The sequence below is a fragment of the Paramacrobiotus metropolitanus genome, unplaced genomic scaffold, assembly GCF_019649055.1.
Source record: "Paramacrobiotus metropolitanus isolate TYO unplaced genomic scaffold, Prichtersi_v1.0 Parri_scaffold0000115, whole genome shotgun sequence".
NCBI lineage: Eukaryota > Metazoa > Tardigrada > Eutardigrada > Parachela > Macrobiotidae > Paramacrobiotus > Paramacrobiotus metropolitanus.
Genome location: NW_026570335.1, coordinates 449938 through 521331, shown reverse-complemented (window position 1 = coordinate 521331; position 71394 = coordinate 449938). Strand labels below are relative to the sequence as shown.

The following is a 71394-nucleotide window of genomic DNA, read 5'->3' as shown; positions in this document are numbered from 1 at the left end:
TTGTGGCCGTCTTTTCATCGATCTCCTTAATTTGCTTATGTTCCGCTAATTCCCGTTTTAGATACTGCGTTTGACGGTATCCCCACCCGTCCTAGTCTATCTGTCAAGACTGGTGGTCGAGTTCCGTCCCATCTGCGGTCGGTACTTTGTTGACGCTGAATTATACCCAGATTGTCCTGTTCGTGTGCTTCCAGCTGCTCAACAAGGTTTTCTGTACCGGCCAAGTACCGATACGCACTCAGATTTCCAGCGACAACATTTATGTAAAGTGCCGCTGCCTGAGCCCTTGGCTTTTGTCCAGTGTTGTCAGTCCATTCATTGGTAAAGTAAACGATAATCGTGCGCAGGGCAATCTGTTGTTGTCCCGTGTCGCATTGTTGTTGCACTGTTGGCAGTCCACCGTGTAAGCTTCCGTACGGGTCTGTTAAAACGAAGTTTAAGCGAACCGTTTCTCGATTGCAAAGCAACTTCTGTTGGTCGACGACGCCTATGTGGTGTCAATGGAGGTAGTCTAATCTGCAACTCCTCCGACGCGTTCTGCGCCTCCTCATTCTCGTGTATGTGCTTCAGTTGATTCCGGCCGATTAATTTGGAGACAGCCGGTCGACTCGGTCTGTTGCTTCAAGGTCGGTCGTTCCTTCGGTAAACGTCCATATCGGTGAGTTGGTGGATTGCAAGCCACAAACCGCTGACAGCTTTCGATCCTATCGGCGTTCGAGGCGAATGTTTGGTTGGAAGAATCATGCCGTTAGGACATGTTCCGGGTCGTCCAGTTGGTATTTATTTCGTCCCCGCTCGTTCGGGTCCGGTTTGGCTTCGCATTTCGGGTCAGTTAACTGAGGTTCTTCAGCCTTACATTCAAACTCAAACCGTGCTGTAAGTTGGTGAAGTATTTCTCCACGGGTCCATCCTTTGGATGCCAAGACTTTACCATGCGTGCTCTGATGGCATGCTTTCATCCTTCATATGTTTAAGGGGCCGGGTCTTTCTTGGCTGGTGAAAACTCGTAGTACATCCGCTTTGTGCTGGTGTACGTGCGCAAAACCTTCCCTGCCCAATATCCCATGTCGTAGTATTTTCGTACCAAGCCGACTGTCTCCAGCCTCCGCCGGTTTCGTTCGCCTTCCAATGTAGGAGTAATGTAGTGAGAGGAGATCGAACAACAGATGCCACATATCGCCAACCACCGCAACAGACGGCAGAAGCATACCGCCCACAGAACACAGGTCGGTTGCTAGGAGAACGGAGAATTCCCACCCAGACATGGGAAATTTACAACGTCAGAACGTGCCAATTGACTTGGGATGAGCACGGACTCGGCCATACAACACGGCCGACCAGCGGCATGACGGATACTACGAGGAACCACAGTCTACGTCGGCGGTTTAGACGACTGTGGTCGTTCTGCTCGAGTCTCAGTTGGCTGTGTGCCGGCTCGCTTCATCACTTCTTGGAATCTGCGCTCAGCCGCTTTCTGGTCGTTATTCTTATCGGACTTTCTCCTTGTACCCCGTCCTTTGCGGACCGGCGTCGGAAATGTCAAGATCGTCGGACGACTCATGGCGTTTAGCCGGGTTAGAATTCGGCGCTTTCATTGTGGAATCGGCTTTGGTTTGGTCGACTCCTTCTGTTAGCTCCATTTTAATGTCGTTGAACTCGGCCGTGTGACCGTCCGCCCAATCGAGCTTGATATTTTTATCCTTCCAAAGGAGCTCGTTAAATTTTCGAAATTTTTTTAGCGTATCCACGGATGAACTTACGGTAGCAGTTGGCCAATCCGAGGAACGACGTTAGTTGGCGTTCCAGCTCGGGCAGCTTTGTTCTGCTATACTGGCCACTTTCTCGTCGTCGGCCTCGACTCTGTTCTTACTAAGGACGTGTTCGAGGAACAGCAGTCATTCCGTTCCGGCCTCGCATTTCGAGGTTTTGACCGGAAATCCACCATCTCTGGGGCATTCGAGACTCGCTCGGAAAGCTTCGATGGAGTCTTCGAAAGTTTTGCCGAAGAAGATGATATCGTCAATGTAGGCGAACACACCTTACTTTCAGGCTGATACTGTTATCTTATCCATATGCATCCAGAAAGTATCTGGTCCGTTGCAGACTCCAAATAGCATACGGTTGAATCGCAACATTCCTTCCGGTGTTACGAGGTAGTGTAATCCTTGGAACTTTCGTCACACGAATTTGCCAAAAGGCGGACTGACTGGCTACCTTGCCGTGATACTCCATTCCGGGGCATCGGTCCAGTAGCTCGTCCGGGTTCGATAATGGCTAGTTATTCTTCTACGTGACGGGATTCAACTCTATGTAGTTGATGCAGATGCGTGTTTCTACCGTGCCGTCTCCGTTCCGTTTCGCGGCGTAGGCGACGGGGAAGCTCCATGCAGCCAATGACGGTTCGATGACTCCTTGGTCGAGCATCTACTGCACGTGTTTTTGGATGAATTCCCGTCCTTCCCAGCTTGTCTTGGTGGGGTTCATCTTAATCGGCGGTGCGCCTTGGACGTCAATGGTATGTGTTACCCCTTTGACGTCTCCGTGAAGCTTCTTCGAAGTCGGAAATACCGTCCGGTAATCCCATGCAACTGCCCTAAGTCTGGCCAGTTGCGCGTCGGTTAAATTTTTACCGAAGTTTATGGAGTCGATGATTCTCCGTCGCTCCTCTTGGGATTCCGCGTCTTACTCCTCTACTTTAGTCGTGTTCATCCGTTCTTCTGCCATTTTCTGGTCATCCGTCATCATGCTGAACGGTCTGACTCGACCCATTGGTGCACCTTTGCGTATGGTGATCTTTCGGTGAGCGTGATTCGCCACCATGACGGTGAATCTATTCCCGTTATGCATGGATACACCGTTCATCATCTCGACTCCGTCTCGTTTGGGGTAGGATCCACCCAAGTACATTAGTTTCTGTCCGGTGGATACTTTTGCGTCAGCGACGGCTTCTACCATTGCTATGGCTTGAGGTTAGGAGTTTGACCTTCCGTTGAGATCGAACTCCAGTTGCCTAGAAAATCTTGAATTTCGGCGATGGTCTTGGCTCTGACTTGGTCGGCCATGTTTTGGCTACTCCAAGTCGGAGTTCCCAAATAACATGCTCGTTGTCAATAAATGGTTCACAGATAACGCTGTATTGCATGTGGCCAAGTCCTACGCCTTTCTTCAATATCTTTGGTTGATGAGTCGTATTATGGATGTTTATCCAAGCCATGTCTATCTGAGATCGCATTTCGATTTTGGATTGATTGGCGGAATAGTTCGGATTTTCCGCCGGAAGGTGGAGAATTAGATGTCTCCTCGGGTCCATTGGTTTGGCCGTCCGTACCTTGGTAGAACACGTTGACCAAGGTGGGAGAGATACTCGCTCGCTGTTAAAGACCATTTGTCGGTCTAACGGCTTCGAGTCGATGAATGGGTCCAGCCTTAGATGATGAACTTCTGGCCATTTGTTGTCCAGGTTTAGCTCTTCGACCGTTTGGACTTTTGAGCCGGCGACAGTTCTTGCTGGCTGCTCCTGTCGTTGCTGGAAGAGGTCCGCCTCTCCCGGCTGAGAGTATGCAGGTACCTGTACTTCTAGGAGAATGAGTCTCATTCCTCGAATCCTCCCGGTTCTTCGGTCCGATCGATGGCTGCCATTGTTGCAGCGCATCTATCCGTTGTACGTGCGGATGATACATAGGGGTAGTTTTTGCTGACCCTTTGCGCGAATCGGCGTCCCGATCCTCCGCGTCTTCGCCCTTGTCTGGGCTGCTCGATTGAGTTATTCTCACGGCAATCCGGTACAACTTCCGTGGCCGGTCCGTCCTGCGTCACTTTGTGCAGACGGCGCAGTCGCATTGTTTCATTTTTGCGCTGCGTAGGTCAGGCAATTCCTGCGTTCCGACCTCGGAGGTTCCAGTGCCAGGTCAAGACGCTAGGTCGGCCGGTCCGGGAAAATCCTGCGTTCCGACCTCCGACGTTCCAACGCCTAGTTGGTGCGCTGGGTCGGTTAGATCGGGCATTTCTTGCGTTCCGGTCCGGATCACGATTTCACCATAGTTGATGAAAATACCCAGCTGTAATGTCCTGTCCTGTTCTGGAGGAATCTGCTGTACTACCGGCGCTGCCTGTTGTGCGACCGGGGCGGGTGCTGGGTTGGCGTGTGACATCCGATCTTGTTGGTCTTGATATGCTGCTTGATGATAGGCCGGTTTATGTTGGCCATCATATTAGTCCTGTTGCGGATGCGGTGCCTGATCCTGGTTTGCATAACGAGGCTGTTCCGGCTGACCTCCACATTGGTTCTGTTGTGGTTGTGGCGCACGATTCTGTCTCGGCGGCGGCGGATAGAATGCTCTCGGTTGTTTGTGGACTTTTCCGTACAAGTACGGTTGTGTTCCTGGGGCAGGAATTCGACATTCTGTAGGTTAATATGGCGGCATCCGACCTTGTTGGTCGGAGTTATCCTCCGGATAACGAGTCGACTGTGGTTCCTCGTAATATCTGTCCTGCCGCTGGTCGGCCGTGTTGTATGACCGAGTCTGTGCTCGTCCAAACTCAAACGGCACGTTCTGACGTTGTAAATTTCCCATATCTGGGTGGGAATTCGTTCGTTCCCCTAGCACCTGACCCGTGTTCGGTGGGCGGTATGCTTCTGCCGTCGGTCGCGGTGGTTGGAGATATGTAGCACCTGTTGTCCGATCTCCTCTCACTACTGATTAATCGGGTTAAATGCATTGGGTACGGGCGCGTGCATTGCGGTCTGCGTTGAGTACGAGGTGCTTGTGTATGTACTAGCTGATGTCGTTGTCGCCACGTTCGACGTTGGCACATGTGGTGCTGCAGTCAACGTATTACGTCCCAATTCTGGAGCGCTCGGTATTGGGTCTGGTTGCGTAGGCACTCCGGTTATTGGGTCGGTTGTGACGACTCCTACGAAGTAAGAGGTGTTACTCTCCTTCTTCTAAATTTTGGATCGGGTTGGTGCAGCACAGGATGTCGCGTACCGTTTGGGACGAATAATTGTCCTGTTGCCTGGATGTTCGGTTCGAAGGAGGTTCAGCCCGACTTTGTACAAGGAGTTTCTTTTCCTCCCTCAGACACCTTTTTCAGTGTCCATTTTAACCATCTGTCGCATCATCACTGTGATGTGCTGGGCAGCCTGTTCAACGAAGTCGTAAAGTTTGACTTCGCGAGATTCCAGGTAAACGATGCGACTTCGTTGCGCCTCGTTTACCTTTGGAGCTTCAGCCAAGTTGTATTCCAACTGAGCTTGGAATCTTTGTTGTTCCTTGAGGACATCGTTAAGTCCATGGAGCTGTAAGGCCAGTTGGGTATTCGAGTCTTCTAGGTCGGCATGTTATTGGCTGACCCTCGGTTGGGTGAGCCCGGCTGCCGGCTATTTTGGTCTATGAATTGTCGTCCAGTTCTGACCAGTAGGATTCCGATTATAGTCGATCAAAGTATTCTTGTTGTCGGTCGACCTCGTTGTCCGTCTGCTTGAGTTCGACAATATACCGGTCAACTTCGTTTTAGTAAACCTCGACTTCTTCGTTGGTCTGGTTCAGATGCTGGTGGAATGTTCCTGCTGCCATCTCCGAGGCGACCAACACTGTCTGTTGGACGTCCTTCGAGGTTGGTGAGGTTGGTGAAAGGTTGGTGTTTGCCGACTTCTGTTGTCAGCTGTTCTTCTCCGTTCTTGGTCGGCTGTTGTTGTCGGACTCCCTTATTTGGTGGTTGGCCGACTTTCTGTTGGTCGACTTCCATAGTGAGTTGTTGTTGACCGACTTCCTTAATCGGCGATCTTCGACCGACCTCTGTGGCCGGGGATTTTCGGCCGACTTCTTCAGTCGCCATGCCCATTTGGCATTTGGGGCAATTACAAACACCCGCCAACGAAAGAATCGCCTTTCCGCCATTGATCGATCAGCAGTTGAAGCCGAGCAGCAACGGCGGCGGCTCTAACCGGGCCAGCCCAGCTGCGGGAAACCCTGAGTCAGGGAGTAACGGCATCCCACCTGACCTATCACCAACCAAAAATTTCGGATATACCTAACCTTCCTGAACAGTCAATAACCGCAAAGAATCCCAAGTCGGCCGCCCAACGGCCCGCCGGCGGATCCTGGTTTAGCACCCAACCGGTGACTAAGCCACATGACCAAAAAAGTGCGGTCATGCCAGTACGTGTAGAAGTCACGCCTGGACCATCTGGCTGAAGAAGTTTGACCAGACCTACAGTCGTCCAACCTGCGACCAAGTCGAAGTTCGGAGCTTTAATTAATCCTTAGGCCAACCGACCACGTGGGATAGCGAGACGTCGCACCACAAATATGACGTATCATAGGTCAGCGTCAGAAACATTCTCCGATCGTGCACCGGAAGTATGGTCCATGTAAAGTACGGACAGCGAGGTCGACCGTCCAGAAGAGTGGACAGCCGAACCTCTCGAGGTGTCTACCCCCCGGATCTGTAAGCTCCAGACCGGAAGACGACCCCTCGGAACCGCACCGACGGTGCGCACCATCGGCAGTTCACGAAATTTTTTTCTGAACAATAAAAATCTGCTTTACAGACTAGAAGTTTAGTCCAACAAGAGCCCTTGATAATCAAGGATGCTTCGCAAAATCCGAGACCAGTGTCGCTGTTCATCATTGTACTGGTGATGCGGGAAGTGACAGTTGGTCTTGACAAGAACCGTAAACCGGAAACCGTCAGAACACGGACACACAAAGTCCAAATCGGACCAGTCCACAAGCTACCTATGCTGGACACTGGAGCGGAAAGCCTCCCTTATCAGCCAGCACTTCTGCACAGCCAATGGCATCAAAACCGACCTATTGGGGCGGAACACCAAAATCCTTGGTGTTAACGGGCACACCGCCTTTGTGGTCTCTCACTGCTGCACCGTACCGGTGACTCTGCAAGGATATTAAAGCCACCATCCAACCAACGTTATTGGACGTGCAAGTTCTACTTGGTTGTGACACTTGTCCAGACTTTTGTACGGTTTGAGCCTACTGCACTGTAGGCGAGTCAGAGCTAATGCCGCAACCGTTCAGTCAGCTCCCCGCTGTCTGCACGCAGTTGCAGGCCGTGTATGTGAATCGGGAACAGCGAGCTGAATGGGCTCATAAAACGTACATGCGGCTGCACTGCAAAATAAATAGACAAGGGTAGGGTAGCAGTACAGTATTTATCTCATACGGTCCACATCTTATCAGAAATTTCATCCTCAGTGTCAGCCGTAGTGGAGTGGCTCTGCTGCGGTCAGACAGCTCTAAAGGTGTTTATTGAGCATGATTGTTAATTTGTTATAAAATTTGTTAAAAATTTGTTCACGTTGATACCTAACTGATATGTTTTGGGCTTTTACAGCTCTGCTCTACCACACGCGGGCTGTTGCACAGAACAATTTAAAAATGCTCATGTGCATCGTTATGTTTTCCTCTGTGCATGTTTATGGTGTAACTTTTAATGTGGATTTAGGAATACTCAAATTTGAATCTTTTGATGTGTCGGTAACTGCCCAATGTGAGATTAAGGGAGGGGTAGTGGTCACTTTAAACCGTGCGTAGAAATCCTAATCCTGCTCTAAAACCGTCATCAAACACAGATTACCGAAGGTTAAAATTATTGTTAATTTTGCCGTTAATCTTAAGCCCGTGCAAATCGCAACCTAACTATTACCATTCCTTACCAAATCCAGCGCCGCTGAAACATTCTCTTTAAGCCAACAATAATTAAAGACAATGAGGCAGCTCCCATGGAGTCCCGGTAGAGGTACCAAATGCAACCCCTGCCTTCACTTCTCCAGGATCCATCACAGTGGAACTTCCGACGGACGATATGTCGATGCAAGCATTCAGGGCCTCCGACAGCAAAAGACAGAATCAAAACACCGTCTGCATGACAAGTACGCAGCAATGTAGCGAATTTATTCCAGATCGTCAGCTATACAGCGAAGATCCCGGATATAGACGATGTCCATAAAACTCACAAAACATGGTGACTTTGCGGAAATTTCTAGAGTTTCACCTCCTCTATGAGCTCTCAGCAAAAACTTAAATTTTGCAATTAAAGATTGCGTTACCTAGAAAGAGTTCTTTGTGTGAACACTTTTACCTCTAGCCAACACACTTTAAGGCATCTTGTTTTTGGCAACCAATCAGCCGGACTGGTATGGGGCAAAATATCCGAAAAGATATTCACCCCCAGACCGGGGCAGAATAGCCATCTAGCTGCTCATACGGAGAACTGGGGTAAAATAGCCAATAGGTTATCCAACCCCAGACTGGGGCAAAATAGCCAACCAGCTGTTCCGCCCCCATTAGGCAGTACTGGGGCTAAATAGCCTTAGCCTTTCTTAAGTGATTTATCGTAAATTAGTTATGATCATAGAAGGATTCCTGGGTTCGACCGCCGGCGGGGGGCCACCCAGAAGGACGCCGGGGTGGCGTGTGGGGAGACGGAGTTCGGGTGTTGTCCGGACAATTCCCCCGTGGCCGAGGGACCCGGCCTATGGGGCCGGCTGCAACGCCACGGCGGACGGTGCGGATTCCACCGGAAGTAAGGCGCGACAACGCCGCCTGAAATTCGTCCCCATGTTCCCCATGGGCATCAATTAAAGGGGCGCTGGACCTGAACGCGACGGACACGAACGCCACCGACACCATGCACCGACAGCTTGGTAAGGCACTCTGCATCCGATTAGCGTGGGAGTTTAATGCAGTAGATCGTATTATTATTATATTATTCCTTATTATTATATGTAATATTGATTTTATTTTTATTTTATTTCAGCAGTAATATGAAAATGTTTTAAAATCAAAAACAAGCTTAAGTACAGTAATTTTACGAAGTATATCGGTTCTTAAAAAATAAATAGCGCTACAGCTGGACAAAGAAAAACCGCAAAATGTCAATGTATTTATATTGAACTAAACAATAAAATCTTTATCTGGCAACCGGAACAGTGGTAGCAGTCAAAAAGTTAACGTATTTTTTTCTTAATTAATGCCCGAATGATCATTTACTCGAGAAGGTGTCGCAGAACGGCTGAAGAGAACTGGATTTTGAACCACTCTACTACGACATTCGTTAATTTACCGGGCGTGTACAGATATATTGTTATTATTGTTATTATTATTATCGAACAACGGTAGCCAAACACCATCTGGGAGACTTCTAAGGGTATTGGAAAATAGTTTCGGTATTTTCAAAAATTTTTTTTTTTTTTGGTTTTGATGTGATGTACAATACCGAATCATCGTTTTTTTACCGGAATATTTTTTGAATAAATTCACATTGTCCGTGGATAATCACATTTACATCGCTTATGCTGTGTGATATACACAACTACAATATGATACCCTGATGTTAAATAACAGCTAGAAACACGAAGATATCTGAATTTAACTTATGACGTAACGTGATTTAAAATTTATCTTGTATGTATTCTAATTCACACAAATTGGGAACATGACATTTTTTGTCCAGAATCTGGACGAGGCCGACTTGGTGACGACGGAGACGACCCCGGCGGACAACGACACCCTGACCCTAGGCGGGGACCTGGTCATGACGCCCACCGGCCGCAAGACCAAACTCCGCTCCCAACCGATGCTGCGCACCCACGACACCGCCGACGGGACCGGCGCGGACGGAGTGAACGCCACCGACACCGACTGCGCTACCTCCCAATTCGGCTGCTGTTCGGACAACACCACAGCGGCCAGTGGCGCGAACCAGGAGGGCTGCGAGGACGCCGTGGAGGGTTCGGCGGCGGAATGTGGGGGTCCGAGTTCGTCTGCTGTCCGGATGGGAAAGTGCCGGCCCGCGGACCAGACCACGCCAGGTGCAAACAGAAGAGCGAACCGGCCATCGCGGATAGTGTGCGCAGACGGAGTTCGGGTGTTGCGCGGACGGGCAGACGATGACGTTGGGCGCGGAACGCGAAGGCTGTCCGGAGAGTCACTGCGCCAATAGCTATCATGGGTGTTGTCCCGACGGGGTGACCTTCGCGCAGGGACCCAGGTACGAGGAGTGCCCGCACACCAAACAGCCCAAACACAGTACGAACTTTTTTGATTTACGTCAGTAATGTGACTTCCGGCTATTAGCAGATTTTCAGCGGAACTGTGATTGAGTTTGCAGTGTTTGTCGGTTGAACGTAGTGTAATGAATGTCAGAGCGGTTGAAAAAGTACCATCTTTACAATAAATGAATCGCGATTGACTGGTGTTGGTTTGATAACTTCTGTCAGAATATGTTATTCACATTTTTTGTTCTGTCCAAAAATAATTACACGCTTTTGACGTTACTTTAAACAAGAACGGCTTTAACGAGAGGAAACTAAATTTCCGGAAAAGAATTCTTTTTTCCTGGAAAAAAAATCTTATATTTTCCAGAATTTTTAAAAAAAATAATTTAAAAAAACTAATTAATTAAAAAAGCAATAAATAAATTTAATTTGTTTGTCCAGTTCGATTCGGAGCCGGAATGCCAGGCGGAATGCAGGTAGGCTCGTATGGTACGTGATATCAATATCTTAAAAGTGTTTTGCCGGTGAAACTCCACGACCAGATAGATAATCTTAATTCATATTATTCATTTTTTTATTACCTTCATTATTCTACATTTGGATAATTTATTTATGCATCTATATACGAATTGTATTTGTTTTTACATTTACGTAATTTTGATACATTTATAGACATAAAAATGCTATGCGCATAGCGCTATGCGCCCAAGAATTTCAAAGTTTTAACGTAAGATAACATTATAAATCATTGACCTTTTTGCTTAGACCGGAAACTTCGGGGCGCATTGCAAATTAACTGTGCGCCCTAAAATTCTGGGACGTATAGTAGTTACCAAAAAAATATATCAGGCAGAGATCAACCGGCATTTATACGCCTCGAGCTGATTTGGTGAGCTATTAGTGTATTTCCATAATATAAATATAATATAGCGATGATCTTGATCAGGTGTTTATTTGCAGCGGACACATCAGCTGCATTGATACTTTTTTTTTTTTTGAACAGATAAATGCGAGTCGCCGAAGGTGGTGGGTCCGTGTCGCGGGCTGCTGAACGTGTATTATTTTGACGAATACGAGCGCGCCTGCCTGCCCTTCCAGTACGGCGGCTGCCAGGGCAACGCCAACCGCTTCCCTTCGGCGGAAGCGTGCCAGCAGAGCTGCGCCCACGTCATTTCCCCGCCCACTCCGCCGCCCGTCGACGAGAACGTCCACACCATTCCGCCGGAATATCCCGCGCAGACCTATCCCACCGCGCCCGGCCAGAATCCCTATCTCGGTGAGAAACGGGATTTATTTCCGCTGTACCATTTATAAATGTAGTGTTATATATATATAATTTCTTTCGACACTGGGCAATACTTACCATTTAAATAATTTAAACTTTTTTCCCGATTTTTCTAATGATTTTGTAGAATACAGTACTCTGTAATCCCTATCTCGGTAAGGAACGGGCATTTTTCCTGCTGTGTTAAATATAAATGCGTTGTTTTCTTCGACACTGAACAAAACTTGCCATTAAGTAACGTAAACCATTCTTTCCCGATTTTTGGTGTTGATTTTGAACTCGGAAATGTCTAAAAAGTTTCACAATTATTATTTTATTGACTGTGCTTATGCCGTACTCGTAGCATTTAACGTTGCAACCTTTACCTTTTGTACTGTCCCACATAATGCCATTGTACTTCATCAACCACAAAAATTCCCCGCGTATTTTGCGCGATAGCCGGCAAAAGTCGCTTGTAGTACTTGGTTATCGGTCCGCGGTGCATACCTTACTATTTGTGAACTTGTAATTGATTTCTCCACCATTTTATTTGAAACAGGCAGCTATTAATCGGCGTAATGCAATAATTTTTCAGTGCATGTTATTTATTTGTCAGTTTTTGGTTTTTTGTGGAGCAGCCCTCTGCAGTATGCCTGTGGATGGGGGAGCGTGCGTCGAGCGGCAATCGCGTTATTACTACGACATTTCCCAAGGAAAATGCATGTCGTTCACGTACACCGGACGTGGCGGAAACCAGATTCATTTCCACACGCTGGAACAGTGCGAAGGCTTCTGCACACAGTGTAAGTGCTGAATGTTATCTAAAGGAGGTTTAGCGCTTTGGGTAGAAAATATTACAGAGCACATTCTCGCTCCGAAAAATAATACAACGCTAAAACTGCAACGAATAGTCGCAGTAAAAATACGAGTAAAAATATTATTGCTTTTTTTAAGTATTATGTAATGCATCTTATCGGTCTAAAGTCGAAGTCTACAAAACCGCTGCCAGCGATTTGATGCCTGATGAGCCTTGCCATTGCACTACGATGCCCATCAGCACGTGCTGAGTGCTTCAGTTGACCTGGTGTACTCTTTACCGAAACTAGGAATAAAGTAGCTTAATATTTTCCGGCTTAGTGGCTCGATGTATGGAGGTAAATTCGCTGCAGTCCGTAGTAGAGACAGATCACGTATTGTCGATTGCAGTCGGCGTGGGATGTCCGGCCCGCACGTGCTCAATCCAGTGCCCGTACGGCTACGAGAACGATCCCAGTTCCTGCCCACTAAATTTTGTTTCTGTAAGTAATATTATGAATAGCAGCACAGTAAAAATTACTGGTACTGAGTACTGCTGAGCTTTTCTTAATTATTTATAATTAATAATTTATCAGTAATATTTCCGTTTTAATCCGCTGTGATTTGCACCTTGCAGAGACGATCAAAGCGCAGATCATCGCTTCTTCCTCCGGCCTCCGGTTGGCAGCTGCGACTGGAGTGCCGGGCCAGCGGGTACCCGCAGCCGCGCGTCCGCTGGTACCTGAACGCGCACGAGATCATCTCCGACGGCGACCGCTCGCAGGTCTTCACCAACGGGACGCTCCTCATTAAACGCGCGCGGGCCTCAGACGCCGGCGTGTACCAGTGCCAGGCCAGCAACGAGCAGAGCAGCAGCTCAGATTCCCTCCGCGTCTTCGTAACAGGGGACCGCAAAAATGCCTCACTCCAGACAATTTTCCAATAATTTTGTTTTCCATTTATACCGCATTAATAGCATTTTATTTAATTGTTTTTCCTTAAGTATTTTCTTATCGAAATACTGATTTTCCGTCCGATTTCCTTGTTACTCATTTTATCGTTATCAAATCTTTAATAATACGAATTATTTTCCTTAAATGTTTTACGATCACAGAATGTTGTTTTATTAATTTTTTATGTCTTTGGAATTTATATACATAAGCGTTAATTCTACAATTACCTGGTATCGCAGCTGGTTACACAATTTTACGCGATTTTCACCGTGCGCGTTGCAGAAATTGACTATGCTCTGTTGATGCGTGCGGTATTTACCGTAGTGTTCAGTGCGTAAACGAAGTGGAGTGGCTTGTTATCATCCTCTCTCGATCTCTTATTACGGCTGCACATATCTGCTATGATCTCAAAATTTTATTTATTCATTTTCCAATAATCTTTTTTAATGCTGCAATTAACTGAACATAAGAATCAAGAATCAGTGAAAACTGAATTGTGGACTAATTTTTTTTAAAATAAAAGTTTGATTTTCACGGAGTGTTTAGTAACAGAAAATTATTAATATTTCCGCTGACGCAGGAATGCACGGACAACGAGCACTACGCCAACTGCAAACTGATCGTGGTGGCGGAGTTGTGCAACAACGAGTATTACGCCAAATTCTGCTGCAAATCCTGCACGGAATCCGGCCAGATCCGGCTGTGAGGCGATGGCTCCCTTGCGTCCACCTGCGTGACGCTACTGGCGCTACGGGAGTGCTTCGTTGCACTACTCCGTGGGGAATTGCCGTCTGTGACGCAGCGCTTCTCTGATTGGTCGGCTACTGCCGTTCATTATGTTCACTGCTGCGCAGTGCTTTAGAGTTGTCGAGAGCAGGTGGAATTTGGCTCTCTGAGTTGACTGAACGTCAGTGTGTTGGTTTTCATGATTGAGAACGTTAATAAAGTGTATAACGTAGACTGGATATCGTGCGTTGTGCATTTCTTCCTTTAACACGTCACGTTCTACACTACACGGAGTCCTGTCAGTCTGGGCTTCCGTCCTGGACTCATTCCTGGTCCACGGTTATATGGTAGCAGAGCCGTGAACAGACGGTTTCTGAGCAATCTGTTGGCGAACGGCCATTTTCATCTGTTTGGCGAACGGCCATATTGATCTGGATCATCTCGATCTCATCGATCTCATTTCACCAGTAAGGTACTGGTTTCCCTCATCTGAAGCAAGGCGCGCTCATCTATCGGATTGCTACTATCGACTGTACTGACTAGAGAGTCTCCTGTAGGAGAACTCGTCGCATATCCAATCAGACGGCAGAAGGTTGCGGTGTAAGACCTCTCCTGTCGGAGAACTTGTACTGTTTCCTCTGCTAGGCAGCGGCACCTCTTGTTGGGGTCAAGGCTGTCGGGCACAAGAGCCGAGAAGCCACGAGTTGGCAGCACCGAATGAGGTGCCAAGATATCAGTTTTTCGCGCCCATCAAATTGGTTGTAGAGCGACCTGCTGGTAGGCTTGACAAGCCCAGCAGAAGGCTGAATAGGTCGGACAGGAAGGCGCCAAAACCGTGCGGAATACGGCTGCGCGGGATCGGAGTTGTGGAGAAGATCATCTGGATCATCTTCACCATCTGGATCATCTTTTGCGGGATCGGAACGGTGACAGGTAAAAGAAACCGTTATTAATTATCGGATTGGTTGAAGCGTAAAATACGCAATTCTTATTGGTCGGTACTGAGCTGAGCTAGACGTAGGCGTAGTTTTTGCACACGGCACGCAAGTCTGGCCGTCGATCTGTGACGTCAGGCCGGTCAGAAAATTTTAACGGGTACACGTGATTGGTCAGTTAAACGAACTTTGATTGGTCGAAAATTTCAACAGTAAAATCGATCTAAAAACGATCTCCTACCGATCTCCCAGCAGTGGGATCGATCTCTTTTCATCGGAAACGATCTGAATTTAACTAAAGGAAGTTGGTTTTAATCGAATTGAAGTGACCATAAAGTGACCATCTCGGAGATCGATCATCTCGAGATCGTCAGTGATCTTGACATCAGATCAGATCGATCTAAAACGATCTCGTAACGATCTCTCATCAGTTAAAACGATCTTTTCTCATTGTAAATGATCTAAAATCAGTTAAAGGAAGCTGTTTTCAATCGAACTGAGTTGACCGAAAAGTGACCATCTCGGAGATCGATCATCTCGAGATCATCAGTGACCTTTGAGATCAGATCAGATCAGAGAGTGACCTTTACAGATGAGCTGAGATCATCTATTTCAACCGAATACGAACTCTAAACGATCTTTCCAGCAGTTTTATTGATATTAGCAGTTGAACGAGATCATTTAGAGGCAAACCTCTCGATCTTTTCGTCGAAAAAGTGACCTTTAAAATCGAACTTGATCGAAGTAGATCAGCTAAAAAGCGATCTCAGGGACTTAAACCGATCTCATAATAACGTGTGTGTGAGCAAAACCAACAGGTGCGTCACAGTTATCCGATCACAATGGACAAAGAAACAATCGAACCGACATCTAACAGTAGTCAGGGGAGCCGTAGCTCTCACGGGTCACAGCAAGGTGCACATAACCCGTACAAGAAAGACTTGTACCCGTACTCGCGTCCAGTAGGACATGATCGAAATACTCGAGCACCGAAAGTCCCCGTGAAGAAAGATTCACGTGGGTCAGAAGCAACGTACCAGAAGGCACTCGAAGCAGTGTCAGCTCAGGAGAGCTCCAGCGACGATCTCAAACGATCTCCCGCGCCTGCGGCGGGAAGCAGCGAGGTGAACCAGGAGGTCACCAAAGAAAGAATGAACTCGGAAAAAGCCGCAGAGATGGATCTGACATCGCAAAAGGATATATCAGACCAGGATAAGAAGGAGAACCTGGTTCAAACTGATCTTACCGAACAGCCAAAGATCACATCAGATGATCTCAACGAACTCAGACTAGATGATCTCACACTGGGAGATGAAACTGGAACCGAGGATCTCTTCATGAGTCCGATGGCATCTGATGAGATGATGTCTAATCGCGGAAATGAAGAATCGTACTTCACTGAGGATGAGATGACATTGAATATGTCATTCAAAACCGCACATGAAGGAAGCTGATCGAGCCCAGGGATTGACACCCTTTGAGGACATCCCCGAAAGTCTGATCGAAAGGAATCAGACAGGGAAGATCGTCAATGTACGATCTCCATCTCCGAACAGTCCCACTTCAATCTGAGAAGACGGGTCAAAGAGTTGGAAATTTACTGGAGGAAAAGGAAGGTCAAGCCTTCAAAAGAAACAGGAATATCAGAAACGGTTAGGATCTCTTGAAACTCGTATCTACGAGCTGGAGCAACAACAGGGCGTATGGGAAAATACAGCAACAGAATGGAAAGTTCGATATGAACGCCAAGGAGATTGCGGAAGAATCTGAAAGGGCTGATGACAGGGAGATGGAAGGCTACATAGCTGTGAACGAACTTAACGAGAGCATGTCCGAAGAGACAGCTGAAAGGTCACGGCACATAGCCGAATTGAAGGATCAGTGCGATGAACTGCAAAAAGGCAGATGAGGCTGAAGCGAAGCGAGTCGAATATGCAAACAAATTAGCGGAAGCGACTAAACGATTAACGGCGGTGAACAAAGATATATTCAAGCTCAGAGATGACCTGGAGCTTAAAGATGAGAACGTTCAAACTCTCCGAAGGGAATCGGAAGATCATCAGAAACGAACTGATGATGCCTTCAAAGTGGCACAAGACCTGAGGGAGCTCCTAGCCACCGAAGGCGAGCGACTGAAAGATGATATTAAGAAGGTCACTGAAGAAAATGAGCAGCTCAAAGAAGCTGGTCAGAAAGCGGCCGAATGGGGCCAAAGATGGGAAGATGAAGCACGACGACTAGATACGAAGGTGACAAAAGTCGAAGTGGAAAGCAAAGAACATCAGAAAAAGATCCGTGAGCTGACAGATGAGAATATAAAGCTCAATACGGAAATAGTCGATATGACACAAACAGTGATGACTCACCAAGACGAAGTCACCCAATCGAGAACTCGACTGAAATCGGCAGCTGATGCGTATGCTCAACTGGAACAGCAAATGAATCAGCTAATTGACCAGATTAAAGCGAGAGAGATGGACGAAAAAGAGTTAAACGCAGAGACGATTCAGCGGCAGAATTTCGCCCACATGCTCAAGCAGGAGCGAGATCAGTTGCAAATGGAAAACGAGCAGCTCAGTCACCAGAATTAAACGTCTCGAAGATGAGAACAAGGGCCTGCAGTGACAAATAAACACAGGGAAGAGTTACTCCTGCAAGCAGGAAGTGCAAAAGGGATACGCTGATACGCCCCCGCCCAGCTACAGTAAGGCACAAGAAGCGGGCGGGAGCTTCCACTTTGAGATGCCGCTACGAACGGGCGGCGGCACAGGAGGCTTCAAAGCGGAAAAGGATGGGGAAACTTCGGATAATAGGAACCCGTCAGGTAGTCACCAACCACATATGAGCTCGGGTGACCCTTCACAGTTCCAACGGCCCATCGAAACAGCGGTTAAGGACGGCGCAAATCAAGATGCACGCTCTCCACGGCACGAACACGACGGAAGATTCTTCCAGGAATATCGTAACGAACGCAACCAACGAGAAGATCGGAATGAAAATCGAGGACAACGGGAATTTAACAGATCCATCAGAAACATGGGTCGCAAAACTGATCTTGCGACTTTCGACGGCAACCGTGATGCGTTAAGCGGATGGATCCGATTAGTAAGAGAAACACAACGGACATACGACATGACTGATGATCAGATACTGATCGATATCGCCAGCGCCGTTAGAGGACCAGCAAAGACCTGGTTCGATGCCGAAAGAGACATCGAAGAAGCCGAAGAGGAGGTTTACACCGTCACGGAATGGTTGAACAAGTTTAAAGATGAGTTTGGTGATCGAAATGAAGAAGTTCTTGGCTTACGCGAAGCCATGAACAGGAAATTTAAACCAGGAAAAGAAACACCCGAACAGTTCTATCAGGCAATGATGAAGTTCAAGGCAAAAAGGGCCATTACTGAACTACAGGCAGTTGCCTTTCTGATCGACGGATGCAGAACTGATCCCGATCTCTATAAAGCCCTGAAGATAAGAGAATTCAAAACGCCAACGGAGATAAAGGACTTCTTCCGATCGTGGACAGCTGGCGAGGACAAATATAAAGTGGTGGAAGGTCAACGCAACCAACCGGAGATCGCAACCATCCGGTCGGGCCAAGCTGAAATGGCACAGCGACAATACGCACCCACACCGTCCCCTGTGGAATACCAGACGAGATCGCCATCCCCAACTCGTAAGGAGATGACTTTCATCGACAGCCAAACTGGACAACCGATCTCATATGCCATGGTCGCCGCGATACAAGCGCAGGCAAGGCCAATGGCCCCGGCAAATGTTATGCCGAGTCCCCTGAAGGGAGGGGTGCCCCAACAGCAAGGAAGGTCCAATTACGGAAATGGAAACGGAAACGGAAATTGGAATGGTGGCCAAAGAAATGGCAACTTCAATCGAAACCAGGGGCAGGGCAACTATCAGCCCAATAACAGACAAGGAAACTATCAGCAGAACCGCGGCAACTATCAGCAGCCGCAGGGTTCCCGAACGGAATGGAAATTCGGTCAAATTGATGGATGGATCGCCCAGGGCGTGCAGCTGTGCCAGAATTGTGGATTTGGAAACCACGATGCACAGAACTGCATGTTCGCTGGCATGCCACCAAACCGGAATCCGAACTTGTTCGCCACCCGAGAATGGGAACGGCTGCGAGCTCAAGGCGGCTGGCGACAAGCAGTAGCGAACGGCTACGACCTGGTAGCGAGATGGGCTGCGTTCAAACAGGGGAACGGCGGCGGCGCCGGCCAAGGAAATGGAAATGGTGGCGGCGGCGGATATAACGGCGGCGGAAGAGGTGGTTTCCGCGGGCGAGGTCGCGGCAATGGACGCGGCGGATATGGCAACCGGAACGGCGGCGGCAACGGACGCGCCGATAATAACGACGGCGGCGGCGCGAACGGCGCTGGCCAGAGAAATGAACAAGTCCAGCAGCGGCAGCAGGTGCTGGATCAGGGAAACGGCCAAGATCAGTAGGTGCCGGTGAGCCTACTGATCCTCCGCAACCGAAACCACCGGATAAAGGAGGAACGCAGAATCGGACTGCGAAAGAGATGGCTAATAAGATGCCATCATCAGTGGGCAAAGTACCACAGCCACAGAATCGGACTGTAGGCGACACGGCTAATAAGATGCCGTCATATCAGCTGAAAGAGATGGTTCATAAGATGCCATCACAAGTGGACAAAAGGCCACTTCCGCAGAATGTTACTGCGAAGTCACCACAGAATGGTACTGTGAGTGAGATGGCTCAAAAGATGCCATCACAGGTGAAGAAAGGACCACCTGCGCAGAATGGAACTGCAAAACTACAGCAGAATAGTACTGCTGATGATCAGTTGATAAATAAAGGAAAATGTAGTGCCGAAAAGCTAAAAGAACGGCGCGCTCAACGTAACGAGATCATTCGAAAGGCGAACTTGAAGAAGAAACTGGAAGGAAAAGAGACGAATGATCAGCACTCCAGATTCCGAGAGTTTCTACGTAATCAAAACGCAGAGAAGGAGATGAAAACGAAGTTTGGGAATTGTCCGGAAGATGAAGATGATACGGTACTAAAACAAAAGTGGTTAGAACAGAACGCCACAGTGGGCAGCAAAGATGAAAACCACTTCCTATAAGGAAAGCACCAGTGAGAGATCAGGGAGCAAGTGCTAACGCTAAAAGCGACGACAAAAGATCGTTGAAAAAGGTCAGGAAAAGGAACTGACGCTGCGAAAAGTGCAGCTTAAAGAGGGCGAACAAGCACAACAGATCTCCGATGACTCATTGGATGATGCAGAGATGCTGCAGCGGAAGCAAGACTGGCAAAAGGTGACATATCGACCTCATGGGAACCACGGCATGTGGATACCTGTTTCGCCGAAAGCATCTCAGAAAGCGAGAATGTCAAAAGAAGATTACTGGGACATGCAGCAGTTGCGGACTCAGTTCCAGAGAAAACGTCTCGATGAGTTGGTTACCGGGAAACCAGCTCAAGGATTAATGAACCCTGTCCCAGTGTTCAACGAGATCGAATATAAAACGACACTCGCTGATCAGAATCGAAATGCTCCCCCAGCTGATAAACCGTCAAATTACGGAGAAAAAGTTCCGTTACAGAAACTGCCAGATGGTGGATTTGCAATAAAACGAGCTGAAAGGTCACGGGACTTAACCGAAGCACTGCAAAAAGATCCGAATGACAAATCACCAATCCGAACAGATGGGATGTCTTCACAAACCGATCCGACGAAAACGAACAATGAGGTATCGGCGAAAGTGATCGACTGGATGACCCAAAACGGATATGAGATGGTCACATATGAAAGATCACCAGATCAACCGGACAGCGAAGAAGATGAGCTAAAACGAGTTGACCAGATCACAGATGAGATCGTTGAGCATCTGCGTGACAAATCAGATGATGTCACATTGCATCAGACCATCTCTGAGGTGATCAAAGATCACTCAGAAGTTGCGAAGGGGCAACCAAACGAAACCGAAAAGATCATCAACGATGAAAAAGCTGCAAAGAAAAAGGGGTGTGAGATGGGAAAAAGCTCAAAAGATGGAAAGAAGAGACAATTTTACGATATCCGAACTGATGTCCCACACAGGATCGATCATCTGAGTTCGATACTGAGGAAGAACAACACCTTAGCGAACGGGCAGGTGTCTTCTTCAGCAGTTGATATGGATCCGGGATCTGTATCGCTCATCCCAGTCAAGTGTACTGTTCGTACGCTTAAAGTGCAAAATGGATCGAAACATAACTTGCCGAAAAGGATCGAAGCGTATACACATGAGGTGAAAATCGGCGACATAAAGGTCCTGGCGATGTTGGATACCGGTGCGGAAACATCCCTGATCAGTCGACCGTTTTGCGAAAAGAACGGACTGCATGTTTTACCGCTTCCACCAGATCGATTGGTGCGAATTAACGGAATCAGCGGAACATCAGGCTTCAACGTAACGCATTATTGTGTAGCACCAGTGACATTGAGGAAACGGACCAGTCAACACTCCTTCTACGTAAGACCGAAAACAGATGATGTACAAGTATTATTGGGACATGATTTTCTGGCGACAAAGTTCGTCTTGATCGATAATCATGGGGAGGAGGAAGTTGAAGATGAGCCGAAATCCGCTGTCAAAGTTCAAGCCGGAAAGGTTACCGGACTTGTAAAAGCAGCTAAAACGGATCAAAAGGTTATCCCAGTACCAGAGGCACTGGGAAAGCAGATGAACCAACGAAGGGGAGGTTCACCTGCTCAGCTGTCGACGATCGAAAAGATGGCAGCCATCCAAAAGGAGATCTCCACCCGACTGGGGAGATCATCAGTGAAACCGAAAGAACGGGCAAACGCCGTTATCTCAGTACCAGAGGCACTGGGAACGAAAGATGAAACTCCGTTAACGATGGAGCAGATCGCTGGCATACAACAGGAAGCAGCTACTGAAGCGAAACGAGCTCTTGCACCTGGCATGGAGTTAGCAAAGTCTATCCCAGTACCAGAGGCACTGGGAATAAAAGTCACCAAAGTATGGGACGACAAGAAATTCGAAAAGGAACTAGACGCTCCAAAAAAGATGACACAAGATGAACAGATACTCTTAAGCGAGATACGAGATGGAGCGATCGAACAGCTGAGAGATCATCAAACCGAAAAACAACCGGAGATCATCGAAATCTCATCTGACAAGGATAAAGGGACACCGGATCACGGTTTTTGGAATACGGGAATCGACGACAGCAACAACCCATTCGCTTGCCTCGATAAAATGACACTGGAAGAACGTATTAGCAGTTGTCATCACGGTTACAATGAGAACCCGTGTCGAGTGCAACCTCAAGGGAGATGTGAGGAATGTCGTCGAGATGCTTGTCAAGATGATCTCAGAGATTGGCCAAGCTGCAATGCGGCAATCGAAGAGACGAAAAACCATGTCCAGAAGGAAGTGAAAAGTATTAGTAGAACAAACTCAATGTGGAATCAGCACATCGAACGCTACCATTGGCAGCGATATAAGGAATGGCTATCCTGCGTTCGGAACTTCATCATAACAAGGGGGAGATCATTGCTTCATTTGGATAACAGCGTCGATAGCTTGATTGCGAACTTAGGGAGATCGGACCCGAACGTCATAACCCGATCGAAACTCGATCGAGAAATAAATGAAGTATTTGATGAAGGAATCATGTGGGAAAATGCAAGAACCGATCTTTTCTGGGACTTTCGTGTTAATCACCTCTATAAGGGAGAAGGAACAACGATCATCTTCCCAACCGGACTCGGTAAACCAGTATATGAGCTGTTCGAAATGTTCTATAAGGCGCTGGAGAGAGGAAATGAAAAATCCTTTGAAAAGTATTGGAAAGAACTTGAAGCAGAATTCCCTCCATTGCCAGAAAAAGACATACTTGAGTTAAAAGTATATCGGAAAAGAAGAGAGGATGAAGTAGCGGGTCACCCGGTCAAGAAGAAAGTGACTTTCGCACCAACTCCAGATGGAGATGAGTACCCCCAACGAGGAAATGATAAATGGTGCATATATGAGATGAACCCTAAAAATGAACTCCTCGCCGAAAACTTAAATGCGAACTGTGTCTTCATCGGGAATAAGAGACCCATCGGATACGAGGAGGATACAGATGAGGAGATGATCGTAACAGATGAAGAGAGATCACCAACAGCATTCGAGATCTCGCAGATGATCTCAGAAAAGGGAGCGATGTGGAAAAAGTTCCAAGAGGAGCTCGAAAGGATCTCAGCAGGGCAACAAAACCCAGTAACAGAAGCAAAAGAAGATGGAAATATACTCGATACTGGTGAGGAAGGTCCACCGGTCGAGAATAACAGATTGATGAGCTTGGAAGAGATCGATCAGCTCGAAGGAACAGTCCCAGATGATCGGAGATCGAACTCCGATAAACAAAGGTCATCACCGAAAGTGCGAGTAACGCGCAGTCATCCGAGAATCGCAGCGAAACATGGAATCAAGGCAAAAGAAACGGGCAAACCTCTGCTCAAAAATCTGAAAACGAAAAAACTTAGCGATTTTCAGGGCGACGAAGGTGACCTTTCATCTGAGGGAGATGGAGTTGATGAGCGGCCACTTGATAAGAGCGCTGCAGCTGACGATGAGAGCAGTGACTCAGATTCAGATTGGACAAGCTCGAGTGACAACTCAACAACTTCAGAAGACTCGGGTGTAAACGATCTCTCAGAACAAGAGGATCTCCTCGATCTCGACGAAGATGATGAAGTTGATCAAGAAAAGGAACAGGACATTAAAGTGAGAAGAACGAAGGTGCAAAGGATGAAATTGAACAGAGAGACGACAAGAGTCTACAGTGATCAACGGATCCTTTTAAAACCATCCGTTTGTACCCGTGTAAAAGTTAGAATGGGGAAATTCGTACCAGCTAAAGAGAAGCTGATGTTCACACCCGTCTTCCAAGTGGAAACTGATGTTCAACCGTTAGCGGGAGTGACCGATCATAGAGGAAGGCACTTTGATCTGGTCATCGCTAACCACAGCATTAAACGGCAAGTTGTTAAGAAGGGTCAGTTCCTCGGTTATGTTGAGCCATACGATCATATGGAGAACGTCCAGATCAATAGTGGCACAGTAAAGAACGTGCTTTTTGATCCCGAAGTGGATGACACAACGAAAGCCGAGCTGACAAAGATCATCGGAAATTTGAAACTCGGACCTGATCTCACACAAGCTCAGAAAAACGATGTGTATAATGCATTCTGGGAGTTCTGGAAGGTGCTTCCCACATCGAAAAAACCGTATGGCGATGTAAAAGGGATCACCCATGTAATCGACACGGGAGATGCGAAACCAGTAAAATGCAATCCCGCCAGAACGAGCTGGAGCAGGTCGCGAGTTCATAACAAAGCACATCGAAGAGATGCTGGCGCAGGACGTCATCGAGCCATCAGATGCCGACTGGAGTTTTCCAGTTGTGTTGGCTGCGAAAAAGAACGGTGACGGAACGATGGGCACAAGATTCTGCGTCAATTACATTATGTTGAACAAATTAACGAAGAAAAATAACTACCCGCTACCGAATCCGGATGAGTTGCTAGATGCATGTGCAGGTAACAAATACTACGGGAAGATGGATCTGCAAAGTGGATTCTGGCAGATACCGATGGATCCGGATTCGATCAACAAAACGACATTTGTGACTCAAGATGGCATGTATCGGTTTAAACGAATGCCATTCGCAGTTTGCAATGGACCTGCAACGTTTCAACTGTGCATGGACAAAGTCCTATCCAAGGCAAAGCGAAAGGGCTGCGTCTTTGGATACATCGATGATGTCATTTTTGCTGGAAAGACCTGGGAGATTTTCCTACAGAATATGAGGAATGTTCTTCAAAGTTTGGTCGAAGCAGGCTTCACCATTAAACCGACAAAATGCGAGTTCGGAATGCGGGAGATGGGATTCCTGGGTCACATACTCAGTGAAGAGGGAGTTCGAATGGATCCCGAAAAGATCACCGCGGTATCAGAATTCAAACGACCTCAGACTGAACGACAGCTGAGATCATTCCTCGGACTAGCGAATTACTACCGGAAATTCATAGCTGGATACGCACAGCAGACCTGTCACTTGTACGAGCTGCTACGAAATGATAAGCATGTACGAAAAGACTGGACCGAAGTTCATACGAAGGAGTTTGAAAATTTGAAAAAGTTGCTATGTGAAGGTCCGGTCTTAGCGAAATTTGACCCAGCTAAGCCAACAGTGATTGAATGCGACGCGAGCAAAGAAGGAATTGGAGCCGTACTATCGCAAGAAGGTCATCCAATTGCCTATGCGAGCCGCGTCCTACATGGAGCTGAACGGAATTACGGTGTAACTGAATGGGAGTGTCTGGCGGTCGTGTTCGCCGTCAGAAAGTTCAAATCGTACATCGATTACTCCGAGTTCACCGTACGAACAGATCATCAAGCATTGACGAATCTACTGAGATCGGAAACGAACAAAGTTGGTATGAATCCGCGACTTACGAGATGGGCGATGGCATTACAAGGTCATCAGTTCAAGATCGAGTACAATCCCGGAAAGTACTGCGATAACGCGGATGCATTATCGAGGGCACCAATCGAAGGCCCAACATGCCATGATGAAAAATTCGATGAAATTCCGAACTTCGAAGACATTAAAAAAGAGTATGACATAAAGGAACCAGCAGTTGAAGTATGGCAACTGTTCGTACAGATGGCCGAAGAGCGAGAGAAACGAGTCAAAGATGATCAGGCTACGGCGAATGAGCCGGCTGAATCAACGATCAACGTTAACTGTGTACGAGCTCTAACTGAATGCCCGATCAAACTGCTGAGATTCCCTAAAAGGAAGGATAACCGACATAAACCGTTACCGCGATGCAAAGTCATCACGGACTGGAACGATCTCAGCACCGCAACTGTTCGCATCGTCAACCTGCAAGGAGATGAGGAAGAAGAAGATGACTCGAACTTGCAGCTTCGAAATAAGCAGCTGAAAGATCCTCACCTTGCAATGATCATCGATGAACTCGAACATTTAGCAGATGCCCAAACGAGATCGAAGTTCGAAGTTCATTACCAGTTGTGGAATGGAATCTTATACCGAATAAAAGATAACAAAGGGAGATTAGAAAGGTCATATGTCGTACCACTGTCCATGAGACGAGCGATCATCCATGCGCTGCATGATGAGAAAGCAGCAGGTCATCTTGGATACGAAAAGACGCTAGCAGCAATAAGACTGCGATACTATTGGGACAGAATGAGTACGGACGTTAAGAATTATATACTCGCATGCCAAGGATGTCAGTTCACCAAGACACCGAGGAAATGTCCACCTGGAAAACTGCAAGAGATCAAAGTGGGACATCCTTTCTTCCGAGTATATGCCGATCTGAAAGGACCTTTATTACCGACAAAGAAACGAGGATATAAGTATATAGCGGTGTTCATTGATCAGCTGACGAAATATGTGATAGCAGTACCGATGAAAACGGCAACAGCGAAGGAATTTGCCAAAGTCTTTGTAAAACATGTGATATTGGTACATGGAGCACCGCATATCTTACATACGGATCGCGGAAGGCACTTCACAGCGGAAGTCTTATCGAAAGTCACCAACGTGTTCAAAATCAAACACACGTTCGGAACGGCATACCACCCTGAAGGTCAAGGCCAAGTGGAACGGCAGATGCAGATCATCGGAGATGGTCTTGCACAGTATATGAAAGCGGGAAACGAACGGAAATTTAACAAGTACCTCCCGTACGTGGTCTCAGGCATGAACAGAGTGGTACATGCCACAACCGGCTATTCAGCATACTACATGCTACATGGAAGAGAGATGACTATGCCGGAGGATGTGGTGACAAAAACGAACTTACCAGATGATTATGGTACTCCAGACGAATGGGTGGAGACCATGAAAAAGAATCTGACATTCGCTGAGGAAGTTGCCAGATGCAACATAAAAGATGCATATGAAAAGAACGCTGAGATCTATAACAAGAAGAAATCGGAACCGAACTTTAAAATCGGCGACTTCGTACTTATTCGACTCCCCAAAGATACGAAACAAGGGAAAAAGGAAGTTCAATCGGATTTCAAGAAGAAGTACGATAAGGTTTGGAAAATTCTCAGCTTTCCGCGACCGAATGAGGTCGAAGTCATCGAAATGAACCCGATAAAGGAAGCCGACCTGAAAGTCGTTTCCATCGATCGATTAAAGCCATGGCATCCACCTTTAACGGAAGAACGAGAGGACAATGAAGGAGTATCAGAGCGTGAACCACGATCTGCTACCGGAGTAGATGAGATGGAGACCGAGGCAGACCGCGGTCCAAAAGAAGCTTTGAACCACGATCCGCTACCGAAGGTGTTAACAACGCAGAGCGCGCTTCTTTCAAACCACGCTCAACGATACCTCAATCATCAGAAGATATAGCAGAGATGAAGAAAAAGAAACGAGGAAGAGCGAAGAAACAGGACAAGGATTTTGAAACAGCAGTAACTATCAAGTTGAGCGAACAAGCCGGCAACTTAGCGGAAGCCGCCGAACCGGCAAACAACGATGGTGATGTCACCGTAGCAGATCGTACTTTGAAACAGTCTTTCAAACCACGCACTGCTACCAACGTTAATAATCAGCAGAAAGATGCTGAACTAGCAGATCGTGCTTCTCCAGAAGACTTGACTCAACAGTCTTCTTTCAAACCACGCACTGCTACCGATCAGCAGAAGGATGCTGACATGGCAGTTGAAAACGATGAGGTAGCAGATCGTTTCAAACCACGCTCTGCTGCTGCTGATAGGCAACAGCAACTCGAAGCAGTGAGAGCAACAGCCGCACAGCTGGCAAACGACATTGCTGCTGCTATCGAGCAAAAGAAGGTCAAAAAGACCAAGTCGAAACCCACTCCTACGGAATTCCTAACCCGACAAGGAGCTGATGAAGATGCCGCCGATACGGGACTCCTTGATCGGATAACTAAAGGGCGCAAAAACACAAAATAACACTAAAAAAGGGCGTTATGATGCATGCACAGGAGTTGGGGAGGTGTAAAAGCTGAATTGTAAACTGGCTAACAGATATCGTTTCATTGTTATAGCAGGTAATAAAAAGTTAATGGAAAGGTTGGAACGGCAAAACTCAGAGAATTCCGACTCGGAAAGCATCGGAAATCCGTTAAAAGCATCGACGCCGATAAGAATGGAAGGCGATCGTAGCCAAGACACTTATTACGGAAACGAGTCCACATCGTCTGCAGGAATGGCGCAGAACGAACCGGGACAGGGAGATCAAACGGTCTACGCGGCCGGCGCCCAGGCATATTATCCGTATCAGGACCCTACGAATTATCAGAGTACACAGAATTGGTTGACGTACGGCCATCCGGCCGGACCAACTCAATATCCGGCACAAAACGACCCATTTCAACTGTTTCCCGCAACACAGACTCCACCGATGTATGGATCTGTGCAAATGCCGATGGGACCACCGCCAGTACCCAATTTTCCGACCGGACATGGCGGATTTGGCCGGATGCCATCCACACCCGTGCGACATGGGGGGTTTGGCGGAATGTCAGCGTCGCCTATCCGACATCACGGATTCGCAGGCCCAATGTCAGCACCAGTTCGACATAGCGGGGCAATTGGCGGATCGCCGCCAGGAGCGGTGCGCGGCGGAAGGGCGCCAGCACCATCTTTCATATCACTGTTTCCTGAACAGAGTGAGACACCACCTATGAGAGGAAATCAACCGTTTAACAGATTTAACAGACGATCTCCGAACCAAAGAGGCGGAAGATCGCGACATGGAAATCGTAATTCACCTCGACCACGAGGAATGTTGCCCCCATTAGGCCCACAGTTGGAGACGATGACAATAAGTCCTCCAGGTTCACCCTCTAGATATGTACCACGATTGGCGGTGAACGTGAGTGAAGATGACGATCGGCTCAACATGATTATAGGAGCGGAGGAAGAGCTCACCGCAGATGATCGGAGGGCTATCCATAATTTTAACCGTCTGTGTCGGGACTTCTATCGGATGCACGAAAGGGTGAACGATGAACAACTCCTATACGGATACATGATAGAGCAGATGGCCGTAACCGATTCGGGACACATAGTGCTTAAGGATCGGAAAAAGAAAGTTCAGGAAGCACGGACAGACCTCGGAATCAGAGTTGCCACGATGAAAACATATCACCAGGCGTTAATAAACAGGCCGTGGCCGGAGATGATTGAAAAGATTCTGAGATGGATCGAAAAATTTCCCGAAGAAGTTGCACAGCCCGAGCCCATCGTAGCCGGCCCATCACAGATGCAACCTGCGACGAGCGGCGCACCTAAACATGGCACATCAACTGCGAAGCCAGTTGAAGAGATGACAGATGCGGACTTAAAAGAACAGAAGAAACGAATTGATGAAGCTATCGAACAGAGAGCGAGATCACGAGAAAGCTCAACGGCAGATTCATCTCGCGGTAGCGTCAAACGAAACAGATCGCAGACGACAAGTCCTAAATCAACGGAGAAGGGACATCAGACTAAAAAGTCGACGGCGAGTAAAGAACCGCCAAAAGAAAAAGAGACGCCGGTACCAGTGAAGCCCACGGCGAGTAAGGAACCGCCGAAGGTGCAGGAAAAGTCTGTGGTACCAGTGAAGCCCACGGCGAGTAAGGAACCGCCGAAGACGCAAGAGACGTCGGTAGTTCCGGTGAAACCTCGATGAGTAAGGAACCACGAAGGCAGCAAATTGCTGTACCGGCAGGGAAGAGTTTGACTCAACTGCCACCACCACCGGCAAGAACTCCGATGATCATACCACAGGTTCGGGCATACACGGCGACATATTCGAGATCAGAAGGACTTCCGTACAAGGTTACTGCCCAGCTTATCGATAAGGACACGAAAGAGGATATTCCCTCATATCATCCTACTACACCGACGGAAATTAGAAACCAGATCACCAAGCAGTCGAGAGATGAGGTGCAGGGGGCGCTACTTAAGATCAGACGCGAGGAAGATCGCGCAGACCCACGAATTCTCATTCAGATGTTAAGACAACTGATCACGCCAATAGCCGTGAAAGAGAAAGCTTGGATCTGTATAAGAGTGGGAACGCTGGACGACCACTTTGCGTATATGTACGCAACTGATGGGGAGATGCTGGCAGTTGAGCGACATCGGCTGAAAGAGGGGATCGAGTCAGACGGTCAAAGGATGCCGAAAGAGGCATATGATACGACCTACCTATACCAGGAAATGACCTGTCGAGTCTTTAAATTGGGACTCCACTGTACGGTCGGATTGCCCATCGTGATGATCGCCGAAATTGTCGATCCTATATCAGGAGATCCCGTCCCATTTGCGCCTTGGTTCATATCGAAGGAAGAAAGGGAATACGCTCAAATGGAGAACGAAAAGGCACTGGCGAATCTGCATAACATGTTACCTGAGGACAAGAAAAAAGATGTTGAAGCTAACAGAAATGGAATTCTGAATATTATGAGTCATCGGGCTACCGAAGATGAAGCCTATGTCAGGGTGACAGTTACATATACTGAAGATGGCCAACTTCGTACGAGAGTTTATACACCGTATTACCAGTTGGTCTACGAGATGGAGACTCCGAAGAAGCATCTCACGGCAGCGGCCGAAATACATGAAATTTATGTCAAGTCCAAACAGGCAGAAGACGAAGGTCCTGCCGGCGAAGGCGAAGATGAACGGATGGAAGCTGAAGATGCTCCATCGGGCGAAAATGCTCCTCAGATGGAAGATGAACCGGTCGATGACAATAACCCGAGACGATCGATGCAACGAGCGATTGCGGTCATGATGGGAGCAGATCACGAGGCATGTAACGACACGAACTGTGATCGATGTCACCCACCTGAGGAATCTGAAAACGATGAAGAGGAAGAAGAGACGATGACGAAACGGTTCAAGAAGACTCGGAAGAGGATGAACCGACACCGAGATCGTCAAAAGACACACCAAAATCTAAATCGTCTAAAGAGGAGTCGAAACCAAGCTCATCTAAAACTGACACAAAATCAAAGAAGTCGGAGAAATCAGACAAAGGGACTGATAAACCCGGAAAGGCGGGAACGGAAAAGTCCAAAGGGAAATCTCAGAAAGATCAGAAACAAAAAGGGGGAAAAAGGAAGGACCAATTCCCATCTGATGATGAAGAGATTGTGAGCGAGGAATCAGACGAGGATGATGAAGTCCTCGAAATCGATGAGAGCTTGAAATCGTCGACGACCACACCGAAAAAGGGTGTTAAACAATCAGCAACATCACCAGAAGAAAAGAAACCGAAATCGATCGCGATAAAGAGGGCGATCAAAATGGGAGAGATTATGGCAGCGTCGACTCAAAAGGAACGTCGAGAGAAAGCACAGAAGGAAAAAGGGAAACGCGAAACGTCCCGCGAGTCGACAGCATCAGAGGCAAGTCGTCCAAGTACATCAACGATCGCTTCGAAGTCGAAGCCTAACATTCCGGTTCGGGCTACACGAAGTCAGACGGGAGAGCTGAAGGCGGCACCCAACAGTCTGGAAGCGACTCTGGAAAAACAGAAACAAGCAGCGCTAGCGAAACAGAAGAAAAGCGCCAAGAAGAAGAGCGCTAAGAAGAAGTCTAAACCTGCGGCAGTTCGACGCGTCGATGAAGTCGGATTGGCAAATTACACCAGAAAACAGGGTAATAGCGACTTGGAATACTCTGAACCAGAAGATGATGAACCTTTTCCTGACTTCGAAGAATTAGGGGATGATGACGACACCTTAACAGCGAATGATTTGATCGAGGCTACAAATTTCGCTATGGCTACATTTCGCACACGAGGGGATACCTCGGTGACAGTAAGATTCAGACAACGTGTTAAAGAATGGTTGAATAAACGACACCGACGTTTAACCCCATCGAAGCTGGATACGATGATCGACTTTGCCCTGAATTCGGGTCAATTGGTTAAGAAACATCTTGATTGGCGTTGCAAATCGAAGTTAATCAGGACTAAAGGAATCGACAAAAAGCTATTCGAACCGCACGCCAATAAAAGAAGACAGATCGAAGTAGCCATTGCGGGCTTGAGAAGTCCGGTGGGATCTACTCGACACCGTATCAGCCAATACATGAATGCATTATGGCAGGACGGCATGGGTCGGATCGCGGAAATCGAATCGGGCAATGAGACGCCGTTGACGCAGATGCTCCAAGAGGGTAAACTTCTCACCACCAATGCTTACGAAGGATCCCCCGATCAGATATACCAGCGAAGTTATGGAAAAAAATTCCTCAACGAAACGATCCGGAAACTCCCATGCTGAATGTGCTCTTACAGAGGGGAGATCAGAAACGGGCTGCCAAAGAGAAGATTAAGGCAGATAAGTTGAAGGAATCATTAACGCCTAAGGGTATAATGGAACTTGCTTATGGATCGGATGAGGAACATGACGCACCTCCGACATCTGGCGAGGTAGCTACGACGAGCCAACAGTCACATGGTGAGAAAACGAAGGCCGTAACTCCCATGGATAAGCTGACGGCACAAACCGAAGCGGAATTGGAAGAAATGCGCCGTCGTCGACAACAGGCATCGCTGTTGCCAACATCGAAGCAGGCAAAAACTAGTGGCGGCAAATCGAAAACTGATCTAACTTCCCAAGAAGAGGGAGTGGCAACCGAAGAAGCATCGAAAGATGATCAGACGGACTCAGCTCCCACCCAGAGAAGCGAACCGAAATCGACTAAGTCGTCTTCAAGTTCAATCACGAAACTCTCGATCGATGAAAAGGAATCAGCGTCAGAAGATCGCGACTACATGCTTGGGATTCCATTGGATAATCAGAATCACGCTTGGTGCGAACTGAAACGCATCTTGGCGAGAGAGCCATTCCAGACGATGACTCAAAAAGATCTTAGAGCGACAATCTGCGCCAACCGAGTCTTGAAACTTTCTGGTGTGAGCTTTGACAGGATGACCAAGAGGGCCTACAAGGAAGGAAAATTGGGCTTTTGTTACTCGGACTCTAACAGATGGTCATATTACCTGCCACAACCAACACTTTATCCACGACTGAAGATGGAACTGAAGTTTTGGAAAATCGCCATTACCGACGCGGCAATGCCGAGACTTGGTGGATCGATGGGAGTTACATGGGACGATCTACCGAACTTCTTTGCCGTGAACTATGAGCTGGGAATCTATAACATCGAAAGAGATCGCGCTGTGATCAAACAAGCGGTGGAAAGTCTCCTCGACGATAACCTTCTTGAGATTAAGAACAAGCGTATCTTCTCAAAACCCGAGGAGCTTCCAGAAGATACCCCTGAGAAGGAGATCGTGGATTCAGCGAACATCCCGGCATCTCAGGAAGTTGTCTTGGAATCGCAACAGCCAGCATCGGCCGAGCCCGTAGCCGGCGACGCTCAAATGAAACCAGCAGAAACTGGAGATGCGGTGTCAGCAGCGACTGAGACAGTGGAGTCGGCTGACACATCAGCAAAAGAGTGAACACGAGATGCGTGATATGCGGTCAGGAAGGTCCACCGCATATCACAGAAGAAACAGCATCATATCAGTTTAACGAAAGCGAAAAGTTGAAATAACCGAGATGAAAAACGTTGAAACAGATGGTTGAAATGACTTAGCGAATGTGCTAAACGAGACGGGGAGATGAGATAACCGCATCAGTCAAATAGACGAATGAGCTTAGAACTGATAACATGGAAAGGTCACCATGGTACAGTGTTAAAAATGTCGTCATGAGCTAGGAAGGTCTCAGCTCAGTACGGAAATAGCCTAACTTAGGCGTAAAGGATGATAAGAATGATCGGGAGATGGTTACGAGATGATATTTTGACATGTCTTACCATTGCAGATTAAAAACGAAGATGGCGGAAAAGGGTCCGACCAAGCCGAACACTCAAGCGGCGGCACCGGCGGTGAGAAGTCAAGCAGCACCAGCAGCAGCCGCGAGTAATCAAGCCCGATCTACAACCGGAAAAAACCAAGCAGCACCGACATCAACGCGAAGTCAGGTGGTGCCGTCCACAAGTCAGGCAACACCTGTGCCTCAGGGCAGTCAAACGGCAGCTGCGAAGAGTCAGCCGGCACCCCCGCGATCTCAACTTGCGACCGCACCTGCCGCGAACCAGCCAAAACCGTGGATTGATCCGTTTACGGGCTATAACTCTAAATGTCCGGACTGTATCAGAAACAATAAGGTTGAAAAAGGAGATTATCCTTGCTGGTTCTGCATCTTCAAAGAACCGAATCGAACTCTGGTGGCATATACTGAAGCTATTCGCGGGAATAAAGATGTTTTCCGAGCCATAACATCAGCAGAGGCATGGAAGACAGTTCCACCACGAGAAAAGATGCTGATCGAAGATCGATATCGACAAGCGATCAAGAATGGTGAGATCGGCTGGGACGCTACGTACGAACCTCCACAAGATGACTTATGCGATGCTTTCCGCAAAAAGTTTGAGGCGGATCAAGCAAAGATGATGGAGGAGAAACGACAGAAGGATCTGGAAGACAGTAGAAAACGTGCCGAACACCGGGCAACCCAGGATTACCGAGAAAGGTCGGTGCAGGGCAAAGTTCCTATTCCTGTGGCTCAACTGAATGCGGATGAAGCGGAGGCTAGGGTGAAGGCCACCATCCTCCAGATCGACGAACTGATTAAGGAACCGTCGAAAATTCGCGCAAGTTTATTTGAAGTCCTTGTACGTGAGAAGATGAGATTGGAGAGAGGTGAAGCACCTAAACCAGATGCCAAATTGTTAATTGAAAAGATGACCGAAGAAGCTCGAAAGACACACGAGATGGAACGGGAGGTGATGAAAGCGTTTCAAAGTTTTCGGCGCGATGAAGGTTTCCAAAGACCTCGATCACCAGTGAGAAGGGAACATCAACGATTACGAGAGTATTCACATGAACGCAACTACGACTCTCGAAAGGAAAGGTCAAGAGAACGTTCCCGCGAAAGGACTCGTGACTATCATAACGAAAGAGATGATAGATCACGCTCGCGAGATCACGATTACCGAGGCGGCAGATCATGGGTGCGACACGGAGATCAAGTGATTGAGACCACCGCACATCGTCGCTCTCAACCGGCCGACAGACGACGAGAGGAGCCGCGTCAAGAAGAAATGCGTCGAGATGAACCTCGCCAATAGATACCGATGGGAGTTGGTTTCTGTCATCCGAAAGTCAGAGAGTTCACACCAGAACGACGAGAAGGAACTTTAGCGGGACCTGCCCGAAGTCGCAGCCCATATGATAAGGGATGGCAGGATGATATGAATTACTTTGCTAGTTTCCCGATCAACCATAAACGAACTTCGAGTGGAGAACGCGACGATACTCCGCCGAAACAGCCGAAAGTGAAATCCGTGGTTCATATGGTAGAACCATTGATCGTGACGATGGATGAAGATGAACCGATGGAGACATCGTCGGTTGATAACGTCGTTCATAAACGGAACGTAGTATTAGATCGCGATCTCGAACCGTCGACATCGGCGCGACGTGAGCAGGAAGGCCCTCACGAATCGCAAAAGGAACCGGAAAACCGATATCAGCCCGAGCGTCAACGTCAACCGGAACAACCTGATCGACGACGCGGAGATGGCCGCCAGCGAGATCACTCTCGTTTTGATAAATCACGTCGAAGGTTGATCAGTAAAATGTATGATATGGATGATATCGAGACCCAAAGAGCGGAAATCTGTCGCTACTTTGGATTGGAAATTGAATCGGAGCAGTCAGTGATGATACATGCGCAGCTCCATAATCTTCGTCAGTTTTTACGGGATTCTAATTATGAAACGGATCTCAGAGAGAGCAACCTCGGTCGCCTGGAGATCACCACCGAATCTGCGATGGTGTGTTATACACCAATCCGACAATGTGGTTTACCGAGTCTCCTCGACCTGAGCTTATGGGAAGTCCAATTGGATACGATCGACAATACGGGATTTACACAGTTCCATTACCAAGAGATCAAAGAGAGAAGTATCTATGTGGCACAATTTGTGCTACGTAACGTGAATCCGGCATTCAAGGTACTTGCGGCACGAGCAGCCATTGGATTGACGGTTGACCCTACCGACTACAAATCGCGAGTTTTCGGTCAGAAGGTCTTTGTTGCGAGATTGGGCCATTTTCCTACACAGAATCAGTTGTTTTCGAACTTTACGAAGGGGGAAGTTCCGCCTGTGTATCGGGAAAAGGTTGCTAAACTAGGGATGCCAGCGAGACATCAGGCGATCGCACGTAAAGCAAACGACGAATTGGCGATCTGCAAAAAGCGATTTGATGATTGTAACCTCCATGAAATACATGAAGCGCAATACCAGGAAAGAATCAATCGAATCCGAGATACTATGGACACGCCGTATATCGAGCCGCAAGATCGAGTCCATGAATATATTGAAGATCACCTGGTATGGAAAGGATCGAAAAATCCGACCACTTCTCATGTTCCGAATACACCGGGCAGACGAGCTGCTCGAAATCAGAACATCCGGAATCAGTACGAGGATGCCAGACAACGATTGGCTGAAGATCCTCAAAATCGAAACTTGCAACGTGAAGAAAACGATGCACGACATCGTTTGGACGCGATCAAACGCTCACGACAAGGGAAAGGTCGCGGTCCACGACACATCGTCTTACGTGTTCAAGCGGATGAGGACGCACCGGCTGGATCAGCTGCACCAGTTGATCGGACTTCTGACAGAAATCAGCCGGGCCCAACTCGGAAACGTCCGCCGCGAGACAAGGACGATGGAGATGGGTCGAACGAGATGATGGATCAGTAAAGCTTATTAATGGGAGTTGTTACGGCTTATGTCGGCATCCCTATATATCGACTCATCTTAGGTAAAGAGTAGCTACGGTACATTGGGCCGGCTCTCTGAAAAAGGTTGAAAAGATGGATTGTGCGACGAGATGAACTTTACCAGGGAGGCAAGCTGAGATGAGCTTGAAAGCCGATGAAAAATGGCTAAGTTCCTCCATGACCTATGCTGAATTAACCTTACCGGATGATGTCGTACATCCACGATCAGAAGGATGATCTTACTAGGGAGGAAGCGAACTTCGCTTGTCTACATGATGTCCCTCCATGACTTAACCGGATCTCATTATAAAGTCGTACAAATGATACGCATCTATCCCAAAGTTGAAGCAGTATTCATAAGACGTACATTCGATACGCACCCTATTCCTAAAAGCGGATGTGATGAAAGTCGCACGAAGCTGCGCATGATGCTCAAGCGGACCGAAGTTGCTCAAGATGGAGCGGAATGGGCCAAAGATGCGGTAAACGGTGGACAGGACCTGTGACCTATGCCAGTCAATGGAGGATCCTAGTCTACATGTTTCACTTAACTGCTTTTGTTGATCTGTTTTTAACTGTTGATCTGTTTAAATGGAATAGTATTTTTCTACAGATCTCTTTAATTCACATTGTGCATTTGGAATCATGTGATAAGAAGGAATAAGAGATTTGATGTTTTTTTTTATTACGAGAGCGCGCACAGACCACCGATCGGAGCGGAATGGAATGGATCGAGCTTCGACGGAGCTCAGCCTCCCACCCAGAGGCATGTGAGGCGATGGCTCCCTTGCGTCCACCTGCGTGACGCTACTGGCGCTACGGGAGTGCTTCGTTGCACTACTCCGTGGGGAATTGCCGTCTGTGACGCAGCGCTTCTCTGATTGGTCGGCTACTGCCGTTCATTGTGTTCACTGCTGTGCAGTGCTTTAGAGTTGTCGAGAGCAGGTGGAATTTGGCTCTCTGAGTTGACTGAACGTCAGTGTGTTGGTTTTCACGATAGAGAACGTTAATAAAGTGTATAACGTAGACTGGATATCGTGCGTTGTGCATTTCTTCCTTTAACACGTCACGTTCTACACTACACGGAGTCCTGTCAGTCTGGGCTTCCGTCCTGGACTCATTCCTGGTCCACGGTGATACACAGAAAACACGATAATTTAGGATGCTTAATTTATCCTTAGAAATTTCTTCCGAAATTTCCGTCCTCCACATTCATCGGTTGTTTTAAGCTTTAAAGCTGATATATTTTATTATTTTTATTGGACGGGAAAGTCTCTTTTAATTAGCTTTGAACACCAAAGGATACGGAAAAACGGAATACGGAAACGGATACGGATACGCGCCAGAATACGGAAACTCTAGCAATAACCGAATGACGTTTTCACTTGTTGTGTTACTATAGCCCTTAAAATGTGGGGCACGATTTCTTTATTAACTCGATCACAATCGAAAATAGGCATAAGAATTACTAAAAGAATCTGCCCGTATTTAAAGAGGTTTAAAACATGTAGTCCGGCTTTGTGGCAAGAGTTTCCAGGTGGCAGTCCACTGAGTCCACATCGTTGTGCTGGTCTGCACCAAGACGCGGATTACATCGCCACCGGTCAGGAGGTCACTTGGGCCGCACTGGTTATTGCCCAAGGTATCGGCCAAGCAGTGCAGTAAGCGTTTACATCAAGGGAATTACTGTACTTTACAAATACGCCTACGCTTTATTAACTTATTATTAAAATATCGTGCTATGAAATAATGCTGCTATAGCTTGGCTCACAACGTTTTCATCATAATCTTTCTGGACACGACTGCATGTCGTAGTAGTGAATGTGTATTTACTATTTAGTGAACCTTAACATAGGGGAAAGCGAAAATCTAATACTTACATTATACTTGGACATCCAACAGGACAATTAATGCTGATAGCTGATGCTGTATTTTCACAGCCTTTTGGGTCCGCCTGCAAAAAAATAAGACATATCAACCATAAACAAATTGTACAACAGATGTCAAGTGGATATTGGTCGCACTGGCACTGCGGCGGCCACTGTTGGCCGCCTAACAAAAATGCAGCTGTACAGATAATCGGAATACTGGTCGCCAGGCATTATTCAGCATGAAATCAAGCACTTGGATCTACTGCTGCATAATGCCTGGCGATGTAAACGCAGACGTCCTGACCGGCATACGCACTTTACTCTAAAGTCTTAACGGCAGCAATCCGCTGAATGGAGTCCACGCAAGAAGCTTCCAGATGCTGCCGCCAGTGGCGATGTTTGACATTTCTTATACATTATAATGTGGAATCGCTGATGCATTATATTGATGTATTCCGGACTACAAAGTATAAAGCATCAGCGCTTCCACAATAAATGGGGACTCGCTGATGCACTATACATTGTAGTTCGGAAGGGACAATAGCCCCGAAAAACTCCATCATACTGGAATGCAAGGAGTTGAATATCCATGCTCGAGTCTCCTTATTGCTAGGGTAATCCTCTAACCAGTTGCATAATAATACAGTCACTGGTCATAAGAAACGTTGTGTTGGCCGCCATCCCGTCTGCTCCTCATCATCCGGCATAAAATTAATATGCCCCGATCGGGCCAGTAGCCGCTCGATCCGAACTCGGATCGGACGGCTTTTGGCCTAACCTCGGGATATGGAAATATCCCGTTGGAGCTGGTTTAAACGGTGGATATGCCAATTCGGCTGCTTGTCGATACAATATCGCTACAGCGGCGATGAAACTTGAAGATTTTGAAACCTACGAGTATATTCCCACAACAGCACGCATGGGAAAAACTTCATGGCGCCGATATTATCGGCGCAACCGTTAATAAACCCACAACTGCGGACAAATATCGGCAATATTTGTATTATTTTGTCAATAGGATAGTAATTGTGCGCTGGCAAATGTGGCGCAGTTGCCAGCACCACCAGCTTCGTACACAACGTGTACAAACACACTATTCTGAACGTGTTTGCGATTCTGCAAGCTGGAATGTTGGCAGATAACCCGACAATCTGGTGTTAGGCTGCATCGCTTGAATTGCCGATGACGGCAAATAATACTACGCTTTGGTCAAGCAGTGCCCGCCATAAGCACGTGTGCTTTCCCAGCTATTAAAAATCTTATCTGCTACAATGTATTAAAAGTTTGGTTCAAGACTGTGTGAATGTACATAAACGTACTGCTCTAAACAATTCCGGAAAGTCAACAAACGGACATGCAGCGTCGGTTAGTTCTTCAGTTGAACAGCTTTATAAGCGCTTGTTACTCGTTCATTATTCGTGTTGCCAATTTTTAACTACTAAATCTTCGAAGCCTACTAAATTTCTTCCAAAAAAACTGAAACCACTTCGCACGCGAAAAAAATGTCCCCTAAATTTGATGTTTGCAGCGAAAAAATGTCCCCCAAAATTTGATGTTTGCAAGCTGGGACAAAATAAATTTTCACGTGTTGTAATCAACACCCTTGGTAATGAGCACATTGTTGTTAATGAACCAATCTCAATTTTTTAGTCAATACGAAACTTTACTGTCGAAAATGTCTGAACTCTTCATGGCAGGCTGGACACTGGCTGTTGAGGAACAAGCCGAAAGAAAAGGACGCCATTTTGTTCAGCCTGTCAATTCGGTGAATAAGCAAGCTATACAGTAGTCGTTTTCGCCCGGTCACTGAATTATTATAAAAACTGATATCGTATAATTTATGTATATATCGAGAGCTTAGAACTCAGGTATATTCTGAAAGCATGCGGTGGAACACCGTATGCTGCACATCTGTAGAAAATTCTTCATAAACAAGCTACAACTGCAAAACTGGTTTGGCAAAAGTAAAGTCCAAGATCGAGCACACGCAGTCAAAGTAAATACTTCTACATACTGTATAACAGTGTATATTATACTGCGCTGCCTGACTGTTTGCACTTTGATTACAATGCACCGGCGCCACGCTATCGCATACAGAATAAATTATAAAGCGTTGAGCGTATGCTTTAAAATAGACTGTCATATTTAAAGCTTGATTTTCTTGTCGCGATTCCGAAGTTTGTGTATAGCGTTTGTGAATACACTGCATGTATTTGGGGTTCGTTCCGCCACACCTCTTCAACGTACACGCCATACGGTAAAGTGTACAAGATACATATCAATCTGTGTTCAGCCCGTTGGGAGCGTGGATGAACGTCATTCCGTAGTCGAGAAAGCCGGTTATGCAAATGGAGGATAAAAATGATTTTGTCTTCCATTTGAATGATTGGTTTTCTTGGCTACGTGATCGCGGAAAATCCCCGCCAACTGGAAACTGAAGTATGCGGACTTGGCCACCATTGCATGGGAATCTACGTAATATCGCCCTGGAGTAATTGCTGCAGCTCATCCTTGGGTTTCACAGCCCCAGTGGCTCGAACTGCAGCTGGTTTGAGTCAAACCAGCTGCAGTCGGCTGGCTGGATGCGACGATGGAAACTTCTGGTAGGCCGCTGATCGACGATAAAAAGCGCCAGCGGCAACCTTAGGCCTTCCTTATATCATCGATCGATGAGGACCAAAACACACTACGGGAACTTAAGGAATACAGTTAACACCGTAGCAACCTTAAACAGCAGTTTACAGCAACAAACAGCGGTATGGTGTGAAAGCGTAACACATTCTGCTCACTGGAGTCGACGATGAAAATCTCAAACGCATTTTCTTTTTGCATGGATTTTTGCATTCCGGCGATGCTTGATACTGGTGACCTTTCCGTTTATCTGGTGTAAACCATAACACATAACGATAGCAGTCTGCTTATTTAGATGTGGCAGTTTTCGTGCTCAGTGCTGTATTTGTGGCAGTTTATTAAAGAGCCCGCCGCTCACCTCCTGACATTTAGATGTCGTATAGAATTAAACTTGTACAAGCAAGTCCCACTTACATCTGAATTCAAATATCGAATAGCTAGAGCAAATAAAATATATCCATTACAACTCGTCGGCCTTATCAATTACAATTTTTGGTCATCGGTATTTGTACAAGTAGTGGCATTTAAGATGTTTGCATTTTTCGTGTAGCAAGTGCACACTGCGCAGAGAAGTACTGCCTCGTACAGAATGCTACTTTGTGAAATTTCTTTGGAGAAAGTCTTATGTTTTCTTGACCTTTTATACGGCATGGCAAGAACAATTATTCGTAACCGTTTGTCCACAAAATTAGCCAAATAGTACATAGAACGTTTACAGGGTGAAATTTCAGGGTTTTGTAGTTAAGTTAAGTTAACAAATTAATTATTCAGCATAACCTTTACGCTTACGGCCACCGATGCCCGCTGCACCTGTAGAAACAATTATAATGCAGAAACAATTATAATTTAAGAGAAAACTGAAACTGAAATCAATACAAACACAATACCAACACGCCTTATAGTATTTCCAGTAATATGATTAATTCGTGAAACACTGTGTTTAAATTAACAGAAGTAATGATTCTGCGATTAAGACGCATTCGGATGGAACAGTACTGGTCGGTAAATATGCTGCTTGAACGCGCACAGCAAATAATTGCAAGTTTACAACTACGTATGTATGAGTTGTGTATTGAAGGACGATTCAGAAGGGAACTATAAACGCTTTTCCCATGAAATAAACTTTGTCGATATGGTCGATCGAATCAGCGTCAAAAGGGCAAGCTTATGTGGTCGTCATTACGGTGCCAACAGCGCTGTATCATTATCTTCCGGTTCAGCCTTCACTGAGCGACAGCGATCGCTGAATGCGCGTCGTTCACGGCAGCCGTTACGGACGGCCTTCCACACGCCGCAGTAGAGGCCCACTTCGATAACAGTCAGCAGCAGCAGCCAACCCGGGAATAACAACTGCTCCGGCAGCATCAGCTCCAGCAGAGGAAACGGGATAAACAACCAGATGATAAAACGAGAAAACATCACCAGGATGTACCGCTCACAGCCCACCCACGCAGCGCACACGCAGAAGGGTTTCTTTTTTGCCTCGATTCCCGATTTTTCAGCAGCATGTTTCTCCTCGTCGAGGTCTGTCTCGTTATCCAGGAATTTCTGCCATTTCCTATTAAAAATTAGGAAACGCACTCCAAATCGAATCCCTGGGAATTGCAACGTTCAGGTGTACAGAGTACTTAAAGCAGAAACCGCTTATACATGTACAGACTAACATACATGTACAAACATGTGTACATGTACATACATACTGTACATACATGCATACTGTACATACATACTCGTCCATACGTACATGTATACTGTACATATATGTATACAAGTACACTCTGTAGTACCAGATGCGTGGATGCAGCCACTTACTGAATCAGTCCGCGGCAGCAATGCCAGATACAAGATGCGGGCATGAGCACGGCTCCCGCCATTCCAGTGGTAATCAACGGGAACGCGATCACCCACGCAACGCTCGACATCCACACAAAATAGAAGCGTTCGGTCACCGGAGAGTAGACCGTGCTGAACAGCGCCACCATGGTCGGATTGCTGGTTGTCCAGCGGAGTCGACATAGTACGACATCATCGCGTTCGACTGGTCCATTCCCTAAGAAACATGTATGAATTCCCAACGAAGACTACCACTGGAAACAGCTTTCGCAGCGGGCATGCATTTTGAGGGAGCGTTTCAAATTCTACACGAATCAGGTGATCTGTACAGTCACCTCCCTAGGTGGAGTTGCTGTATAGTAATTAGATTCGTATCGAACCTGAGACCTACTCTAACCGAAAGCAATGACAACCATGCTGGTTAAGGCGTTCATACCGTTCCATAATTGTCGCAGCATTGGGTGCAGTTGGACGTTGTCCAGTAGCTGTCCGGGGTCTCACTCGGGACATTTTCAATTAATGAAAAGATCGCCCTGGTCAACTGACGGACCGGAATTCATCCAGCCGGTTGCGAACGGCAGTTGATGCAGGACGGTCACGCTGTGGTGAGCCACCGCTTGCCACGCCGGAACCACTAACAACATGAAGATGCTCATCAATTTCGCGCGCAATTCGAAAAGCAGTTGTTGATCGGACGCTGCTTCCGTCGTGTGTGGAATTTCTTTCTCCTGGTCAGCGGCAAACGGCTGAATGAAAAGGCGCATTCCCGTGGCATTCCTTCCAGAGAAAATACGCATTAGGGCTAGATTTTTAGAACAGTAATTTGGAAAACAGACGAAGTTTTAACAGGCTATTCGTAGATTGCGTGTATTACGTACGTACGTGCTGTGACGTTCGTGTTGAGTGTTCTGTTACGTACGACTGCTGTTCTTATCTAACGCATTTGATCACTTATTCTATTAGCGATGCCGGTTGCATGATTAGTCTTTGGTCGGCTGTATTATAAGTCTGGGGACTGTGAAGAAGTTGGCTTTTACTAGAAAGTTGGTGTGACCTTCTGGTACAAGACAGGTATGTACTTCTGTTCTGTTGATTAAACATTTGGGAAGTTCCTGAGTGTTAGTTTTTCAGCAGCTTTCGCTAGGCACATTAGCTGTACTGTACCTAGCGGAAGTTGGAGATTGTTTGTGTACGACCACTCATCGGAGTCCAGAGCGTCTTCCCACTGTACCGACTGTGTATGGTTGCTCATCGAGTACGGTAGACGCGGTGCGACTTCCGTGTAGCATGTCAGTATCGTCATATGCAGAAAAGTTTTTCTGGATTCGGAGAAAAAAGTACCTGATTTTCTCATGTAGCTGCATGAAATACGTCGTGTTCATCCAGAATCCCCAAATCCGGCCGGTGCAATGCACAACCAGCAGACCGAAACACATCACCGTCGCCGGGAACACGGCCTTAGCAGTGCACATAAAAGTGTATGCTTTTTCCGCAGTAGGTGCACTTGATTGCTAAAAATTGTAGTGTGACTGCAATTTGCAATATTTTTACAAGTATTTTATGTACGAATCTGCAACTGAACCGAACAGGAAATTTTGATATTTTGATATTCGGAAAACAAGAGAATGGATTACTGCAGGCGTACTTCAGCTGCGTTTGTGCTCGTTTATTCTGTGAATTTTACTGCGGAGCTGCAATGATAATTTTCTAAAGTAACTACAATTTTCATAGCTGACATAAATTGTTGTAATTTTGTGTTATTCCCCTTGGTAGAATATAACTGGTTGTATGTTGGATGACGCTGTCTCCACTTGGAAGCCTTCCACGTCGCAAACGCCCTCTAATGCGGTTATGACGAGCACGGGGCGCGGTACTGCCGGCTACGTGGGAGCCGTTGCCGTCGTGGTCATGACGGTGCTTCTCGGCGTCTCCGTTCTGCGCATCACAACCTGGTTCGGCTATGGCGCGACCTACAACGGTGACGACTGGGATTCGCCGATTGTTTCCGGTTGGCGCTTCTGGGCGTTGTGGTCCCTTCTGAATTTGGCTGGCATGACCGTGTTCGTTGGTGTGTGGCTCGTCTTCTCCGCGTTACCGGTGGTCATCGTGGCGGGACTGACGGTGGCCTGGATCGGTAGACACGTCGGTGAAGCATTATGTACTGCTACGTATTTATTTAGGTAATTGTTTTACAAGTCTTACCGACCTTCCCAGATGGAGTTATATTTTTAAGCATAAGTCAACTTTATTTAGCATAAGTACTAGAGCAGTATCCCATACTGCGTCTTTCTAAATTTGACCTTCAAAATTGCTATGGCAAGTTGCCGAGTGCCAACTCACAGAAACGAGTAAGCGCAGATTTGAGGTTTTCAGTTTTGTCCACTATGCGAAGCTTTTTATGAGAAACAAGCCCACCTGACGAAGCAGTAGCCACAGAAGACGATCGAGGCTGGTGTAGCTGTCCGGGTCGATGCGCGTTGTCTCCCATTCCGGGAAGAAGCGCGTTCCGAATTTCAAGGACAAATGGCATCCGGTCCACAGGACGAACAGGGCCTCCGTAATGATCTCATGGTAGGCCCAGGTCTGGTCGCGGTTAAGGATAGCCGCGAATGTCTTGCCAAATTTCCCCATTGGATCCAAATTTAGACCGTACACGACAAATTTGAAAGAGAACTAGGCTACATAAGTACTTGGCGTTAATTTGGAATAGGAAAATGTTTGCTGAACAGTTTGGTTCACAGAAATTCCCTTAAATTCTCCGCACAGGTATTGTTGGAGACCATACGGAGCAGTTTTCCGGGTACAGCCGCTGAAAAAGCTAAGGTTTATTAATGTTTTTCCTTACGTCAAACACGTTGTCCCTATGATTTCCAGTTAATCAATTACGTCAGTAATTCTTTTTCTTCGTGGAGCTTGCATGCTCTCACCTTTGTGCATGTGCATACAGACAATGTTGGATACAGCCAATGCTGGATGTGCCTGTACATACAGCCACAACCGCAGATGCCGGATACAAAATACAGCGGAAGAGAAAGCAACCTAGCCCGATGCTTCCTAGTTTCCTACGTGATGGATCGACAGGATCGGTGTCGGAAATCGATTTCAATCTGAGTAATCACACTACTCCCGAGGTGATCCGCGTGATAAGTGAAAGAAAGGATCGTTCACCAGTTCGGCTTATTGCACGACGGCTGGAGAGCATTTAAATTACGGTAATTTTTAAAACAGCAACCGCAGTTTACTGCGCTACTGTAGCTAGCTGTAGAAGCAGTTTTACGTACATGTACAAAAACTGATTGTGAAAGGTTTATGCACAACTTTTACAGTATGTACCATGGATACATCAGACCAGTACATTGCCAGTTATTACTCTCTGCCGCTTTACGCGCATGCGTCGCACGGGAAATTGCATATGAATTATTCGATGTGGGACGACTGTAGTTGTCCGCGTTTAGTCCCATTTTATGCGAAAAAGATCAGTACTTATTAGAGAACTCAAAGGATTCAAGTGCAAAGTAAAGTCCGACGAAAATAGAAAATTAAAAAAACGATCACAATTCACGTTGCAACACGTGGTAAGAGAGAGGTAACTCACCACTGGTGAGCCAAGTTGCAGCTTCCGTTGCCATCACGATTGCTCGGGCTCCTGGACCGCCTCGGAAGGGCTGCTGTGGTTTTCTTTTAACTTGCGCTTCAGTTAGCACTAGAGGCTTTTAATGCAATAAGTAGTACGTACAATCAGTTCGTGCTTCGTACACTGATTGCATTAATTTTGAGTGATTTCAATCATTTCGATTGAACTCATTAAAGATCTTTACCATGCCATTGGCCGTGTGGTAGTGGAGCTCGACCATGCACATACCGCAAAACTGCGGATAAACCTTAAAATATTAGGTCTAGCTTTGGAAATAAGCAAAAGTTTAAATAATGCATCAGGGCAACAATTTATTAGACTAGAAGCTTTCGTAGTTTTGTAATTTTGTTGCCATTACCGATTACGCAACATTTAAGTGGGAGTTTGCCTTAGTAATGAGGTTTAACTGAATTTAGCTCGGTTCAAACATTTTGTGCCGCATCCGGCGTTTGCGTTTGGAAACTTCATTAAATGATGTAGCACTAGCCATGCAAATGAACCGTAGACTGACCAGTACATAACTCACCCATGCATGTTTGCAGAAGTCAATACTGTATAGGAAGGCAGAAGGTCAGACAAGTCTGGAAAAAACAAATTCTACAAATTCCTAACGATTATTTTTGAACAGTTTACCGAGATCATAAACACCGAAGTCAGTAGAACTGAGTCGGTATTCTACGCTTCTCCGCTGCTGACAACAAGGCATCGAAGCGACGCTGTTGACACACAGGGAACCGCTGCAAAGTTGTTCGTTTGGCATTTACGGTACAAGTGACTCCATAGCAAATGCACAGTGCCGGCATTGCATACCTTTCGCATGTGTTTAGTCGAATACATCTGAAATGTCATCTGAGGGGTTTTCTTCCCGATGAAGTCAGCTGACATGCGAAAATCTCCTAAGCTGACATGCACGGATCCTGGCTAAGCATTTGTGAGCGCTCCGCAATCATTGCAGAAATGTCAAAACCAACGGCAAATACAGTAGTGGTGTTCAGAGACATTACTGGTGTGGCCTTTGTCCATAGTGGTGTCGCGAGATGTCGACGGTTTATGTAATTACAGTAAAAACCTCATCTTACGTACACCCCTGAAAAACGTACACCTCGGTACTACGTACGATAAATTCTGTACCGCAATGCGCCGTAGACTATAGTACAGGCAAGAACTTTAGCTTTACGTACACCTCAGCGTTGCGTACACGTACACTTTTTCTTCGTACGGCTGCTGTCCCAAATGCGTAGTCGCTCGCGAATAACCCTAAATCTTAATTTGAAATTCAATGTTTTTAACAACAACCGCGGAATTCTCTGCGTTCGAGTGGGTTGAGTGCGTTGTGAAACTGCTGAAATCGTGTTTGAGCTGTATGGATTTATTTGAATTTATTTTAGCATAGTATGGATATAATTTCGTACTGCAACGGACTTCGTAACGGCCGGATGTCTAAACTTGACATTATTAATTTGTAGAACCGTTGAGGCATACATTCTTGGGTGTAAATTGTCAATCTAAGAGAATACTAGCTGAAATCAAGACAAACTAAAATTACCAACACACGTCAGAGTATTTTAAGTCTGAAGATTAATTCGTACACGTGATTAAGAGAACAGAAATAATACCGCATTTGAGAACGCATTCGGATGGAACAATAATGATCAGTAAATATGCTGCACGAACGCGCACAGCAAATACCTTTAGTATACAAGTAGGAGCTTCTCGTGTACGACGATTCCGAAGGGAACTATGAAAGTTTTTGTGAAATACAAGACTGTCGAAAATGTACGGACGCTTGAACTATCGCCAGGGAAGTCTCCGTTAAATGGGCAGCTGATTACGGTGCCAAGAGCAGTGCATCACCATCTTCCGGTACCGCCTTCCCTCGGTGCCAGGAATCGTCACCGTCTGCGTGCCGCTCACGGCAGCGGTAACGGATGGTCTTCCACACACAGCAGTAGAGGCCCACTTCGATAACACTCAGCAGTAGCAGCCATGCCGGCAACAGATACTGCTCCGGAACGATTAGCTCCAGCACAGGAAATGGGATACACAACCAGATCGCACAGCGCGAAAATACCACCAAAATGAGCCGTTCAACGGCCATCCATAAAGCGCACACGCAGAACGGTTTCTTCTTGGGCTCGATCGCGGATTTCTCCGGAGAACGTTCCTTCTCGTTGAGGTCCTCCGCGTTATCCAGAACCTTCTTCGGTTTCCTGGTAAAACAAAACGAATAGCGTTTAGGTGTACCGGATAAATTGACCTAAAGCAGAAAAAGCGTTTATGGTACCAGATGCGCCGATGCAGCCACTTACGTGATCAGCGCGCGGAAGCAATGCCAGGCACAGCGCGCGGGCATGCCTACTACTCCCGCCAGTCCCATGACAATCATCGGGAGCCCGACCACCCACGCAATGGTCGTCATCCATGCCAGATAGAAGCGTTCGGTCACCGGTGAGAAGACCGTGTTGAACAGCGCCACCATGGTCGGATTGTCGGTGGTCCACGGGGGGTATTTTAAGTCGACATAGTACGATAACATCGCATTCCACTGGGGCAGTCCCTACGAAAACAGCGTGTGAGCTGCGGACTAGGCACTGTGTTACGTGACCGTCATCAAATTGTTCTCCTGAAGCAGCTGTTGTCTGCTTTCGCCATTGGCACGCATATTAACCGGGAAAAATGTGACCACTATGTTTGTTAAGGAAAATGGCCCGGTACATAAGGTCGAAAATGGGATAAATACACTAAAACTTTCGCTTTCGCGCATATATATATATATATATATATATAATATATAAATACATAAATGCAGAAAGAAAGAAAGCAAGAAAGAAAGCAAGCAAGCAAGCAAGCAAGCAAGCAAGCAACAAACAAGCAAACAAACAAACAAAACAAACAAACAACAACAAACAAACAAACAAACAAACAAACAAAAAACAAACAAACAAAAAAACAAACAAACAAACAAAAAAAACAAACAAACAAAGAAACAACAACAACAAACAAACAAACAAACAAACAAACAAACAAACAAACAAACAAACAAACAAACAAACAAACAAACAAACAACAACAAACAAACAAACAAACAAACAAACAAACAAACAAACAACAAACAACAACACAAACAAAACAACAAACAAACAAACAAACAAACAAAACAAACAAACAAACAAACAAAACAAACAAACAACAAACAAACAAAACAAACAAACAAACAAACAAACAAACAAAACAAACAAACAAACAAACAAAACAAACAAACAAACAAACAAACAAAACAACAAACAAACAAACAACAAACAAACAAACAAGCAAGCAAGCAAGCAAGCAAGCAAGAAAGAAAGAAAGAAAGAAAGAAAGAAAGAAAGAAAGAAAGAAAGAAAGAAAGAAAGAAATAAATAAATAACAAGAATTTATACAAATCATTTGCACCGAGCGCGAAGCGCGAGATGCTGCAGTAAGTCTTCGTCAAGAGCATAAAATTTTGTCTCACGCCACGAAGAGCGTACGTCACGCTTTTCCAATTCCATAATCCCAATACCATTTCCCAGTGGTACTCGCGCTCGCGCTCGTTCAATAATGTGGTTCGCAACCACCGCTAGTTTAGCTTTAAGAATGACATAATGTATTACTAAAAGTGCTTTGGAGTGCGCGGAAGCGAAAGTTTGAGTGTATGTATCCCATTTTGACACTTTTGACAAATATTCAGGCCTTACGGCTTTTCCTTACGGCTTCCATACCGTTGCGAAATTGTCACAGCACTCGGTGCAAGTGACGGTTTTCCAGTAGGAGCTCGCGGCGGACGTCGATGTGCTCGGGACAGTGGTTGTCCAGGAGATTTCCGAGGCGGATGTCGATGCCGAGGCGGATGGGGAATCGCGAATGTCGGCATGGTCCAGGAATGAGTAGAGAACCCTTGTCACATGATAGAACGGATCCATCCAGCCGGCAGGGAACGGCAACTGCTGCAGCACGTTCGCGCTGTGGTTAACCACAGCGTACCACGCCGGAAACACCACCACATAGAGCGCGTGCAATCTCGCGCGTCTAACGCACCACCATGGGTCGGTCGCTGTTTCTGTCGTGTGTGCAATTTCGTTCTCCCGGTCAGCCGCAAATGGCTGCACCAGAAGGCGCCTTCCCGTGGCATATCTGTAAGAGGATTGTAAAAAATCAGCATTCCTGAGAATTTTTCGGAAAAGGGATAAGTTTGACTCGGTTTTAGGGAAAATACGTTATGTGTTCAGGATCATTATTAAAAGTTTTTCTAGCTCGTTACTGTTTTTCACGAAATTAGGTTTTTCTCTAAGGAGCAGTGCTCGACCAATACGATTTGTCGGTCGACAGTGACAGTTCCAATTAAAACTCTTAAATCACATTTATGGCAGCGATGCGGTAAACCGCATCGACTCTGACTGCCTGTTAGTCAGGGAGAAGTATACTTCGATAAACCTCTTATTCGGCACCCCTTGAACTTTTATACTGGATTCCGGCAGCCGGCTAGCTGAAAATCCAGCATAACGGCACCGGGACATTACGCCGAGGATAACTAGTCGCAGGACTTTGGTCGCAGACATTCCGCCGCAAGGCCATCTCGCCGCGCGACGTTTCGTCGCCGGACATTTAGTCGACAGGACATCAAGCCGCGAGACATTTCTTCGCCAGGCAGTTTAGAAGCCGCGACACTTCGCTGTGAGTCTGTTTCTACGAAAAGTCGTTTTTAGCAAACAAATTTTTCGTCAGGCTTAGAAACCGCAGGAACGTAAGAAATCTGAGAAACCCAAGCAACCTAAGAAATCAAAGAATTCTGAAAAGCCAAAGAGTAGTTTAAGAAAAACCTAAGAATGGCCTAAAAATAACCTAAGAATAAATTGAGGAACTTAAGAAACCTAAGAAAACCAAAGAAAACGTTCCAAGAAAACCGGAAGACATGCGAAAATAACCGTGTCGAATTCGTTTGCGGCGAAGTGTCCGCGACGAGACGTCTTGCGTCAAAATGTCGCAAAGTTAAAATGTCTCAATGCAAATTATCCCAAACCGAAGTGTCGCAGCGTTAAAATGTCCCGCGGCGACATGTCTTCGCGGCGAAAAGCAGTGCGTAGAATTAATTATTTCGAAATGCAGTCGTCAACGAGGGCGGTTGCTCATGTGCATTTTCAGCTAACCGGCTGCCGGAAGTCAAAGGGATGCCGGAATACGAGGTTTATCGAAGTAGGTTCTTTTAATTGGGAGAAAACACAGTACCTGATCATCTCATGCCACTGCGTGAAATACGTCTTTTTCATCCCGAATCCCCAAATTCGACCGGTGCAATGCACTACTAGTAGACCGAAGCACACCACCGTCGCCGGGAACACGACCTCTTCACCGACGTGCCGGCCGATCCAGGCCACCGTCAGTCCCGCCACGATGACCACCGGCAACGCGCAGAAGACGAGCCACAACCCGACAAACACGGTCATACTGGCTAAACTAACAAGGAACCACAGAGTCCAGAAGCGCCAACCACCCTCCGTAGGCACATCCCATTCGTCACCGTCGTAGGTCGTGCGGTAGCCGAACCAGGTCGTAATGCGCCGGCAGTGGCGCAAGTGCTGTGTCCAGCGGGGAATGTGCCAGTCACGGTTGACCCACGCGGAGCACAGAAAGGAGACGCCGAGAAACAGGGTCATGCCGAGGACACTGATGGCGCCAGTGTAACCGACAATGCCGCGCCCCGTGCTCACGGGTTTCCAATGAGAGACAACGTCATCCCATACACAGCCAGTGATATTCTACCAAGAAGAAAATTATTAACACAAAATTACAACAAGTTCTGTCAGGTATGGAAATTCCTATTTATTTTGGAAAACGAGATTGCGCTCATCAATGACATTATTATGTGATGAGTAAAGTTAACACAGACGGTACATGTAACCGGCAATAAAATCTATAGAATGAAAACAGGGGAGCTAATACAAAACTTAGTTTTTTAACCGTGGCTAATTTTTCCGGGTCAGAATTCGGAAACGTTTAATTTTGTAGTAAGGTATAGCACTACCTGATTTTACATTTTGAAAATTTGCGTTTCGGTTTAGTTGTAAGAAAATTCGTACATAAAAAACCTTGTAAAAAGATTGCAGTCACTTCAACAAGCGTTAGCAACCGAGTGCACTGTGCACCTACCTGGTATTACGGAAAAAAGCATTTACAGTAACTTTTTGTGCCTGTAACAGTATGCACTACTTTGTACTTATTTATTCTTTTGGCACGCGTGATTGACCTTCGCAGATGAAATTATATTTTTAAAAATGCTGCTCTAGAGAAGCGTTCTAAATGTTAACTAAAAAATTATTTTAGTTTGACCTAAAAAATGTGCTACGGCAAGTTGGCTACACATAGAAGCGTGCAGAGCAGCAATAAAATAAGCGTGCAGAGCAGCAATAAAATAAGCGTGCAGAGCAGCAATAAAATTTTATTTTTTTCCCACTACGCGAAGATTTTTATGAGAAACAAGCCCACCTGACGAAGCAGTAGCCACAGAAGACGATCGAGGCTGGTGTAGCTGTCCGGGTCGATGCGCGTTGTCTCCCATTCCGGGAAGAAGCGCGTTCCGAATTTCAAGGACAAATGGCATCCGGTCCACAGGACGAACAGGGCCTCCGCAATGATTTCATGGTAGGCCCAGGTCTGGTCGCGGTTAAGGATAGCCGCGAATGTCTTGCCAGATTTCCCCATTGGATCCAAATTAAGGCCGTACACGACACATTCAAAACTAGTCTACTTCCGTTTTCGGGTGATAATCAGAATAGGAAAATATTTGCTGAACAGTCTGGTTTACAGAAATCCCTGAGATTCTCCGCACTGGAATTATTGGGTCACCATATGGAGCGGTTTTTCGGATGCAGCCGTTTAAAAAGCTCAGGTCTATCAATGTTCTTCCTTACGCCAAACACGCTGCCGATATGGTTTCCAGTCAATCAATAATGGTCAGTAATATTTTTTCTTTGCAGTGTACGTTTAGCTAGCGTACTCTTCACTTTGCGCCTGTACAGATACATACAGCCAGTGCGGCTGGCTGACACGGGCGCAGATGCGGGATGAAAAACGCAGCGGACGTGAAAGCAACCCAGCGGTTGCTTTCTAGTTTCCTACGTGATGGATCGACAGAGGCCGGTATCGGAAATCGATTGAAACCGGCGCAATCACGCTACTCACACGCTGATCCGCGTGATAAGTGAAAGGATCTTTCACCAGTTTGGCTTATTGCACGACGGCGGGAGAGCATTTCAATTACGGTATTTTTCAAACAGCAACCGCAGTTTACTACGGCTACTGTAGCTGTAGAAGCAGTCATGTGTACATGTATAAAACTGATTGTGAAAGCTTTGTGCACAACATGTACAGTATGTACCATTGACACATCGTACCGGTACATTGTAAAGTAAAATCTCAATTTGACGAAACTAAAAAATAATCACTATGCACGTTTCAACGCGGCGCAGGGAAGTAGCGAACAGTTAACTTGGAAACTGTAGCATGCGGCCCCAAAAAAGCAGACTCAGGTAAGAGGGTTACAAATGCGTCCCATGAACAAGATGGTGTTTGTTTCTTGATGGCATACGACAAATAAGAACGGCCGATTCGCTATAAACTTCACCCTGTTTTGCGGATAGAACGACATGATTATGCAACGATCCGTAGTTACAGGGAAGCAGTCAGTACCGCTTTCGTCGACATACTATTTTATTCACCTTTGGTATAACGTACAATTAAACACTTTAAAACATCGCAAAAGTTTTTTACAACATTAAGATTTCATTAAACTTTTCCGCTCCTTCCATCGTCCCCATAACTGATGCCGCATTTCCCCGCTGTATCTCCAGCGATAATCTTTGACGTAAAAACTCATGGGAGCGCGCTTCGCCTGTGTGTTGTTTCAGTCGCTTGCCAAGTTCTTTAATAATCGCAATGGCCGACGGCCCCCATGGTCCCATTGTTTCGAAGGCGATTGGCGCAAAAATGTATCTGCCACTCAAATACAAATAGAATCTTGACTTTTTTTCTTCTGCCTCCATTGCAATCGCACCTGCGTTGGCTGCTGATGAATTAACGTGTGAAGGCGCGACAGTGTCCACGCAAGTAACGTCCCAAGCTAAACACATCCCTCTCTGCCAGGCGAAGGTTGTGCAGCCATCGGGCCGCCGTTCGGACGTGTGCGACGTGCCACGTGGCTCCAACTTCGCCGGAATCCCAGCCGAGACACAAGATCGACAGACAATACTGTTCAGTGCTCCGTGACGTGGGTGTCTGCCAGCAGAAAACGCACAGGACAACCCATGATGCCCATATTTGTCGACATGCTTGTGACACTTCATACATTCGTGAGGCTCGCATATAGCAAATCCCAATCTCAGGCCCACGGAGATTTTTAAAGTGTCATCATCTAGGAGATTGCCAATGTGAGAGGAAGGCAGTGCATTTAGCCAAATGCCGGCTTCTGGTTTAGACTGTGCGAGAAGCCGCGCTTTGTTCACTTTATCGTCCCGGAAAACATCTAGCAGCGTGGATAAAGATACATTACAGAGAGGAATATCCCAGGCCTTCTGTTGTCTGCGGAAGTTTGGTTCTGGGAATTCCGGTTGGTTGGACTTCTGTTTCCACAGCTCGAGGGCTTCTGTAAATACGACGGGCGCACGAAATGGAAGCATTTTCGATACTAAATCGGATACGGAGTGAATCGAAGCCAAATAGGCTGGGAGTGCTAATTCCTCCGACCGACGTATGCCGATGCCGCCTCTGCTAACGGGAAGACTGGCCTGTCGCCAGCAAGGGTAGTCGTCGTGACAGCGTTTGGAAACAGGAGCGCAGCATCTCGTCTATTTCATATAACTTCAGCGGGTACCTCCAGGCGTTGCAGCATCTCAGCATGTAAACGACTTTCGGCGCGCCAAGGCAAGGTTTGAGGAGATACAGTGCATGGTGACGCGGCAGAATTTTCAACCTTTCACATACGCTGACCAGTGTAGCTGCCTTTTCGGTAAGCGATGAGCCAATCGCGTCGTCCAGCACGGGGGCCCCGAGCAGTGTAAGAGTAGAACTGGACACAATGCGCAGCTGTGGATGTCGGGCAGCAAAATTATTAAGCACTTCTTGCTTTCGTCGATCCCTGAAACAGATAAGATAACAATGAAACATCCTGTGCGCTTTAGCTGACAGTTCGGTTATTTTACAATGCGTCAATAAAAAAGGGCATTGGCAGCGCACTGTGCATATACGTTAGTAACGTTACTATTATAAGCAGTCCGATATTAAGTAACGCAAAAACTATCAAAAATCTAACGACTCCCACCCTTGTAAAACTGATAGAGGAGTTAGCGAAGAGCGTCTAATACCACTTTACAAAAAAATACGGTTTCTTCCACTCTCTTATTTCACAGCAATTCTTTTCCGTTTTTGTATTGTTTTTCTGTGACAAATCATTTATTTCTTTACAAAAAGATTGATAAAACTTTTCAAAACTGTCTTGGGTACGATTCGTAAATACTGACGGTGGGTGACACATATCTGCTAAGGTGTTCCGAACTCGCCTGTGTTCAACCCGATTTTCAGCAGGCACAGTCATCGGTCAGTGTTTCTTCGACTTCACATAAAAAAATTGAGATACTGATTTCACGGAGAAAATTTAATGTGCGAATATGCAAAGCGTTTTTTAAAAAATTCTTTTGAATTCTGGAAACAATTTGTCAGGAAAATTCTCCCTCGATGCTGGAAAATGTAAGTTCTAAGAAGCCCATAGGAAACTATGACCTTTGCTCACCGTAAACGGCTGTCTGCATGATGGTAGAAATCTTCAGTGGCGACTGTGTGCTGATTCCGGACAGATCAGCGTCGTCGGAAAACGCGGTCGGCATACCCATCTGCGCAAGGATTTTCTCGACCGCCATGGTGCATTTCAAGGAGAATTTCGGTATCTCCACAGTTACAGCGTGTGGGAAGTCCATTTTCTCGATTTCTTGTAGCAAGACTGCGGGCGTCAACAACTTCTCGACATGACGTAGCCTGTCTTTGCGCAGTGGGCAGGAGAACCAGTGTCTCTTGCCAGGGAGGATGAAATAGGCGTTGCAATGATCTCCCACGTACGGCAGCTCCAGGATTTTAGCGCCGTGCAGCCTCCAGCTTTTGCGATATCGGCATAATCGCGTGAAGGTTCCGTGCATGGTGTCCCCCTGGATCTTGGCACCCGTAGCCAGGGTGAACCATTTCTTGGTGGTCTGGTGCCCAGGAAAATGCTTCGCCCAGTTAGACTGAAGATGAGCAGTAGTCGCGAATGCTAAATTAAAAGCCGACGGGATTCTGGATAACCCATTTTTGGCACTTTTCCCTTCGTTGGCGCCGTTACAAAGTTTCTCACATTTTCCCAAGCACTATCGGGATCACTTGAAAATTTCACCGGGAAGCAATCTGCTTTGACGAGACTCTGTGCGCGTTCGACGTAACGTTCGTTCACAGGAAGACTTGTTTCGACAAAAATCCCCAAGCGGGATGACAATTCAAAGTTTTTGATCCACTCTGAAAAACTGAGATGCTATAATCAGTCGAATAAATGATCGGCAGAAGCAATGCATGAAAACTAAAAACTAGAGATTTTTTATACCTACAACTCATGAGTTATGGTTTATGGCGAATCCAGAAAGTTCGCGCGCTTTCGCTGTCGTATCTTACTTTCTGGTTTGAACGCGATCTTTGTGATTTCATCGAAGACTTCCGTGATCTGTTTAGGGTCATCGTGGATGTACATGAACCCTCTGCCTTCAATTTCATCGCAGAGAAACGTGATCCCTCGGGCTTCATCGCGGCTAATTTGCGTTAAACAGTCAGCAATGTCCTCGACTGTGTAATCTGCTGTCGAGCCTAACACGTCCGCTATTTCACCGCGTGTTTTTTCCTGCGCTCCAATGTATGCCGCAACAGCGGCCAATTCTGCAGAGAATGGTGATACCAGCAAATTATCTTTCCTGGAAAGATGAGCCAGCATTGTTTTGTACAGAGCAAAAGAGAAGCGCAGACGATTCCTAAATAACAGATCTTCGCATGCCATAATGTATTAATATAGTTCTGAAATTCACAAAAGTAATACGCAAACTGACATACTATATTATTTAATAAAGAAATATAAGAACATATCACATGGGATCGTGTTAAATCAGCTGCGCACTAAAGAGTTGCAGTCAAGGTTTCAAAAGAATCGATAAAGCACTGTATGCAGTGTTTCTGCCGCATGCAACTATTCAAAGGCATGTGGAGCATAAGTGCAAGCACGAGTGCATGAGTAAACTACTGCAAGTGCAGTGTACGGTATTCACAGTACTGATGATTGTAAAATTATGTGTGTCCATGCTGTCTTTATTTTGGGCTTACGCCCAGTCGATCTAGCGGATGTAGGGCTGCTTCTGCTCCTTCTGTTTAGGCTAGTGGCGAAGAAAGCCATAAAAATGCGTAGCACAATCGGCGTAGCATTACAGGGAAAGGAGCACATAAAAAACGAGCTCTGCTTAGTCCCCATAACTATATGAATTATCTGTAAATTGTAAAAGGGTGTCTGTAGTTGTGTAACATGTATGAACTATGAACATTTGCTGCTGTTTGGCCGGGTTAATGTTATGCAGTCAGCCGTTTGTACTAAGCTAGTGCTGCTGTACCCCTAGTGCTGTTGGCGGTGGCGTAAGGCCCATCGTTTGTAGCATCATTGCAATAATAGCGGCCCGCTAGGGCTAGCCGCTATTAGCGGTTAGCCCTGGGTTGGAATACGAGCAGCAATTACGCTCATTCAAATCAAAAAACGAATTACTTGAATCAATAAACAAGCTTACCTAAATCATCGATGGCCTTTGATCGATCGTCGTTATCATCGATGATCTTTGATGGCTTATTTTAATGTTTAGCCAGTACCACTGCATACAAGTTGCAGTGTTAGCGCGGCAAACGCTGCGCATTTCGGATTCTCGTTGTCACGTTGATATCGCACATGGGAAGGTCGAAATGCCATGGCTCTATTCGATTTGTGAGAGCTTACAGTATCATGATCGCCTCACTCAAAAGACCAGTAAAGGTGCTAACCATCCGCGAGGCCACTAGGTGATTTCAGGAGCGTAAATCTCCTTGCTAAATATGCTGCTGGAACAAGCACAGCACATACCGTAGGTACGTGTCTGCAGAACTGTATTAGTTGTGTATTGGTGTACAGATCTATACGACGATTCAGATGAGACCGCCTGCATTTTGCAAATACATTTTGGAAGTTTTTTTGTGAAATACAGTCGGTCCATGATGGTCGATGGAACCAGAGCCAAGGAAGAAACAGTTAAAATGGCAAGCTTATGGGAAGCAAGTACTACATTGTCAACAGTGGTGCATCATCATCTTCCGCTGCGGTCTTCACTCGGCCATAGCCTGTGCGCCGTTCACGGCAGCCGCTACAGAGGGAGTTCCACACCCACCACCAGAAGCCCACTTCGACAACACTCAGCAGTAGCAGCCAAGCCGGCAACAGCCACTGCTCCGGCAGCATCAGCTCCAGCAGCGGGAACGGGATAAACAACCAGATGATAAAACGAGAAAACACCACCAGGATGTACCGTTCGAAGACCACCCACAAAGCGCACACGCAGAACGGTTTCTTGGCCTCGATCGCGCATTCCTCTGGTTCCGTTTTCGTCTTGTTGAGGTCGTCCGCGTTACTGAGAATCTTCAGTATCCTAATAAAAAAAGGATATTAGAAAACGCGCTGGGAATCGAAGTACTGCGTGCTTGAAACGTTTACGTATACATTAAGGAAAACGGCCCAGTACATAGCTTTAAAACTGGGATACATACACTAAAACTTTCGTTTTCGCGCACTCCAAATTACTTTTTTTGTAATACTTTATGTCATTCTAAAGCTAAATGATTTGTATACATTGTTCTGAAAACCGTTTGCGCGCGCAGCATCCGGTTGCCAAGATATGGCGCTCTAAAATGGGTATAAGTTTAAATGCATTGCCGTGTACCAAAAGTCTGGTTATTAACCGGCGAAAGTTTTAGTGTACGTATCCCATTTTTGGCACCATATACCGGACCATTTCTCTTAAGAACTACATAAAAACAGCGCGGGTAAAATTTACGGTCGCTTACTAGATGCGTTGAAGTATCCACTTACTTGATAAGTCCGCGGAAGACAAACGAGCCACAACATCCCGCCATAATTACTGCTCCCGCCGTTCCAGTGGCAATCAACGGGAGCCCGACCGCCCACGCAACGATCGTCATCCACACGCAATAGAAGCGTTCCGTCAGCGGCGAGAAGACCGTGTTGAACAGCGTCACCATGGCCGGATTGCTTGTTGGCCCACGGGGATATTTCAGATCAACGTAGTACGACATCATCGCTCTCGATTGGTCCATTCCCTAAGAAAACATGTGAGTTTTGAGCAAAGACTACCATTGGAAACGGAAACATTAAAACGTGTCTGATCCATATTCCATTAAACGTACTAAGGCAGCTTGTTAAAGTGTTCATACCGTTGCGTAGTTGTCACAGCAATCGGTGCAGTTGGGGGTTGTCCAGTCGATTCCCGCGGCGGATACCGATTCGCTGGAGAAATCGTCAGGTAATGCCAAGAGAGCCCTTGACGGATGCAAGAAGGGATCCATCCAGCCGACCGGGAACGGCAGCTCATGCAGCACGAGCATGCTGTGGTTGCACAGAGCCAACCACGCCGGAAACACTAACAAGAGGAAGGTGCGGCCCCATCTCGCGCGCTGCACGAACAACGATTCATCGGTCGCTGCGTCCCATGTGTGTGCAGTGTCTCTCCTCTGGTCAGCCGCCAACGGCTGCACGAGAAAACGGATTCCCGTGGCATTCCTGCGGGAGAAAATAAGCTTCACGGCTAAATTTTCAGAACAGGGATTATTTTGAGCGTATTTGAAGAAAGCAAGGTATTATTCAGCATAACAAAAACGTCTTTCTTGCTGATTAACGCGAAACTGGTGTTTCTCGATTCTGATAATCGTAATCATAGGTGCTTCGTGACCTCGCATCCTTTTCCAACCTAAACTGCTGTTGGCTCATCTGGCAGCACTGAGTAAGCAGTTCCAGTTGAGATGCTTTAAGAGCATCGTTTTAATATGCTGAAAAGGTTTTTTTCATTCGGAGAAAACCGAGTACCTGATTTTCTCGTGCAGCTGCGTGAAATACGTCTCGTTCATCCCGAATCCCCAGATCCGGCCGGTGCAATGGACAGCCAGCAGACCGAAGCACACCACCGTCGCCGGAAACACGGCCTCTTCCCCGACGTGTCGGCCGATCCAGGCCACCGTCAGTCCCGCCGCAATGACCACCGGTAGAGCGCAGCAGACCAGCCACAACCCGGCGAACACGGTCATACCGGTCAAGCTCAGAAGGCACCAAAGAGCCCAGAAGCGCCAACCGGTAGCACCGTACGCAGGCCAGTCGCTTTCGTCACCGTTAAAGGTCGTGTTATAGCCGAACCAGGTCGTGATACGCCGACAGTGGCGAAAGTGTTGTGTCCAGCGGGAAAATCTCCAGTGACGGTTGACCCACGCCGAACACAGAACGGAGACGCCGAGAAGCACGGTCAGGACGACGACCGCGACGGCTCCCACGTAGCCGGCAGTACCGCGCCAGGTGCTTGTCATAACCGCATTAGAGGGCGTTTGCGGCGTGGAAGGCTTCCACGGGGAGACGACGTCATCCCACATACATCCAGTTATATCCTATCAACGGGAATAACAACAAATTACAATAAGATCTGACAGATGTAAAAATGCATAGTCAATTTGAGAAACAAGATTGCATTCATCAATTAAATATGCCAAGAGAAAAATAAAATAAAACCCCGGTGAGGTGCTGCCTTAAAAACTTCTCAAACCAGGGCACATTTTTCCGGGTCCAAAATGCAGAAAACGTTTATTTTTGTAGTAGGGTGCAACACTATCTGATTATAAATGAAAAGTGATTTCATATGCAAAGGGCAGCAGAGCATGGCAGAGCAACTGATTACCTGATACTATACAGTGCACATACTTAATTACAGTGCACTACTGCAGTGCTAACAATAAGTTAGCAACAACTTTTTGGCATTTAAAATTAAGCAGTGCTGGCATGGACTGTCGCACCCGCTATTCATGTACTGTGCTTGACAACTGGGAAGTCCGAGATTATTGTAATTTCTCCAAAATCGACTTACAATTACATATTGTGGAGAAAACATGCACCGCACTCTGCACTGTAACAGTGTGTACTACTGTACAGAGTGTAGAATTATTGATTTTTTGTATTGACCTTCGCAAGATTGAATTATATTATGAGGTACACTATAGCAGTATCCAACTTGTTATCTAAAGCATTTGAGCTGAAAAATATGCTTTGGTGAGTTGCCACTCACAGAAGCGAGCAAAACAGAATCGAAGCATTCATTTTTTCTTCTATGCGTAACCTTTAAATATCAGAAATACATAAGCCCACCTGACCCAGCAGTTGCCACAGGAGAAGATCGAGGCTGGTGTAGCTGTCCGGGTCGATGCGCGTTGTCTCCCATTCCGGGAAGAAGCGCGTACCGAACTTCAAGGACAAATGGCATCCGGTCCACAACACGAACAGGGCCTCCGTAATGATCTCATGGTAGGCCCAGGTCTGGTCGCGGTTAAGGATAGCCGCGAATGTCAGGCCGAATTTCCCCATTAGAGCCGAATTAAAGTCGTAAACGGAAAACTGAAAACAGAGCTAGTCTGCTTTCGTTTCCGGTTGTAATCACAGTTAGAAAGTGTCCACAGAACAGTCTGAAATCCCTTAAATTCGCCACACGGGATTGTTGGGAAGACCATATGGGGCAGTCTTGCGGGTACAGCCGCTGCAAAGCCTCGGATCCAGTTCTTCCTTACGCCCAGCACGTTGCCTTCAGCCCATATGATTGCCAGTTAAATCAATAATCATCAATGATTCTTTTTCTTTGCAGTGTGCGTGGAGCTCGCGTACTCGTCACTTTATGCGTGTACATACAGCCAGTGCGGCTTGTTCCACAAGCGCGGATGCGGGATACAAAACACAACGGAAGACAAAGCTTCCCAGCTGATGCTTCCTAGTTTCTTACGGGATGGACCGACAGAAGTCGCTATCGGAAATCGATTGAAACCTGCGTAATCACGCTACTCACGCGATGATCCGCGTGATAAGTGAAAGGACCGATCACCAGTTTGGCTTCTATTGCACGACAACGGGAGAGCATTTCATTTACGGTATCCTTAAAAGAACAAGCGCAGTTTACTGCGCCACTGTACGTGTAGAAGCATGTATACGTACATGTATACAGGCTTGCATGTAAACACTTACAATTGTTAGTATACATGCTTACATGTATATATACGTACACGTATACATACATTATATCTATACATATATCTATACAAACATTATATCTATACATACATACATCTGTCTATGTAAATACATGTATGTCTATGTATAATTTATGTATATCGTATCGTATGTGTATCGTATATCCTTTCTATGTATGTATATGTATGTATAAATATGTGTATAGATATAATGTATGAGCTATAAATTACGCACTGCTCGGTGTTACCTCCAAAAAGGACTGCTGACTGAATTTGACACCATGATTCGTGAATGCCTATCAGCAATCACAAACGTTAGCCTCACCGAAATAAACTGGACTTAGGCATCACTTCCTGTTGCAGAGGGAGGTCTCGGAATCCGGAGTCTTGAAAAGCTTGCCCTTCCGGCCTTTTTGGCCTCGGCTGATTCAGTGACCCGGCTAGTAACCAAAATTACCGACTTCGACCCGGAAGTGTACTGCGACGACGCCAAAGCTGAGTGGCAACGTATGACGGAAGTCGACCTTCCAGCCGTTGAAGCCCGAAAATTTCAGAAAGTGTGGGATGAACCAGTCATACAAATTGCCGTGGAAACGCTGTCTGAAATGGCCTAGTCAGACATTTCCAGCCAAGCCCGGCTTCTAGGTGTAAGCACCAAGGACAACGGAGCGTGGCTAGATGCTCTACCAGCTGCATCCCTGGGGAACCTTTTAAACGATTCCGCACTTCGAATTGCTGTTGGCCTGCGCCTGGGTACACCGATCGTAACTCCGCACCGATGTGTCTGCAATGAATGGGTGGACGCTCGAGGTTACCACGGCTTGAGCTGCAAGAAAAGTCGGGGCCGGAAGTCTAGACATAGCAGCTTAAATGCCACGCTTGATGAATACTGATCATTCTGGTGTGCTGTGAAACGCCCCTTCCAGGGGCGACACCCCTATACCGAATGCATCTGGGGTGCAAACCTGCTTGAGGTCTGCACAGCAGATGCATGAGCGATACACTCCCGTCGCAGCTGTGCAGTCGTGCTGCACGCGTGCTCACCTGCACAGACAGCTGCAGCTGCGCTGCGAGTCTCCTTGAGATTCGCACAGCACGTGTACCAGCGATACACTGGAGCCGCCGTCCAGCACGCAGCATGTGCGCTCGCTTAGCCGCCATAGCAACAGACAGGCACACACACACACGCACGCTTTCCCACTCTCCTCTGTCTCTCTCTGTCTCATGCAAGCACGCCATGCGGCGATAATTTGCATATGCAGCGCCGTGAGTTCTTCGCTGTTTCATTTTTACAGCTAACGCCAGGGTTTCCGCGCTGTAACTATTATAACAAACAAACCTGATTCGATTTGTTTTGTGCGTATGGTATAAGAACGATGAGAAACGGAGTGACGGTTGTGTTGTGATATTTATCCGCTGACTAGTGTTGCCCGCATCAACAGGCCACTTACGGCCCGTGAATTATCTTCTGAGCAGGTAAGTGCACCGTCCGCCGCCATTCAGCCCTTAACGATGAGCTGATTTTCTGACTTGCGCTAGCGATGTGGCGACCCGCAGCAACCTGGCCATTATACGAGTGACGAGCTGCTAGCTGTTAATGCTGCTACATTGCGATCCCGTGTATGAGCTATGCCCGCTGATCACTGTTGAGCGTGTTGACTGTGTTGCAGGCTCCGTTCCTTACCCGACTTATCAGCGATTTTCGGGTCTGCCTTCTGTCCCAACTGAGCCCCATCGCCGCACCCTTTGAATTCTGGAAACAATTTGTCAGGAAAATTTTCCCTCGATACTGGAAAATGTAAGTTCTAAGAAGCCCATAGGAAATATGACCTTGCTCACCGTAAACGGCTGTGTGCATGACAGTAGAAATCTTCAATGGCGACTGTGTGCTGATTCCGGACAGGTCAGCCTCGTCGGAAAACGCGGTCGGCATACCCATCTGCGCAAGGACTTTCTCGACCGCCACGGTGCTTTTCAAGGAGAATTTCGGTATCTCCACAGTTATAGCGTGTGGGAAGTCCATTTTCTCGATTTCCTGGAGTAAAATTGCGGGTGTCAACAACTTTTCCACATGGCGTAGTCTGTCTTTGCGCAGTGAGCATGAGAACCAGTGTCTCTTGCCAGGGAGGATGAAATAGGCGTTGCAATGATCTCCCACGTACGGCAGCTCCAGGATTTTAGCGCCGTGCAGCCTCCAGCTTTTGCGGTATCGGCATAATCTAGTGAACGTGCCGTATCGCACATGAGAAGATAGAAATGCCATGGCTCTATTCGATTTGTGAGAGCTTACAGTATCATGATCGCCTCACTCAAAAGACCAGCAAAGGTGCATTGCTCATTAATTGTTGCTGCCTGTTTTCAACAAAAGCCAGCGTATGGACCAACTGAAGAAGTAGAACAAGAAGAAAAACCAACTTTTTTTTTAAGAGTAAGTTCCTCACCCACCCAAAAATTAGAGAAATGGAAGGCGAATAAAAACGTTACTTTTCACACTGCTAATCATTCGCGAGGCCACTAGATGATTTCAGGAGCGTAAATCTCCTTGCTAAATATGTTGCTGGAACGAGCGCAGCACATACCGTACGTGTATGCAGAACTATATTAGTTGTGTATTGGTGTACCGAGATCTGTACGACGATTCAGATGGGACCGCTTGCATTTTGCAAATACATTTTGAAAGTTTTTTTGTGAAATACAGTCGGTCCATGATGTATGGTCGATGGAACAGAGCCAGGGAAGGAACAGTTAAAAGGGCAAGCTTATGCGAAGCCAGTACTACACGGTCAACAGTGGTGCATCATCATCTTCCGGTGCAGCCTTCGCTCGACCATAGGCAGTGCGCCGTTCGCGGCCGCCGCTACAGAGGGAGTTCCACGCCCACCACCAGAGGCCCACTTCGACAACACTCAGCAGTAGCATCCAAGCCGGCAACAGCCACTGCTCCGGCAGCATCAGTTCCAGCAGCGGGAACGGGATAAACAACCAGATGATAAAACGAGAAATCACCACCAGGATGTACCGTTCGAAGCCCACCCACAAAGCGCACACACAGAACGGTTTCTTCTTGGCCTCGATCGCGCATTCCTCAGGATCTGTTTTCGTCTCGTTGAGGTCGTCCGCGTTACTGAGAATCTTCAGTATCCTAATAAAAAAAGGATATTAGAACACGCGCTGGGAATCGAAGTACTGCTTGCTTGTAACGTTTACGTATACCTTAGGGAAATCGGCCCGGTACATACATAGCTTTAAAAATAGGACACATACACTAAAACTTTCGTTTTCGCGCACTCCGAATTACTTGTTTTGTAATACTTTATGTCATTCTGAAGCTAAATGATTTGTATATATTGTTCTGAAAACCGTTTGCGCGCGCAGCATCCGGTTGCCAAGATATGGCGTTCCAAAATGGGTATAAATTTATCGTTAAATGCATTTCCGTGTACCAAAAGTCTGGTTATTACCGGCGAAAGTTTTAGTGTACGTATCCCATTTTTGGCACCATATACCGGACCATTTCTCTTACGAACAACATAAAAAAAACGCGGGTAAAATTTACGGTCGCCTACCGGATGCGTTGAAGTACCCACTTACTTGGTTAGTCCGCGGAAGACAAACGAGCCACAACATCCCGCCATAATTACTGCTCCCGCCGTTCCAGCGGCAATCAACGGGAGCCCGACCGCCCACGCAACGGTCGTCATCCATACGCAATAGAAGCGTTCGGTCACCGGCGAGAAGACCGTGTTGAGCAGCGTCACGATGGCCGGATTGGTTGTTGGCCCACGGGGATATTTCAGATCTACGTAATACGACATCATCGCTCGCGATTGGTCCATTCCCTAAGAAAACATTTGAGTTTTGAACAAAGACTACTACTGGAAACGGAAACATTAAAACATCCATATTCCATTAAACGTACTAAGGCAGCTTGTTAAAGGTTTCTTACCGTTGCGTAGTTGTCACAACAATCGGTGCAGTTGGGGGTTGTCCAGTCGATTCCCGCGGCGGATACCGATTCGCTGGAGAAATCGTCAGGTAATGCCAAGAGAGCCCTTGACGGATGCAAGAAGGGATCCATCCAGCCGACCGGGAACGGCAGCTCATGCAGCACGAGCATGCTGTGGTTGCACAGAGCCAACCACGCCGGAAACACTAACAAGAGGAAGGTGCGGCCCCATCTCGCGCGCTGCACGAACAACGATTCATCGGTCGCTGCGTCCCATGTGTGTGCAGTGTCTCTCCTCTGGTCAGCCGCCAACGGCTGCACGAGAAAACGGATTCCCGTGGCATTCCTGCGGGAGAAAATAAGCTTCACGGCTAAATTTTCAGAACAGGGATTATTTTGAGCGTATTTGAAGAAAGCAAGGTATTATTCAGCATAACAAAAGAGTCTTTCTTGCTGATTAACGCATTTCACACAATTTAAAGTTGCTTTTGTCCAAGAAAAAATTTTGGACCTATTTTTGGTCGGCTGCCAGTTCCGATGGAAACTTTTTTATTTTATTTTCGAGGAAACATCAAGTACCTGATTTTCTCATGGAGCTGCATAAAATACGTCGTGTTCATCCAGAATCCCCAGATCCGACCGGTGCAGTGCACGGCCAGTAGACCGAAGCACACCACCGTCGCCGGAAACACGGCCTCTTCCCCGACGTGTCGGCCGATCCAGGCCACCGTCAGTCCCGCCGCAATGACCACCGGTAGAGCGCAGCAGACCAGCCACAACCCGGCGAACACGGTCATACCGGTCAAGCTCAGAAGGCACCAAAGAGCCCAGAAGCGCCAACCGGTAGCACCGTACGCAGGCCAGTCGCTTTCGTCACCGTTAAAGGTCGTGTTATAGCCGAACCAGGTCGTGATACGCCGACAGTGGCGAAAGTGTTGTGTCCAGCGGGAAAATCTCCAGTGACGGTTGACCCACGCCGAACACAGAACGGAGACGCCGAGAAGCACGGTCAGGACGACGACCGCGACGGCTCCCACGTAGCCGGCAGTACCGCGCCAGGTGCTTGTCATAACCGCATTAGAGGGCGTTTGCGGCGTGGAAGGCTTCCACGGGGAGACGACGTCATCCCACATACAGCCAGTCATATCCTATCGACGGGGACAACAAAAATTACAACAAGATCCGACAGAATTAAAAATGCATAGTGAAACTGGATAACAAGATTGCACTCATCAGTTAAATATGCCCAAAGAAAAATAAAATAAAACCGCAGTAAAATCCACTGCTAAAACCTCGTTGAGCTGCTGCCTAAAATAATTCTCAAACCAGGGCACATTTTTCCGAGTCAAAATGCAGAACACGTTTATTTTTGTATTAGGGTGCAACAGTATTTGAATGCAGATAAAAAGTGATTTCGATCTGCAAAGGTCAGCACAGCATGGCAGAACAAATGATTACCGGATACTGCATAGCGCATACAATTACAGTGCACTACTGCAGTGCTATGAATAAGATAGCAATAACTTTTTGGCAATTTGAAATTAAGCAGTGCTGGCATGGACTGTCGCACCCGCTATTCATTTACTGTGCTTGACAACTGGGAAGTCCCTGGTTAGTGTAATTTCTCCAAAATCGACATACAATTACACATCAAGGGAAAAGCATGTACCGCAGTGTGCACTGTAACATTGTGTACTACTGTACCATTATTGATTTTCTTGTATTTTCTTTTATTTTCACAGAAGAGAGCAAAACAGAATTGCAGCATTCATTTTTTCTTCTATGCGTAACCTTTAAATATCAGAAATACATAAGCCCACCTGACCCAGCAGTTGCCACAGGAGAAGATCGAGGCTGGTGTAGCTGTCCGGGTCGATGCGCGTTGTCTCCCATTCCGGGAAGAAGCGCGTACCGAACTTCAAGGACAAATGGCATCCGGTCCACAACACGAACAGGGCCTCCGTAATGATCTCATGGTAGGCCCAGGTCTGGTCGCGGTTAAGGATAGCCGCGAATGTCAGGCCGAATTTCCCCATTAGAGCCGAATTAAAGTCGTAAACGGAAAACTGAAAACAGAGCTAGTCTGCTTTCGTTTCCGGTTGTAATCACAATAAGAAAGTGTCCGCTGAACAGTCTGAAATCCCTTAAATTCGCCACACGGGATTGTTGGTAAGACCATATGGGGCAGTCTTGCGGGTACAGCCGCTGCAAAGCCTCGGATCTAGTTCTTCCTTACGCCCAGCACGTTGCCTTCAGCCCGTATGATTTCCAGTTAAATCGATAATCATCAATGATTCTTTTTCTTTGCAGTGTGCGTGGAGCTTGCGTACTCGTCACTTTATGCGTGTACGTACAGCCAGTGCGGCTTGTTCCACAAGCGCAGATGCGGGATACAAATGAAGACAAAGCATCCCAGCTGATGATTCCTAGTTTCTTACAGGATGGACCGACAGAAGTCGCTATCGGAAATCGATTGAAACCTGCGTAATCACGCTACTCACGCGATGATCCGCATGATAAGTGAAAGGACCGTTCACCAGTTTGGCTTCTATTGCACGACGACGGGAGAGCATTTCATTTACGGTATCCTTAAAAGAACAAGCGCAGTTTACTGCGCCACTGTACGTGTAGAAGCATGTATACGTACATATATACAGGCCTGCATGTAAACACTTACAATTGTTAGTATACATGCTTACATGTATATATACGTACACGTATACATACATTATATCTATACATATATCTATACAAACATTATATCTATACATACATACACCTGTCTATGTAAATACATGTCTGTCTATGTATAATGTATGTATATCGTATCGTATGTGTATCGTATATCCTATCTATGTATGTATATGTATGTATGGCCATGCGACTAAAGAACATCTTTGAGCGCATACAAAAAGTTAACATGCAGTTACTCAGTGTTGATGGCGTGGGTTTTTTCAAATTTGCTCTCCGAACTGTTGATCTGTCTTAGAAATTGTTTTCTTATGTGTTTAGTCTTGTGCCGACCAGACGTTGAAGTCCCGTTAGCGGGTTGTCTGCTCCTGATGTAATAATAATAATAATAATATAAACATGTGTATAGATATAATGTATGTATTACACGTAACACACGTAATATGTTTATATCTATACATCTCATTATTTTGACAAAATAGATTAATACTTGATGTACCAATCTTATCTAGCGGCAGCATGCCTTGGGAATGCGATCAAACTGAACTCAACTCGGTGCAACATTTTGTACCGCATCCGGCGTTTGCGCTAAAAAATGTCGCTAGATAATGCAGCCATGCAAATGAACCGTAGACTGGCCAGTACCTCACCTATGCATGTTCGCAGAAGATCAGTACAAGTCTGGAAAAAAAATCTAACAAATTCTTAACGATTATTGTTGAACAGTTTACCGAAAACATAAGCACCGAAGTCGACAGCGAACAGAGCCGGTATTCTACGGTTCTCTGTTGCTGACAACGAAACACCGAAATGGCGCTGCTGACAAGCAGCGAACCGCTGCAAAGTCGCTCGTCTACCCGTAGCATTTACGGTACTTAATTACCTAGTTGATTTAGCTCAGCGCCGACATTGCATACCTTTCGCATATATTGTGGTCGAAATCAACCAGAACTGCCCCATTTCTCAGTTTCCCATCCCCATTTCCCTTTCCATTTTTTCTCTCCTTTTCCCCCATTCTTTATCAGCTGTACCATTTCTGCTTTGGAGTTGTACGCAACAGAAATTCATTTAAATAATTTCTGCGAAATTCATTCATATACAGTAGTTTGAAAGAAAAACGTATCAAGTTCTGTATAATATGACTGTATAATTAATATGTCAACTGTATAAGATGACAGGCGCCCCCTTGAAATGCAAATTATAAAAAAGCGGACCATGAATTGGTGCAGTGTATGCAGAAAAGAAAACACGACATACAATCTTTCCTTTTCCTTCTCAGACACTTCATTTCCCATATAAAAAATACCTGAATATAAACATTGAAAATATATAGAAAAACATATACTTTTAAAACTACACAAAACCTCAATATACAGAGGGTTATTCAGCCAAGTGTGGTCAGCGCATTAAAAAAATTCCTATAATTCAGCCGTTGCGCAGAGTCAGATTCTAATAATTGTTTTATTATGGCAAATTAGTTTTGATGCTTTTTGCAAGTTTTTGTGACAATCGGGTTTAAACAGCCCGCAATATTGGCTACTGACCTAAAGACTCCGACTCTAAACCTTTGACCAGGCAAAATTTGGCTTTCGATGATCTGGCCTTAAAAGGATCGTCTGCTTTTCAAATCTGGATGGTTTTAATTGTGAAAAACGACGATCCGAATATTTTTTATAGCAAAAACGATTCCATATTCTTGCGCGTTCTTGCGGTAGGACGGCTGGAAAAACGCGAAAACAGGAAGACACTCGCAAGAGCCATGCTCAATGTGCGAATTGTTACTCACGGAGCTATGGCTATCCTTTTCGTTCCTCCACAAACTAAAGTTGTAAC

General features: G+C 46.6%; 4 protein-coding genes across 8 annotated transcripts; 1 reads left to right on the top strand and 3 right to left on the bottom strand.

Annotated features, from left to right (window-relative positions):
* The first annotated feature begins 9913 nt into the window (after nt 1–9913).
* Nucleotides 9914–13739, top strand: LOC129598139 (papilin-like). The gene is made up of 7 exons (XM_055495903.1): nt 9914–10052; nt 10463–10510; nt 11025–11297; nt 11924–12088; nt 12492–12583; nt 12718–12978; nt 13614–13739. The coding sequence occupies exons 1-7, from the start codon at nt 9914–9916 to the stop codon at nt 13737–13739; spliced, it is 1104 nt and encodes a 367-aa protein (XP_055351878.1).
* A 34254-nt stretch (nt 13740–47993) lies between these two features.
* Nucleotides 47994–54168, bottom strand: LOC129598142 (uncharacterized). Its single transcript, XM_055495907.1, has 5 exons — nt 53049–54168; nt 51792–52321; nt 50288–50699; nt 48857–49104; nt 47994–48757 (listed from the first exon to the last, which is right to left on the bottom strand). Exons 1-5 carry the CDS (start codon nt 53262–53264, stop codon nt 48376–48378), a joined length of 1788 nt encoding a protein of 595 aa, XP_055351882.1. The 5' UTR covers nt 53265–54168; the 3' UTR covers nt 47994–48375.
* Nucleotides 54169–55525: 1357 nt separating this feature from the next.
* LOC129598144 (alpha-1-antitrypsin-like protein GS55-LT) lies at nt 55526–56941 on the bottom strand. The gene is made up of 2 exons (XM_055495909.1): nt 56347–56941; nt 55526–55695 (listed from the first exon to the last, which is right to left on the bottom strand). Exons 1-2 carry the CDS (start codon nt 56744–56746, stop codon nt 55526–55528), a joined length of 570 nt encoding a protein of 189 aa, XP_055351884.1. The 5' UTR covers nt 56747–56941.
* LOC129598143 (uncharacterized) lies at nt 56773–69146 on the bottom strand. Of its 5 annotated transcripts, none has more exons than XR_008691652.1 (8): nt 68691–69146; nt 67450–68018; nt 66871–67216; nt 66516–66763; nt 64764–66066; nt 64609–64677; nt 57252–57601; nt 56773–57098 (listed from the first exon to the last, which is right to left on the bottom strand). XR_008691652.1 is itself a non-coding variant. In XM_055495908.1 (6 exons), exons 2-6 carry the CDS (start codon nt 62269–62271, stop codon nt 58921–58923), a joined length of 1743 nt encoding a protein of 580 aa, XP_055351883.1. In that variant the 5' UTR covers nt 62272–64677; nt 64764–65683; the 3' UTR covers nt 58152–58920. The 5 variants fall into 5 exon arrangements, 1 of the variants encoding a protein (XP_055351883.1); XR_008691653.1 differs by lacking the exons at nt 66516–66763; nt 66871–67216; nt 67450–68018; nt 68691–69146 and adding exons at nt 58400–59284; nt 59725–59972; nt 60087–60432; nt 60736–61304 and having other exon boundaries at nt 56774–57098; nt 57252–58107; nt 62056–64677; nt 64764–65683; XR_008691655.1 differs by lacking the exons at nt 66516–66763; nt 66871–67216; nt 67450–68018; nt 68691–69146 and adding exons at nt 58400–59284; nt 59725–59972; nt 60087–60432; nt 60736–61304 and having other exon boundaries at nt 56774–57098; nt 62056–64677; nt 64764–65683.
* Nucleotides 69147–71394: the final 2248 nt, after the last annotated feature.

Coding starts and splice junctions, on each gene's coding strand:
- LOC129598144 (XM_055495909.1), bottom strand. CDS start 56,746: ATGCACGGAACCTTCACGCGATTATGCCGATATCGCAAAAGCTGGAGG. Junction 55,696..56,346: donor CATGCAGACAGCCGTTTACG/GTGAGCAAAGGT, acceptor TATCTGTTTCAG/GGATCGACGAAAGCAAGAAG.
- LOC129598139 (XM_055495903.1), top strand. CDS start 9,914: ATGACGTTGGGCGCGGAACGCGAAGGCTGTCCGGAGAGTCACTGCGCC. Junction 10,511..11,024: donor AATGCAGGTAGGCTCGTATG/GTACGTGATATC, acceptor TTTTTTGAACAG/ATAAATGCGAGTCGCCGAAG. Junction 12,584..12,717: donor GCCCACTAAATTTTGTTTCT/GTAAGTAATATT, acceptor TGCACCTTGCAG/AGACGATCAAAGCGCAGATC.
- LOC129598143 (XM_055495908.1), bottom strand. CDS start 62,271: ATGGGGAAATTCGGCCTGACATTCGCGGCTATCCTTAACCGCGACCAG. Junction 60,433..60,735: donor CAGCTGCACGAGAAAATCAG/GTACTCGGTTTT, acceptor TTTCTCCCGCAG/GAATGCCACGGGAATCCGTT. Junction 59,285..59,724: donor GTCTTCCGCGGACTTATCAA/GTAAGTGGATAC, acceptor TTTTTTTATTAG/GATACTGAAGATTCTCAGTA.
- LOC129598142 (XM_055495907.1), bottom strand. CDS start 53,264: ATGGGGAAATCTGGCAAGACATTCGCGGCTATCCTTAACCGCGACCAG. Junction 50,700..51,791: donor CAGTGGCATGAGATGATCAG/GTACTGTGTTTT, acceptor ATCCTCTTACAG/ATATGCCACGGGAAGGCGCC. Junction 48,758..48,856: donor TGCTTCCGCGCGCTGATCAC/GTAAGTGGCTGC, acceptor TTGTTTTACCAG/GAAACCGAAGAAGGTTCTGG.